The sequence below is a fragment of the Bradysia coprophila genome, unplaced genomic scaffold (assembly GCF_014529535.1).
Source record: "Bradysia coprophila strain Holo2 unplaced genomic scaffold, BU_Bcop_v1 contig_297, whole genome shotgun sequence".
In the NCBI taxonomy this organism is placed as follows: domain Eukaryota; kingdom Metazoa; phylum Arthropoda; class Insecta; order Diptera; family Sciaridae; genus Bradysia; species Bradysia coprophila.
In genome coordinates, this window is record NW_023503555.1 from 8,545,563 (window position 1) to 8,613,934 (window position 68,372).

General features: G+C 38.1%; 10 protein-coding genes and 2 non-coding genes across 14 annotated transcripts; 6 read left to right on the forward strand and 6 right to left on the reverse strand.

Moving 5' to 3' along the window:
- Positions 1-4,066: 4,066 nt before the first annotated feature.
- On the reverse strand, positions 4,067-8,266 carry LOC119079032 (nucleolar and coiled-body phosphoprotein 1). Its single transcript, XM_037186816.1, has 9 exons — positions 8,042-8,266; positions 7,232-7,313; positions 7,046-7,164; positions 6,025-6,672; positions 5,763-5,965; positions 5,299-5,701; positions 5,113-5,229; positions 4,717-5,044; positions 4,067-4,642 (listed from the first exon to the last, which is right to left on the reverse strand). Exons 1-9 carry the CDS (start codon positions 8,120-8,122, stop codon positions 4,449-4,451), a joined length of 2,175 nt encoding a protein of 724 aa, XP_037042711.1. The 5' UTR covers positions 8,123-8,266; the 3' UTR covers positions 4,067-4,448.
- Positions 8,267-11,320: 3,054 nt separating this feature from the next.
- On the forward strand, positions 11,321-30,749 carry LOC119079017. Of its 2 annotated transcripts, none has more exons than XM_037186789.1 (7): positions 11,321-11,563; positions 21,889-22,389; positions 22,459-23,071; positions 23,135-23,308; positions 23,367-23,533; positions 23,597-25,598; positions 30,553-30,749. In XM_037186789.1, the coding sequence occupies exons 2-7, from the start codon at positions 21,903-21,905 to the stop codon at positions 30,647-30,649; spliced, it is 3,540 nt and encodes a 1,179-aa protein (XP_037042684.1). In that variant the 5' UTR covers positions 11,321-11,563; positions 21,889-21,902; the 3' UTR covers positions 30,650-30,749. The 2 variants fall into 2 exon arrangements, with proteins under 2 accessions (XP_037042684.1, XP_037042683.1); XM_037186788.1 differs by lacking the exon at positions 11,321-11,563 and adding an exon at positions 11,674-11,716.
- On the reverse strand, positions 26,507-26,578 carry Trnap-agg. The gene has a single exon. It is a non-coding gene; the product is annotated as a tRNA-Pro (tRNA).
- On the forward strand, positions 26,834-26,905 carry Trnap-cgg. The gene has a single exon. It is a non-coding gene; the product is annotated as a tRNA-Pro (tRNA).
- Positions 30,750-36,453: 5,704 nt separating the features above from the next.
- LOC119079112 lies at positions 36,454-49,006 on the forward strand. The gene is made up of 4 exons (XM_037186934.1): positions 36,454-36,697; positions 44,070-44,336; positions 44,398-44,600; positions 48,514-49,006. The coding sequence occupies exons 2-4, from the start codon at positions 44,158-44,160 to the stop codon at positions 48,879-48,881; spliced, it is 750 nt and encodes a 249-aa protein (XP_037042829.1). The 5' UTR covers positions 36,454-36,697; positions 44,070-44,157; the 3' UTR covers positions 48,882-49,006.
- On the reverse strand, positions 38,448-40,092 carry LOC119079107 (blastula protease 10-like). Of its 2 annotated transcripts, XM_037186928.1 has the most exons (5): positions 39,931-40,092; positions 39,571-39,863; positions 39,171-39,512; positions 39,005-39,109; positions 38,448-38,889 (listed from the first exon to the last, which is right to left on the reverse strand). In XM_037186928.1, exons 1-4 carry the CDS (start codon positions 40,022-40,024, stop codon positions 39,020-39,022), a joined length of 819 nt encoding a protein of 272 aa, XP_037042823.1. In that variant the 5' UTR covers positions 40,025-40,092; the 3' UTR covers positions 38,448-38,889; positions 39,005-39,019. The 2 variants fall into 2 exon arrangements, with proteins under 2 accessions (XP_037042823.1, XP_037042821.1); XM_037186926.1 differs by lacking the exon at positions 38,448-38,889 and having other exon boundaries at positions 38,948-39,109.
- Positions 49,007-49,079: 73 nt separating the features above from the next.
- LOC119079066 (U4/U6 small nuclear ribonucleoprotein Prp31) lies at positions 49,080-51,687 on the reverse strand. The gene is made up of 9 exons (XM_037186874.1): positions 51,438-51,687; positions 50,743-50,932; positions 50,475-50,679; positions 50,255-50,397; positions 50,079-50,190; positions 49,944-50,016; positions 49,590-49,880; positions 49,285-49,509; positions 49,080-49,218 (listed from the first exon to the last, which is right to left on the reverse strand). The coding sequence occupies exons 1-9, from the start codon at positions 51,576-51,578 to the stop codon at positions 49,117-49,119; spliced, it is 1,482 nt and encodes a 493-aa protein (XP_037042769.1). The 5' UTR covers positions 51,579-51,687; the 3' UTR covers positions 49,080-49,116.
- A 121-nt stretch (positions 51,688-51,808) lies between these two features.
- Positions 51,809-54,956, forward strand: LOC119079088 (endoplasmic reticulum-Golgi intermediate compartment protein 3). Its single transcript, XM_037186904.1, has 9 exons — positions 51,809-52,041; positions 52,116-52,274; positions 52,334-52,384; positions 53,140-53,240; positions 53,313-53,399; positions 53,459-53,608; positions 53,679-53,868; positions 54,385-54,586; positions 54,644-54,956. The coding sequence occupies exons 1-9, from the start codon at positions 51,954-51,956 to the stop codon at positions 54,777-54,779; spliced, it is 1,164 nt and encodes a 387-aa protein (XP_037042799.1). The 5' UTR covers positions 51,809-51,953; the 3' UTR covers positions 54,780-54,956.
- LOC119079132 (reactive oxygen species modulator 1) lies at positions 53,883-55,890 on the reverse strand. Its single transcript, XM_037186960.1, has 2 exons — positions 55,622-55,890; positions 53,883-54,073 (listed from the first exon to the last, which is right to left on the reverse strand). Exons 1-2 carry the CDS (start codon positions 55,756-55,758, stop codon positions 53,965-53,967), a joined length of 246 nt encoding a protein of 81 aa, XP_037042855.1. The 5' UTR covers positions 55,759-55,890; the 3' UTR covers positions 53,883-53,964.
- Positions 55,891-57,370: 1,480 nt separating this feature from the next.
- On the forward strand, positions 57,371-58,412 carry LOC119079117. Its single transcript, XM_037186941.1, has 3 exons — positions 57,371-57,551; positions 57,623-57,854; positions 57,911-58,412. The coding sequence occupies exons 2-3, from the start codon at positions 57,641-57,643 to the stop codon at positions 58,369-58,371; spliced, it is 675 nt and encodes a 224-aa protein (XP_037042836.1). The 5' UTR covers positions 57,371-57,551; positions 57,623-57,640; the 3' UTR covers positions 58,372-58,412.
- A 3,257-nt stretch (positions 58,413-61,669) lies between these two features.
- LOC119079089 (transcription termination factor 3, mitochondrial) lies at positions 61,670-63,021 on the forward strand. The gene is made up of 3 exons (XM_037186905.1): positions 61,670-62,345; positions 62,409-62,629; positions 62,690-63,021. The coding sequence occupies exons 1-3, from the start codon at positions 61,780-61,782 to the stop codon at positions 62,965-62,967; spliced, it is 1,065 nt and encodes a 354-aa protein (XP_037042800.1). The 5' UTR covers positions 61,670-61,779; the 3' UTR covers positions 62,968-63,021.
- Positions 63,022-65,336: 2,315 nt separating this feature from the next.
- On the reverse strand, positions 65,337-66,330 carry LOC119078644. Its single transcript, XM_037186238.1, has 3 exons — positions 66,025-66,330; positions 65,731-65,846; positions 65,337-65,668 (listed from the first exon to the last, which is right to left on the reverse strand). Exons 1-3 carry the CDS (start codon positions 66,312-66,314, stop codon positions 65,337-65,339), a joined length of 738 nt encoding a protein of 245 aa, XP_037042133.1. The 5' UTR covers positions 66,315-66,330.
- Between the last annotated feature and the right edge of the window lie 2,042 nt (positions 66,331-68,372).

Genomic DNA, 68,372 nt, shown 5'->3' on the forward strand with positions numbered 1-68,372 from the left:
TTAAGGCCAGTTCATACTCGCATACATTTTTGCGATATATGCGACCATGAACTGGCCTTAAGGCCAGTTCATACTCGCATACATTTTTGCGATATATGCGACCATGAACTGGCCTTAAGGCCAGTTCATACTCGCATACATTTTTGCGATATATGCGACCATGAACTGGCCTTAAGGCCAGTTCATACTCGCATACATTTTTGCGATATATGCGACCATGAACTGGCCTTAAGGCCAGTTCATACTCGCATACATTTTTGCGATATATGCGACCATGAACTGGCCTTAAGGCCAGTTCATACTCGCATACATTTTTGCGATATATGCGACCATGAACTGGCCTTAAGGCCAGTTCATACTCGCATACATTTTTGCGATATATGCGACCATGAACTGGCCTTAAGGCCAGTTCATACTCGCATACATTTTTGCGATATATGCGACCATGAACTGGCCTTAAGGCCAGTTCATACTCGCATACATTTTTGCGATATATGCGACCATGAACTGGCCTTAAGGCCAGTTCATACTCGCATACATTTTTGCGATATATGCGACCATGAACTGGCCTTAAGGCCAGTTCATACTCGCATACATTTTTGCGATATATGCGACCATGAACTGGCCTTAAGGCCAGTTCATACTCGCATACATTTTTGCGATATATGCGACCATGAACTGGCCTTAAGGCCAGTTCATACTCGCATACATTTTTGCGATATATGCGACCATGAACTGGCCTTAAGGCCAGTTCATACTCGCATACATTTTTGCGATATATGCGACCATGAACTGGCCTTAAGGCCAGTTCATACTCGCATACATTTTTGCGATATATGCGACCATGAACTGGCCTTAAGGCCAGTTCATACTCGCATACATTTTTGCGATATATGCGACCATGAACTGGCCTTAAGGCCAGTTCATACTCGCATACATTTTTGCGATATATGCGACCATGAACTGGCCTTAAGGCCAGTTCATACTCGCATACATTTTTGCGATATATGCGACCATGAACTGGCCTTAAGGCCAGTTCATACTCGCATACATTTTTGCGATATATGCGACCATGAACTGGCCTTAAGGCCAGTTCATACTCGCATACATTTTTGCGATATATGCGACCATGAACTGGCCTTAAGGCCAGTTCATACTCGCATACATTTTTGCGATATATGCGACCATGAACTGGCCTTAAGGCCAGTTCATACTCGCATACATTTTTGCGATATATGCGACCATGAACTGGCCTTAAGGCATGGTCGCATATATCGCAAAAATGTATGCGAGTATGAACTGGCCTTAAGGCCAGTTCATGGTCGCATATATCGCAAAAATGTATGCGAGTATGAACTGGCCTTAAGGCCAGTTCATGGTCGCATATATCGCAAAAATGTATGCGAGTATGAACTGGCCTTAAGGCCAGTTCATGGTCGCATATATCGCAAAAATGTATGCGAGTATGAACTGGCCTTAAGGCCAGTTCATGGTCGCATATATCGCAAAAATGTATGCGAGTATGAACTGGCCTTAAGGCCAGTTCATGGTCGCATATATCGCAAAAATGTATGCGAGTATGAACTGGCCTTAAGGCCAGTTCATGGTCGCATATATCGCAAAAATGTATGCGAGTATGAACTGGCCTTAAGGCCAGTTCATGGTCGCATATATCGCAAAAATGTATGCGAGTATGAACTGGCCTTAAGGCCAGTTCATGGTCGCATATATCGCAAAAATGTATGCGAGTATGAACTGGCCTTAAGGCCAGTTCATGGTCGCATATATCGCAAAAATGTATGCGAGTATGAACTGGCCTTAAGGCCAGTTCATGGTCGCATATATCGCAAAAATGTATGCGAGTATGAACTGGCCTTAAGGCCAGTTCATGGTCGCATATATCGCAAAAATGTATGCGAGTATGAACTGGCCTTAAGGCCAGTTCATGGTCGCATATATCGCAAAAATGTATGCGAGTATGAACTGGCCTTAAGGGATTCTTTGGAAAAACAGTCCACCGAAATCGGACTCATTTTCCAGCGGACTTTTTATTTGTGCCCTGAAATGTATTTGGTCACTAGAGGCCAAACTATCGTGAAAAAAAAATTCCTCGATACTTGTGTGGCTAGCAGGTGATGATCAAAAACCGAAAATATGGAATTTTCCAATTTAGTACTTTTCACATACATGAAAGCAAAGGCTCTCTAGAGTCTAGAAGGTAGAGAGCCTTTGATGAAAGCTATGTAATGAAGTCGTACGAGGTATCTATGGAAAGATTATTACGAATACTTTCGGTTTTAAAATTCACCTTTGTGAGCTGTTGAAAATTGGAGAAAAGTGTGGCTACTCCGGCGAACTTGTAACGGATCCTCTATAACCGAAAAGCAGAGGGTACGTTTCTGGAAAGAACTCCAAAAGGAAAGTGCATGTTTTCGGTTTTTGAGCACCTCCTTCTAGTTACACAACTCGAGAATTTCCTTTGACTGTATTTTGGGCTTCTAGGGACCAATACCTTTCAGGGTTCAGTGTCAGATTTTAAAAAAATCAGCGAGAAAATTAGTCCTATTTCGGGAGGTATGTTTTCAAAAGAAAAGATCTGATCAAGAGAAAATATTATTTGGAAAACCGATAAATGAACCGCTTGCTTGTTCATATCAAAAAAACAAAAAATACGGCGAGAAAAATCGCCAAGAAAAGTCGACAGGGTGTGAAGAGACGTAACTTATAGATACAAAAAATATGAAAAATTTTTCTTTGTTGAGTTTCTTCTATTTGGCGATTTTTCTTGGCGTTTCTTCACATTCTGTCGATTTTTCTTGGTGATTTACCAATTCAACCAAAAACTTTGATGATTTTTTTGTTCGATACTAGGGAATCTATTCTTTTACAAAAGGTGACGGAAGGCGGTAAACACACGAGCAATTTTGCGTTGATGGGATCGACAATTATGCTGCGTTTTCCATTGAAACTCGATATTCACCACAGGGTAAACAATGGAAAACGCAGCATAATTGTCGATCCCATCAACTCAAAATTTCTCGAGTGCTTTCGGCCTTAATCAGCAAGAAAGATCGCCAGAGTGTGAGGAAACGTCAAAATGTGATGAATTGCAAAGAAATTCTTGGTGATTTGCCTTTGGTGATACTTCTGCATGTTTTACATTCACAACCGGCTGAATCTCATATTTTCTTGAGTTTTCCCACATTTTCCGAAAAAGAAGTAGGTAGTCGGATTCGTATTGTTCTTTCATTCATAGAGAGGGATTCTTTTGAAAAACAGCCTACCGAAATCGGGCGTGTTTTCTAGTGGAACTTTTTATAGGTACCTAGAAAGGACTTTGACCCTAGAATCCAAAACCACTCTCTCTTACGGCTGGTGAAAGGTGATCGAAAGCCGAAAATTTGCAGGTAATTTTATGTGCTTTTGGGCCAAATAGGGTCTTATGGGGTTTGGATGCATATGCGATGAAATATGGGCACTTGAACATTTAAATTTCTCATATTTCATCGCATATGCATCCAAACCCCATAAGACCCTATATGGCCCAAAAGCACATAAAGTTACCTTTCAAATGATACCCCACACCACCATGTACGGCTCGTGTAACTGGAGAAATATTGGTAAGAAAAGTGCAAGTTTTCTGTTGAAAACTTCAACTGCACACATTTCAGTGCGGATTAATTTTAAAACCAATGAGTCTCTCTTCGGCTCAATAGTACATGTGAATACTTTTCTAATGACACTCCACACGACCCTGTACGGCTCGTGTACTCGGAGAAATTTTGGTAAGACAAGTGCAAGTTTTCGGTTTTTGATCACCTTTCACCAGTCACAAAAGCTTCGAAGAATTTTTTTGAATGTGGTTTTGGGTTCTAGGGTCGAAGTCCTTTCTAGGCACATATAAAAAAGTCCACTGGAAAATGCGTCCGATTTCGGTAGGCTGTTTTTCAAAAGATTCCCTCAGAAGAGTTTATCGATGAAAGAACAATAGCTTTACTGATACATGTACGGAGACTGGCACGTCCATCCTATAAATAAATGACGAAATAAAACGAATTGTTGACACATTTTGGAGCTCAAGTAGAAACAAATTTAATTTGCACTTGGAATTTCATTGAGTCACACTGATGGTAAAAATAATAAGTTTTGGACACAACTAACTCGATTTGGCTAACATCAATCATCGTAAAAAAAATTAAAATTAAAATTGTTATCAAATTATACAATGCAGAGAGAGACAGACACGCCCACAAACAACAGCAACAGTTTTTTTTTCATCAATAAAAACTAACCAGAGCAACATATCGAACATTGAAACTAATTTAACGAAAAAACAAGGAAGAAAACATTAACGCATGCGGTTGCGGACGCGAAATGAAATTATTTTCGCTTTTCCTCTCCTTTCCCATCGACTTAGCTAAAAATTAAAAATTCCGAAGCCAATGGTTCTAATACTTCGGCAACTCGGAATATCTTGGCGGTGTGTTCCAGAAGGCACTTGAATTCCGTTGCAAATGTTTCTCCTCGATTTGTGGAAATATTGCAGCCAGATCCGGTGTGGTCGGTTTGCATGAGAACAGTTTATCGATTGTGTTCACACTCACTCCGGCTTGTAGAATTATTTCACGCTTGGAGTTGGCGCCTGAAATGAACAAAAAAGAAAAATTCGTCTTCGTCTGCCATTCGATATGGAGCCACAGCTAAATCAAAACTTACGTAAACTCCAGGCTGGTGGCGGTGGACGATTAGGACGATTTTTGCTGACTGTATCCTCGTCATCCGTTGAATCATCCGTTTCCAGCATGTCGAATGTGAGCGTCGGTTTCGTTTCCTCTTTTCGGTTCTGTTTCATTTGGTCGAGATACGCTTTTTCGTCGGCAATTTTCTTGCTTAACATTTGATCACGTTCCAGTTTGGCAGCCTCGGCCAGTTCAGCCTTTAGTTTACGTTCTCGCTCGCGTTTCTGTTCTAAAGCCTTGAGTTGCTTTTGTATTTCTTGTTGTTGTTTCAGTTGCTTTGCAGCTTCTCTTGCCGCTTCTTTTTCCTGTAATGTCGTGAATCACACAGTATGTTACAAACTGTGACGAGTTAACCAACCCAAGAGTCATTTACCTGCTTGGCTTTCATCAACTTCTCCATCTTATCCAATTTCTCCTTTTCCTGAGCCTCTCGTTGCATCTGCGCACGTTTGACACGATCATCAGCTTTACGTTTCTTCTCCAGCAATGCCTGTAATAATCGGTTAGACATCAACGTTCATCTCACTCCCGAGCAACAACGTCCTCCACTTTAACATACCTCTCTCGCTCGCGCCTGATCCTCAACACTATTGTCCCTAGATCGGATTTTTAATGGTTGTGCAGACGCTGGTCTGCTCAGACTTCCGACTTTCGTAGACGACGATGACATTTGGGTGCGTATAGCATTCTGTGCCGAGTAAGTTCTCACTGACCCAACCGTTTTTCCGAGTGGAGTGCTATCTTTGATCGGATATCGCAGTTCGACCGACGGTGTAGTTGGTTTCGGTAGTTTGGACGTACTGTTTGTACTGCTTGCACTGCATGTGCTGCTTTCGGAATTTTGTTTGGCTAGTTGTCGGGTCTTGGTGCGAGTTTGACGAATTGGCGGAGCTGGACTGCCGAATTCTTGTAGTTTCTCAAAGGCAGCCACTTTTGCTTTCATTGGGCTCTGCACCAACGGACTAGAACGGAAGAAAATTTTGAATGCCACGAAGTGAATCGCGACTGGTCAGTGCTACTTACTTGAACAGTTCTTTTTGTTTGTTGGCATTCTTAGGCAGTTGTATTATCGGTTCCTCTTCGTCAGAATTGTCTTCGGTTAAAATGCTGCTTAAGGAAGTCTTTGATTTCCCAACATTTTCGACTTTGAGTGCTTCACCTTTTTCTTTAGCCGAATTTTTTGGTAGAACATAAGTAGCAGATGGTGCAAGGCCATTTGAAGGTTGCTGTATGGATAGAAAATGAGTGGAAATTCATGGACAGTTTCTCGATTGCAATGACTAACCGATGGGATCTTATCCGACGCATCTTCATAGACCGATTCCATTGTTGCATTCTTTGAACCAGCTTCCAGGTCAGTTTTCTCAGAGCTCTTCTTCCCTTTGGTTTTCTTACTTCCGACAACTTCGGCATTTTCTTCGACGTCATCCACAGCATCTTTTTCTTGCTTGATTTCAACCATCGGTAGGACGGGTTTCTTCGTCTTCTTGCCTTTTCTCGTCTTTTTCGGCTCTAAAGGTTCATTGTTTTGCGACGAGTTCGTCTCCGATGCACTCGACTCGGCCGAAGCGGAATTTTTGTGAGTGTTACGAGTCTTCTTGGCCGGTAGTTTCTTTGGAGCGGGCACCATTGGTGGCGGCATTTTGTCCACATCACTGTGTCCGTTATTATCGTCAGCATTATCATCATCGTCATCGGATAATGTAATGATGTTCACTTCGTTCGGTATCACCAATATGGACGAGTCTTTGTCATCGTTGCTGCTCGCCATTGATCGTACGCCAAGTGATATTTTCTCGCGCTTTATGTTCAGTGAATTGAAATCGTTTTCTTTTGCATCGGACTGTTTCGAATGGGTTGATGTCGTACTCGATTCGGTGATTCGTTCCAGTTTGATTTCTTGTCGAAGTTTCGTTCCCAGTTTCGGTAATTTCTGTTGAAAAAGAAAATGAAAATCGACGACAGCTTGAAAGAGGATCTAGTTTGGTGATCTCGGTACAACAGTCCATTTGGGGAGAGCAATGGTGTGGCTTTAGATTTCAGTTCATAGGAAGGGAGAGATTGAACAGACCTTGAGATAAAGGACAGGTCCACCAGTCGTTAAGTCCTTTTCTGAGTCTTGTCAACTTGCAGAATGCACTAGCCTTGGAGGGTTTGTAACAGGAGGCTCTGAGGATTTGTACTAGGCTAGAGACTAGGCAGGAACTAGTCAAACATCCCGCCCACACTAACTTGTGCTCCCAACTATTCATTGATTTGGATGAACTGAGTCACTGAGTCACTGACGGTTTTAAATAAAATCTTACCAAATTTCCACTTGCAGCCGTCTTTGCCGATCGAGATGGCCGAGTATTGCCAGCAGTGGACGATGATGTTGCGGTCGACGCTTGCGTAATAGTTGTTGCATCTACACCCGAATCTTGATCTGTTCAATTAATAGAAAGGAAATTCGAATGTTTGATGGAACACAACCAATAGCAAATCGAAATTACCTTCCTCCAGACTAGTCCGTTGTTTTTTCATGCCGGGCGCGATTTGACATTCAATAGCAGCCCTCATCTTGGCCTCGTACTCCTGAAAATGTGAAAATTGTCGTTGATTCAGATGGATAAAAAGTCAAATGAAATTCAATTTGGAGGGAACGGTTTACTGGTGGAACTATCATGATGAATCTCACATATTGGTTGTATTTTCCAATTGTCTAGAGTATCGCAACAAAATCAGTAAATCTGCTACTTCAATTGTGTCATCATTTGATACAAAATCTATTACTTCAATATTTTTAACATACATTCCGTTATGATAGGATTACACTAGCCATCAGAGTTTATTTTGCCTTCACCGTCGATAGCGGAAAATTTCATTTTTAATCATCTTAAAAGAAGTTGCACTTCGCAATCAATGACAAATTAGTTTAATAAACTATAATGTCATCGTGCGCAATGCAGTGCACATCGTACAGTGGTTGGCGGCATCAGCATCGCTATTTTGCCTTTGCTGTTCGAATCTATTAAATTATGGACTACAAACACAACATCTAACAAATTCTTGGTGCGGTACCAGTCGAACGAAAATACTAAATCGAGAATTAGATTGTCGCTCAGTTCAACCGAAAATGAAAAATCTGATGCCGGGCGACTTGAACATTCATAATTGAAGCAAAAACTTGCATCAAACAATTCCAGTTCCATTGTGCACAAACAGTAAATTAACTGAACCCATATCCACACATTCTAATTATTTGCAACATTACGAAAACAACAAAGAAGCGCCATTGAGCTGATCACAGGCAAATTTATTACCTCAAAACTTTTGACATCTTCCTTCCGAAAATCATCAAATGTTTTCTGCAGTTCTTTCAAATAGCCATCTAGCACTTCCATTGTATTTGAGCAAAATTTTATTAAAAATGAAAACTTTGATTCCGTTCGATTGTGAAAATTTCACCTCCAATCCAAACACAAAATTCAAAATTTTACAGACACAACTCGACGGTTGGAAATGACTTTCGTGATTGTGCAGGAGAATGTGTATGGCGCTACGGCCGCGAGTATAATAGAGCGATAAACTGAGCGCAAAAAACAAAATGGAGCTGTGAGCAGAATGCATTTTACAGAGAAATGAAATGAAAGGAAATTGATTCCGAATCGGGTTTGAGTGATTTATTCTCGATGTATTGAAAAGGGAATGGAAATATTGTGCATTAAGGAAAAAATTATCGGAATTTAAATAATTAATGTGAAACAATGATCAGCAGTGTAAAATACCGGTGTTTCTTAATTAAACATACGTTGAAAATAGAGTTATACTCGAGAGTTGGCAAGATGGCGCTTTTATTTGGAAATGCTAAAATCACATCAAAACAAAATATTTCACATCATACGTTTCAGCAATAACAGTTTGACATACGAGTCAGGGTTACTAAATATTGCAAGAATAGGGTTGTCCATTTGGAGGCCACAAGGGTAGAAGGGTACAAGGGTTATTCAATTCAAGGTTCTAGTTTCCGCTAAAGCGTTTCCGCTAAAACGTAATTTTTAAGCTTACCGCTGACATTTTATTCCTACTGGGTCATCTCTTTTGAACCTCACATCACACCAAAAGACAATAGTGTTGTTTGTTCACATGATTGGTCATCATAAATTTTTCATAATTTCGTTGGCTTTGACGAATATTTTAAGTTAACCGTTGATTGTAATGTTAAAAAAACACAAGAAAAACACGCATTTGACCTGTATTATTATTGGGTTATTACTTCCATCGATGAAAGTATTTTGAATCTGTTGATTTAAACTCTTGTACTTCATTTTTTTAATGCATTTTACCGCAGCTCTGCTACTATAGCATGAACATAAGAAATATTTGGAGGCTAATGCCACGTATCTAATAAAATGGCGGTCTGCGTGACCTTTCCAAAGTTTACAGCCTTGATCTCAATAGGGCTGCTAGGAATTTCGCTTTGACAACACGAACATAAACTACGCAATTTTACATTGCATTCGACATCAAAAAACATGATGCAGTACGGTGGATCGATTTAAAAATTTTGAGTTTTATCAAAAAATCACATGGTGCCCCATGACCGTCTGAGCCCCCTGATCATTTTCTGGAAGAACTTTTTTTTTAATTTTATGTTTACCACCGCCCGAGCAATTTTTGAGTAGAGCATTATTTAATTGTAAGGGATTTTTCATACATTTATAGTGTGGAAACATTTTCCAATGGGTTCAATGAAATCAGTCTCAAATTGTCGGGAAGGGACTCAGATGGTGCAAATTAGGCAAATGAAGCGTTATTTAAGCTGATTTCAACCTTTTTCAGGACAATCTATTTCAGAAACAAAACAGTCACTTTGAGCACTATGCGATTTTTGATGAAAAATCGAAATTTTTAAATAGATCCAGCCGATCCAGGCCGCATAAAAACGATAAAAACCATCAAATCCAGAAGATCTCTTTGCAATCGAAATATTTCCGTTGCAACCGCTCACATCTCATTTGATGAAACATTTTCATATCAGTGTACAGTTTGACATATTCATAGATTTTTTTTTTCATTTTTCATTGTAATTCGTGTAATTCATAGTTTTAGTTGGATGGGTGAGTTTTCTATTCCCTGAATTGTGGTATGTGAGCAATTATTTATTCGTGAAAAGATAAGTGGCTTATACCCGGTTGATAAGCGTTAGCGATCTTTTAACGTGTGTTTACATCTCTTTCTAGTGAACTAACTAACATCTTGATAGTTGACTAACAAATTTGATAGTTGACTAACAACTTGATGTCATTTATCAAGTAAGTAGTTTTTTGCAACCACATCTTACGCCAGCGAAATGCCTGTTTCAAATTAGCACACTGATTAAAAAGTGTAAGAAATTTTAATAAAAAAGTTAAATTTTTGCAGGCAAAATAAGATGTATTATCTCAATTAATTTCTGAAGATATTTTTTTAAATTCATGGAATTAAATGAATCAAAGAGAATATTATAAAAATTTTACGAGTGTGAAGTAATTCACACGAATCGTGACATTTTATTCACGATTGAAGGTTTTGTGAATGGGAAATCGAGGGATTATTTTTTCTGTCTACCAATAAATTTCTCCTTTTACAAATATTTTAAATCCCTTTATCATTATAGCGTCGAAATTGGTACCAATTTACCGAAAATATTGGTACACTGAGTTATGTTTAACGATGAACCAAAAACTAATAAATTTCATTTATTACCATGTCACTATGTGAAGGTATATTAAGTACCGGGAGACTTCCTTTTTTACGCAAAAGTGTAAGAGAAGAACATCTATCGCACTTTTTATTTTGTGAAAAAGTCCTCGTTCCACATTCACAAAACAAACTTCGCATCTACACTGATGTAACAAAAAGGCAATAAAACAGAATAATAGACAGATCATACGAGTGGGAAGTTTACGGCCAGAGCGAAGCGAGAACCGTAATTTACACGAGTCATATTTTATTTATGATTGAAAATCTTAAAAAATTGAAAATTTGTAAGAAAATTGAGAGCTCAAAAAGTGGACAAAAATTATTCCACCTTACGCTCGATGGTTTCGAAGATTTTTTTTTGTCATATTTGTCAAGAAAAGTGTCAGTCAAGGGACCTGACCCGCCCAGAAGGTTGGACCTAGTTTTGAGAAAATTGAAAAAAATTGAGAAAATTTGGGAAAATTGAAAAAAATTGAAAAAATTGAGAAAATTTGAAAAAATTGAAAAAATTAGGAAAACATTTTCTCAAAATTAGTGCCTGGTCGTAAGTGTTTGTTTGGCCTAGAATTGGGGAAGATTGCCTCAACTGAGAAAATCGAATTTATAAACTACAAGATATGGTTCAATGTCACCGCGGAGGACATTACGATTTTAAAGACGGATTCTAACGCACTCATTTGTCATATTTTCCCAGCCGTCATATTTGCATCTCTCTGTCATCTCTAGAAGATCTGTTTGATATCGAAATATTTCCGTTGCAACCGCTCACATCCCATTTGATGCAACATTTTCGTATCAGTGATCAGTTTGACATATCCACAGATTTTTTTTTCTTCATTTTGCAGTGTAATTCATTCTCTGAAACTTCACTCATCAGTCTAAAAATTTTGTGCGTTGTTCGGGAAGTTGAGTTTATGCTGTGGTGCTGCAATTTTTCTTTTAATTTATTTTTTGCATAAAATTTATAATTTTTACGTTAAAATTCGTTCCGTAACGAGATGTGCATAAAATGTGGTGAATATTGTATTGACAATTATTGACAAATTTGGTGTGTATAGCAAAGTCGAACGGTGAAATCCATCAAAATATTCGTTTTCTTGGTGAGTGTGATTAAAAACAGGAATTTTGACAAACTGAAACATTTGATATTATCATCATATACAGTTTAAGTGACTGAATTATAAATTGCGAGTGGTTTATAGTGGCTGGAGAAGATACATTTTTTATGCTGCAAAAACAACCGAAAATCTTCGGTGCGATTTAAGACGAGATGTTGAATATATTATGCATATTTGCACCTGTCGTAACATATGCAACATAAAATTGAACTGTGGAGTTGAATTTTTCTTTCGTAAAATTTATTGCGGGACCGAAGACCAACTTTATTTATCTCGAGTTGATCTGAATTCATTAAGGTTCTGTGAGAAATATAATAAAAAGAGAAAGTGAACTCATTGAAATTGTGTGTAATGTTTCGTCAAAAGGTCCATGACACCTAGTCGTGTTCCAATGGTTTTTCTATAATTTGTGTTCAGATTTATTAGCAAAATTTATTAGTTTTCGTGTGGTGAGACGTCTCCACCAAATGGCCAATTTCGTTAATTCGCTATTCGCATCAAACTCGTTCAGTTACTGAACTTATAACGGAGAAGATCAGCGAAATTTTCCCATCATTGTTCCAACAAATTCATTTGGCTTTTGTTACAATTTTCAATTTGACTCGGGTTCCAGTCTTATAATGATTCAACGGTCACACACAATAATATTAAATTCCAACGATCTATACACCCGTATTACATTCAGACAGACGACATAATGTACACTTGTTCTTGAGTTTAAATGAATTATTAATTGAACAAATAGGAATAACCTCAACGAATTCTTTTCGAAAATGACTCAAATTGCTACATTTTTACGAGGTATGAGGCTGTGACGCGAATTTTTAATTTATTTCTTGTTCGGTGAACTGTTTGTTTTGATGTTGTTGGTGTGTTCGATTTGTCGTTTGATGCTACATTGATAAACATTGATGCATCATTTATGGCAATCAATGGACATTGTAATCGGTTCGTAGACTGGCATACATAATATTCGGGACAGACGTTCCACCGACGTGAAAACAACTCAGTACCTTCCACAATATCCATCCAAACGTAAGCCAGAAGTGGCTTTGAATTATAAAATATCCTCTTGGCGCCAGTGCAGACAGTCGATTTATTTCTAGTCGACGTTATACAACCAAATTTACCGGAAAATTTCAGAAAATTTTCCAATGAAACACTAAAATCGATTTTACGTTTTTTTGTGTAATTTTTCGGCTTTCAGTTGGGTGGAGCTTTTTTCGATGAATTGCGGAATGTGACAACAGTCAAATTTTACGGTTATCCAATATTGACTTGGCCACAATCTACTCCTTGTCCCAACAGATAGGGTTCACTTGACTAATTATTTATTCCAAAAGAGATAAGCGGGCTATACCCGGTTAATAAGCACTTGCAACATCAGTTCTTCACACTCAACGCACTCAAATTAATCCCATGTATCTAGACTTAGGAATAGAAATGATAGATAAGTGACACGCAGTACGTTAGTTTTTGGCTGGATTGGCTCAATCCGTCTTTTTTTTGTAATTCTACTTGTACCGAGCAACCATTAGATCAATGACGTAGTTCTGATTGAATTAGATGAGTGTGACACAATATACTATTTTAGGGGATAAGAAGGAGATGAGCCATAGCCAACCGTATTTAGGAAAAAATATATGTTGCAGGAGAGGGAGTCAAAAGATTAGAGAAGCTTTCGATGGCTGACTTTTTGAATTATTTTCGGTTCCGGTTGCAGCTTGTTGTCCAGAAACGTTGGTAATTTTCGACTGTGTTTTTTTACGGGTTACTGACGGCTATGATCTGTTATCGATTATAGGAACAAATGACAAGCTCTGACTAATGAGGTCTTAGGTATAGAAGTACACATGTTCAAAAAATGAAGTAAAAGATTTGATGTTAAGCTCTTGAAAATACTTAGACCAAATGAAGTAATAGATCCGATAGTAAAACTGCTGGTTGGCTTGCCGTCTGTGAAAGGTTGATGTCTTACTTACTTACTTTACCGGCACCACAGCCCATTAAGGGTCTTGGCCTTCTCCAACATGCTTCTCCAACCGGACCTATCCGCGGCTAACGATTCCCAACGTGTGATACCGATTGTTTGAAGATTTGATAGGACTGCATCGCACCATCTGGCCTTTGGTCGACCTGCACTCCTCTTTCATTCAGGTTTGGTTTTCAATATTTTCTCCATCCGTTCCACATGACCGAGCCACCGAAGTCTATTCAGTTTGATGATCCTGACTATGTCTGGCTCTCCATAAAGCTTTAGCTCAAAGGTCTACACAGTCTTAAATGCTTTAAATTTATTTAATTTGATCCATAGCTCATAACCCAAAATTCATGTTACTGTTTGTTGGTTAATGTTCATTTGTTATCGACAACTACGACAAGAATAACTAACGTCATGTCAAATTCACTCTTACGTAAGCGATTTTCATCGAAATAGTTCTGGTTTTAATAGAACCATCATTTGTGTTACCATACATCCTGTATGTATACCCACTGGCAATAAAATGTTCAATGAAAATTTAAACAAAAAAATCCATTGCATGCGTGCGTTACCGAGAGCATATAATTCTGATCAACATGAAAACTATCATAAATTTTGTTGTGTTATGATACTGATCAAAACGAACGTGTAATAATATGCATAGAAGAGAGACCATGCATTTTTTGTTCGTCGGAATTGAGTTACATTCCTTTCCTGTACGTGCGACTAGACCTCCGAACTCTTTCATTCGATTTATATTTTGGAATATTTTGAAGTCACTCGAATAGATAAAAAATGTTTTTTTTTTGTTTATATCAAGCGCACATATGAGCACAATATGTAAAATCCAATGATTTTATGATGATACAAATAAACGAGAAAAAAAATCCAACCAGCGAGCAGATGTATTTCGCGTTAAATTTGTTGATTGTAGATACTCTGTAAATAAAAATGTAGTACAGGGAGGTGCTGGAAAACAGGAAGACGATGTGATTTTAAGACGTTGAAACATCCAATTGTTGTCATCAACAACTTTTTGTCATTTGATGGTTAAGATATTAGTGAGAAACTCTACAAAAAATACTGTCTTGCTGACTCGAGGCTACTGATTCACTCACATGTCTTTCAAAAACTTAAGATTTTCTGATTAGTCGCGTCAGTACCTTTCGCATCGAAAATTCATTTTGAGCACATACTTCTCAAGAAGAGCATGAAAGATGTACGGAAAAGACCCAAAAGAACGCCATGTTTTGCTCTCTGAGATACTGAATTATGAAAGTGATTTTCTTAAAATTTAGATAGTTTGATATGTTCCGTCAATACCTTTCATTTGACGTATCGTACCAGCTAACTTCCGAATATGTACGCGAGAAACACCAAGAAACAAGCAAAACACGCTTTTTTGCTTGCCTTCTTGCCATTCAAACTCAATCCACAAACTCGATTTTCTTCAATTTTTGATTTTATGCTTCGTCTCGTCGATACCTTTCATTTACCTCATCAAACGATATTTTTCAGCGAATACTTCCAGATGAACACCGTTCGTGGTACATACTTGACTCCAAACTTCTGGAGCGCATCTCGTTGAGTTTAGACAATTAATTTAGTATTAATGGGTCTGAAAAGAAACTCTGTCTCTGTTTTCCGTAAAAAAAAACAGTGGGAGTAAACAGTGGTAGACCTAGACTGTTTTGAAAAGTATGTCCTCAAAATTCATTTGCGTTTTATGTCAAACGAAACGAGACCAATTAGACAATCTAAAGCCCGGATGCAGCAAGACTATTATCTTCAGATGTAACAACTGTTGTAAATAGTAAAAGTTACAAAGAATCGTTTTCCCGCATCTCCCTCAGAAAAATCACGCATTATATCGTTGCGGTTTAGTTGCTATCTATGTGTTGAGGTTGTAAATTATGTGCAAATGTTTCATTTAGGAGAAGAAGAAAAAAAACTCAATTTCCATGAAATCATTCAATGTAAATGGTTGGAGCTTTAGCACCAAACATATTTTCTCGTTAAATAATACATAGATACGTGCCTCGTACCTGTTCGCGTTCCACGCAAAATTAAATCGCAAATGATTGTTATGGATTTGTTTAATCAACCGAAATGAAATTTAATTTTTTTCTAAACGAAAAGTTATTGTGAGTACAGTCTGTTGTGGTGTATTTCAATGGGAAACAGATAAACGCTAATTGGGTGTGAATTTGTGAATATAACATAATAATTGTCTTACAGTTGCGCGATATGCTTCTCGCTGTGTAAAGGTTGAGAAAATGAGTCACCCGTTTTAATGATGGACAGATTTAACACTTGTCAGCGTTACTACGCTTTACGAATTTTAAGTTTTGTTGTCATTTTTCTGGACTAAAGTATTTTAATGAATGAATGGAATTCGTCACATACACATAACGAACACTCCGACACAGCTTCTTCATCGTTTTAGTTTTCTACGTCATAAATGTATTCCGGTTTGTTTTTTGTTATTTCATTACGAGGCGTCACTGGCAGAAGACCGTCACATTCACAGAATTTCGCTGTCAGTGATTAGTAACCTTGCCATGATAGACCCGAAAACTAAGTTCAACATTTAATCTGCTTTGACCTTCAATGGATGAATTTAGCTCCGAGATAATTTTTTTCAGTTATTGATTCAAAGCTTTCTGTGATTCGCAAACATGTTGGGTTTTTTCGTGACGATTATTTGTACTTTAAACCTCGGAAATAGTTATTTGTTTACCGAGGAACGAAAATAGGAAATTCCTACGGGAAGCGAAATTTTGTGGCTATAGAAGAGCGACGGCTGAAGTTGAAATTCACACTTTTTCTCCGAGGTGAACACATCGTTTTTCATATGTGGAAGGTATGATTAGGGGCCGTCCATAAAGGACGTCCGCACTATAGGGGTGAGGGGGGGTTCGTCAAAGTGTGACCGCCATACATTTGTATAGTGTAAAAGTGCGGACAAGGGGGAGGGGGGGGGTCTAAAATTCCAGAAAAATCGCGGACGTCCTTTATGGACGGCCCCTTAACAGTTTTTCTCCGCGAATCAAAAACATCAATTTTTCAAAACAATAACAAAGTTGACAGTGGGGGGGAGAATATTAACGTATGTGTCTTAAACTATTGATTTTAGGCAATTTGAGCTCGAAGTGGTTACAATCGAAAATTCATCTTCGTCCCCGAAGCATGAAAGTGTACATTTTCTCTCCTTCAAACAAGATGCGAGAAAACCGATATTTTCTTTCCCGAACTGTCATCAGACTCATTGACTTTTGAGTGAAGAAAGAAATGTTAATCACAGAGCACATATGAGATAGTTATTTGTTCAACGAGTCAAGAAAAGTTGGAAAACCACAGAAAATTCAATTTCCAGGTTTTTTCAAGAGATAAACTTCCAAAGGCTTCCCAAGTTTCAGCTGAGGGGATAAAATGACTATTTTCTCGCCTGCGTTGTGAAAAATACTTTTCGTTGTTTCCCAAGATTGCAAGTATACCTTCTTATTTCGACCTGTCCTGTGCTTCTGTAGTCAAAAATGCTCTGGTCTAAGGCAAGATATCGCTCAATTTTGTGGTTGCTGTCGATAACAGGTGAATAGTCAGGCAGCTTGTCGAAACATTTTCTGAGTAACTTGACTGGAAGCCTTAGGGCCATAAATGGAACTATTCGTAAATTTTGGATCTGTTTTTGAATGTTTGCTGATGCATTTAGTGGTACTCCAACAGGATATCGATATTCAACAAAAACGCCGCATATGGCGCCCAAAAGCTAAAGGCGGCTCTGACAAACAATGAACAACTCGAATCGTGTTCGAAGAATTCATACGTGGTCAGACTTTCCAACGTTTTTGCACACCTCTTGCGTTAAATTAGTCTGAAAAGTTATGGAGTTGCTACGTATTGCAAGAATTAAAAAATCAGAGATGTGGAAAACCGGGTACTCAGATCACTTACTCTACTTTGATCCTGAATGTTATAGTTCTCGTGGCTCATAAAGATTCCATTTTAGTTGTCCTTCTTTATAGACAGTTAACGCCAACCGAATGGACCACTCATACAATCACACGTTTTAAAACGCGCATGCAGTGGTAGAACCGTATCAGCATATATAAGAAGTTTCTTTCTCTGGGGGAACCAGCTGATAAAACAGCTGAGGCAAACTTAAATACAATTTTGGTTGACTGTAGTTTGATTCCATTCCGGCAAAATGTGACCTATGTAGTCACTGTAGAGTAAAAAACACCAGTATCCGGCCAGACATCTAAATCTGTCCATTCTTTTGTGTTCTATGGTTTAAACAATGGATGGCCGAATTCTCGTGCTTTTGCCCAATCGCAAGCATTTTCTGACTCTGTTCTTAGTTTACAAAATTTGATTTTTCATTCACAAATGAATTCCACCGAAACATCTATTTCTCCAACAATTCAGAATGCCTCACAACACTAATCCATCATAAAATCACTGACATCCACATTATTGTTGGTGATAAAAATAATTTTGTTTAATAACCGGAAGCCAAGCCAAGAACGAGAATTTAGTCTTACTTTCCTGCGATATGTACGATTTTACACACATGACGAGTGTAAAATTACGCTTACAATAACGCAAGCTTTGTTAGACATGTCGTGCGTACATATTCGGTCGACTATTAGCTCTACAATAATTATCTGTTGTTTCTCTTCTTTTTCCGTTGTGTGTAAGGTAATTGTTATGGAAAATCATCAGCGTCCATACCTAATCCCCTGGTTCGTATGTACGATCAAATTTCGTAATTTGATACTCGCGTTTTATTTTTAGAAATATTTACACACTCAGATGCTGTATATGCACGTGATATTTTCATCGAATATGATTTGATTTTACACTCGTATCACGCAATCGGATCATGTGTAAAGGGTTTGTAGCATGCAAGACTGCAGTTAACATCAATATGCTGGAGAATACAGTCGATTGTTAGTTATACCTATCACAAGAAGTGCTAGCGATGCAAATAAAGAAAATGTGATCTTGGTTTCTTTTAATTGAGGTCCTGTTTATTATCGGCTTTAAAGGTCTGGGTGTCGTGACATCAACCTTTTCGAAAGAAACTCCATTAATACTGTTTTTTGCAGAAAATACCGCGATGAAGGAATTCACCAGACTTATCGCCGAAAATATTAATTTTTTTGTTCTGTTCACCATTCTACTTCCTATACCTAGCATATCTCGATGTATTTTGCATAAAAATTAGCTCGAGGGGAAGACTACTTCGGAACACTGTGTACGTGACTATCACTGATATATCTTCGGTTTTGTGACTTTCAATGACTTTCATAATTTTGAAGCAATTCTGCATTTAAGAATAGCTAATTGATCGAAAGAGTCTGAGAAGTTTAGATGAAGCACGAATTCATAATAAAATCACGAACTTATCACTATGACTTTCCGGCAGGGCCTATTTTCTTGAAATTGATTCGTGAAAATTTTTTAAATTCATGTAAAGTCCTCAAATTCTTAAAATTGTCGAAATTCATGTAAATTCTTGAAATTCTTAAAATTCCTGGAAGTTCTAAAAATTGAAGACATTCTTGAAAATAGGCTCTGCTGTCCAGAGCAGGTTTCCCCTCGCCTGCACACACACTCATTATGAGTGATAAATTACACATTTTTTTCTGAACTTTTATCTTGTTACTAGACCACTAAACACCGGAAACAAATAATTGTTCTTACATTTATGACGTGACCTGTTATTCAAATCTCACATAAAGTAGATATTTCCGAACATTTTTACAGTTGCTTTTCATACGACATTGGATTTATTGGAATTTGGAATGATTATATTGTCTGTTTGACATTATCATTGCTGAAATCTTGACAGTTGTCATAACTTTAAATATTAATTTCCGCGACTATGATGAGGTAATCAATTCGGTGTGTGTGCAATTTTGCACGCAAGTTAGTGGTCCTTTAAAAATAGTGGGCGTTTGATCGATGGAAGTGGATGAGATAAATGTATCAATTGTTGAAGGCATATCGAAGAATAATAGGTAAAGATGGAAAAGGCAATTCGTAAATTCCGTCAGAGGCGGTGAAATTTCAGCGTGAATCAGCTTTTTTCCAGGTGATCCACACATACTTTCGTGTTCTTATTCGTCACAACTAATACATCTTCTGGAGTAAGAAGAGAATATTGTGGTATACGATCTCGGTTTAGTCCCAAACTCACCGAAACTCTTCAATTAGTATATAGAAGAGAAACGGACGAGGTAGGTTTAGTCCCACATATACGGAGTCCACTCTGACCTGTGACCGCCGCGCTTCTGATTCTACCATTATATGTAGAGGTGTTAAATCAAGGAGTGCTTCTAAAGCTACTGTAGGCGTCGAGTGCCATGCTCCAGTAATTGCTTTACAGGCCAAGCGTTGAAATTTATTGAGTTTGTCAATGACCGATTTTTGGCCACATTTATGGTTCCAAAGAAAAGATCCGTACAGTAGTATCGGTCTTATTACCGATGTAAAGATCCAGTATAGGACTTTCGGAGAGAGGCCCCACGAGTTACTATATGCTTTCCTACATTGCCAAAGTGCTATTGTAGCTTTGTGTATGCGGTTGTCAATGTTCGGTATCCAACTTAGTAGGTAATCTAGTATAACACCTAGGTATTTTACTTCATTAACGAATGAGATAGGAATTCCATTTACAGTTGGAATGATTATTCCATCGACTTTTCTTCTATTGTTCCTGAAGAGTATCATTTCAGTCTTCGCAGGGTTTATTTCTAGTTCATTTCTGGTACACCAGTTTGTAACTCTATTCAACACATCCTGTAAAAGCTCGCAAAGAGTTGGAATAAATTTACCTCTCAAGATCGTTGCTAGATCATCCGAGAAGCCTTCCGTCTGATATCCTAAATTGTTGAGCGATTCTATTAGTTCGTCTATGACTAGCCACCATAGGAGAGGTGGAAGTACACCGCCTTGTGGGCTTCCTTTAGTAGTTGTGATTGTTAGTTTAGAATCTCCATATTGAACATATACAATTCTGCATTTCAGCATATAATAGATCCAATCCGTAACACCTGGATCAATTCCGAACCTGTGACAGGCATTTATTATGGCTATATACGTAATGTAGTTAAAAGCGCCAGCGATGTCGATGAAACAGCCAAGAGCATATTCATCCGAGAGGAACGCTGATTCACTACATGTAAGGACATTGTGTAAGGCGTTCTCACATGACTTCCCTACTTGATAGGCGTGCTGTTTCTCATGCAAGTTTTTTGAGCGGAGTGGCTCAAGTTGTTAGCTTTTGAGTAATCATTATTACCTGGCTTAGGAGTGAAGGCTACTCTGGTTCCTCTCCATCTTTTGGGTACATATTTGAGAGTTAATGACGCCCTGAAGATATGACGAATTCTATCAGTAATCAGGTCAAGCGATTTTTGAATAAGAGCGGGAAATATACCGTCTTCACCTGGTGACTTGTACGGAGCGAATGATTTAGCTGCCCATATTATTCTTTGGTTGGTAGTTATCTTGTCGATTAATTCACTGTTTATTCCAGCTGTTCCGGTGGGAATATCTGGTGTGGGTTCATCAGAAGAGTGCACTTTACTACCAGGAAAATGCGTAGCTACAAGATGCTTGTACGTTTCATCTAAATTATTAGTATAACTGCCCGATGCTAGCTGTAGAGAGTCTACTAACTGAATCGGATCCTTCGACAGAATTTTGAACATTTTAGCAGAGTCTCTTAATTTATCTATAGCTGTGCATTGCTCTTTCCAGCGTACTCTTTCCTTCTTTTTTAACACCTTTTTGTACTCTCTTTGGAGACTAAAAAATTGGTCCCATGTACCAGTACTTCTTGGTGATTTAGCCCTGTTGAGGGCTTCTCCATAACATAACCTGAAGCGTCTAAGTTTGACTGAAAAACCAAATCTGATTCCGAGCCTTGTTTGAGATTGGTTTGCTACTTCTGATTTTGAAAGTTGCAATGAAAAAGATGCTGGGGTCGATCTGTAACTCAAATGATGTTTTATAGTGATGGTGTCATGTCATCGACTATTAATTTTCGAATATAATTCTTACTTATTCATTCATTACATGTCACTCGATAATGTATAGAAGTTAATGACACTGAACCGAACATCTGTAGGTGCTTAATTCTAATCGAGAACGAAGATGTATAAAATCGTCGGCTACATTGCAAATGCGACATTTCCGGCTACATAAACATCACTCGCATGATTTAATTATTTCCATTTCATTTTCTTCCATATGCCCAGAAGGGTTTTCTGGTTAACATTGCATTGACATATTCTGTTTGCTTTATTTAATACAGACAACTCGGTTGCAATGGATGTGGACACAGAATGGTTGGAAGAACTGTTGGCTGATGTACAATTAGAGCAATTTTTGCACAAAATCAAAGAGGATTTACAAGTGACCCGGCTGGCTCATTTCGATTATGTGCATGCCGATGATTTGGAGAAAATCGGTCTTGGTAAACCGGCCATTCGCCGGTTGATGGATGCGGTGAAAAAGCGTAAAACACAACAATGGCGACGAAACATTTTATCGAAACTGATCGGTGGCGGGAAGCAACAGCCACACAAGAAAAATCAAAATGCAGCCACTGAAAATCCGTCCGTTCTGTCGTTGACATGTTTGATACACGAGAAGGACATTACATTGGGCCTGAAGTTGGGAGACGGTTCGTTTGGTGTTGTACGACGTGGGGAATGGTCTGCACCTGGTAATCGACTGATTCAAGTTGCCGTTAAGGTACTGAAAGCAGACAATTTGTCACAGCCAGGGATAATGGAAGACTTTTTCAAAGAAGGTTTGGCTCATCCTCCATTGACTTTTCTCTCAATGTCGTCCAAATAATTTCAAAACTTTTCTTTTAAAGTTCAAGCGATGCATGCACTGGACCACCCAAACTTAGTGAGACTGTACGGAGTTGTACTGACACAACCAATGATGATGATCACCGAATTGGCAGAACGAGGATCCCTGCTGGACACGCTTCGTAAACAGTGTAAACATACTCCGCTGCCGTTGGTCTGGAATTGGGCCGTTCAAGTAGCAACTGGCATGGCATACCTAGAGAGCAAACGGTTCTTGCACCGTGATTTAGCTTGTCGAAATGTCTTGTTGGCAAGCGGCAATAAGATCAAAATCGGTGATTTCGGATTGATGCGAGCTCTGCCGCAACAGGAGGATTGCTATGTAATGACCGAGCACAAAAAGGTTCCATTCCCATGGTGTGCACCCGAATCGCTGCGGTATCGTCAATTTAGTCATGCATCGGATTCGTGGATGTTTGCCGTGACACTATGGGAAATGTTTACGTTCGGTGAGGATCCGTGGATCGGTTTGAATGGATCACAAATTCTTCGAAAAATCGATCGCGAGGGTGAACGATTACATCATCCCGATGCGTGTCCGCCAGATATGTATCAACTGATGTTACAGTGCTGGGACAAGACACCGACGGAACGGCCGACCTTTGCTGCAATTAAGTACGAATGGTGTGGCATCATTTCTGCCTTCTGTTTCTAAATTTCGTTCGCTTTTGTTTCCAGAGAATTTTTGTCAATTTCCCCACCACCAATGTCGAAGGCCATTGGTTACTACAACGAAGAGAATCGACTGAAAATTGAACAGGGTGATCTGATTGCATTGATTGACGAACGGGCTGATCTGAAGTTTATAAAAGGACAAAATCAAAGAAGTTTCGACATTGGAACGTTTCCCAGGTAAGAATTGCGACCAATTCTCCGTGCATTGCATGACTAATCATGTCGAATTTTCTAGAAATGTTATCGAATCTCCGAAAGCCTCCAAAATACTGACTGACCATGGTCGACCGATCCATGACCCTCATCGACAAAGTGGATTCGGTTCATCTTGGGGTGGTAGTCCACCGGTAACGAGTTCAATGTCACGTGCAGATAGACCTGCCGAGGATGTGTTGTTACGCAGTAAGTGTTTCAAATTGCCCGCACAATTGGAATCATTCGACTAACCAGTTTTGCATTCGCCAGGTCGTACTTTGGACTTGGCATCATGCTCAGCCATGCGTAAAAAGAAGACCACCACAGAGCATCACGTTCGCGAGCGGAAAAGCAATGCAACCAAACAGTTTGCGTACAACAAATTGAAAACGGAACGAGAGCAATCGTTGAAAATAAAGCCGTCACGACCACCGCAGCCGAAAGTGACGAATGCGGAGAAAGAGGGAATGTTAATTGATTTGTCGCCCAATGACAACACCCTAAACTCCAGCGGTCAATTGGCTATGTCACAAACGCCAAACAATGTCAGTCTTCTGGATGCACCAATCGAAATTCCGACCGACAATTCGGGATTCGATCTGTCTGAATTACGGATAGAGACCCGATTGGAACCGCCACCGTACCACTATCCACCAACATACATGAATACTCTCGGCCTCAACCAGCCCGACAGCAATGCAACCAACTCGTTTACTTCTTTTCCTCAAAGCCATCATTCCGATCCATTCGACACGTCGTACATTGCTGAAAATCCAAATGTGACCGCTAATTCCAGTGCATCACTGAATGCCGTCTACAACAACATTCAAACGACCAATGCCTACCGGTACAGTTCCGGCATTGAAAAGAACGTACAAACGCACAGAAATGCCGTGGCGGACGGCAAACAGAACAACTCGAATGGAGCGATTGCCAAACAGAAACCAATGACGTTGAGCAGTGACCTGGACAATCTTGTCATGAACACAATGGCATCGTTGAGTCCGCGGAATAGTGTGAGAAGTCTGAGCTTTGCCACCTGCACAGACAACAAATACTCAAACAATTTACAGTGGAATCCGTCCACACAACATGACATTGACGCCGGTAATAGTGAATCTTTCAGTGACTCGTTACGTGTGAATCTCAGTGCACTGTCGCTAGATGATAGCATCAACAACAGTGCAGCTACGCCAAAAAAATTAGACAAATCTCTGTACTCCGATCTGGAGAAAGAAATGTACAAAAGTGAATCGACGTCGTCCAGTGTCAATGTGAACACATCACAAAACTACGATCGCATCAGCCTAGGCAAAGAGAATTCGGTGAGTGCAATACCAAGCGAGATATACGAACGCCGTTCGGAGGCGACCTCGTCGGCATTAAGTCTGAATAAAGTGCAAAATGCCTCACCGAAACCAGTCAAACAAACGAACGCAATGACCAAATCGACGAACCAAGAAGTGGCACAGGTCCATCGCAGTCTCTACGAGATTCCATTGAATTTCACGCAAAATGCGATCACCCCCACAAAGAATTACTCAGCATCCGTGCACCCGTATGCCAAGCAGAACAATACCGAAACCAACGCCACAGCGTCTTCCGTGAACGACACAGCAGCGGTAATCAATCCGATTTGGTTCGAACAACAAACAACCAAAGATGTAAATGTGCACAGTCCGCGGAAATCATTCTACAGTAATGTAGCACAGCCACCAGTCGGTTCGGAGAAAAATCACAATTTTGTCGCCATTTCGAACCGACCACCGTCGATGATACAGAACGACACGAAACCATTGAACACAAGTCTGTACGGCAGTGATTTTTACAGCAGTGTGGCTGGCGACTTCTACGATACCGTACCGTCAAATAACGCCGCATCAGCTCTTTACGTATCGATGCCGCGGAATCATGTCAATTCCATTTACGCAAACGAATCTCAAAAAGTACCTGTGATATACGACGAAGTCAGCAACGATGAATTGTTGCGACCGCATCGTCCGGCACCATTGGCACCGCCACCGCTATCCGCCCAACAGATCCAACGGCGAATGGAAAAGGAGCGACAAAATCAATTGCAACAACAGCAACAGATTTACGGCAATTTGGCTGCTGGCACTGCTAGTGGAATGATTGAATCGCAAAAGGTGTTGGAATTGATGCAAGAAGTTGGAGACGATGCAACACAGATTGAAGCCACTCAGGCTTTGCAGGCTGTCGGTTGGGATCATTCGTTGGCGGTTCGACATTTCAAAATTGAACGACTTGTGAGGTAAGAATAGTTTTTGTGACGTTGATTGGTAGCAGTGTCCTTCGTTGTCAGACTGATAGAGTGACAAACTTTTCCATTAATTTAACGGTTGCACAAAATTTTGTTGCAGTAAAACCCTGGCTTTCAGTGAATTAGACCGAAACAAAATTTCATAAATCGGTTCAGAATCACCTAAGTTATCATCCTATCAAAACACCAGAAAGAAAATCTTCTGGGAAAAACTCTGAGATAATTAGGCCGACATCGTCAATTCAGTAACTAGACCTTAAGAGTTTTACCCGAAAATGGAAATAAAAATTTCGAAAATCGGTTCAGAACCAATCGAGTTATCGTCTCATCAAAAATCAGACAAAAATTCTTTTAGGAATAACTTCCAGATCACTAAGCCCATATTGTACATCTATCAACCTGACCTCATGGATTATATTCCTCTTCGATTGGAACTAATTTCAGCAAAATCGGTCCAGAATTACTCAAGCTATCGTACTTTCAAGCGTTACAGACATTCTGTATTTTCTGTTTTTTGTCAACATTTCATGAAACAGATCATGGTGAACTTCTCTAGGAGTATTTCTGACGTAAGACCCTGATTTTGAGCGAAGGAAATATTTTCTGATGTAAGACCCTGACTTTCAGTCAAGGGAACAAACCGATGTCACACTTTAAAAACAACCAAATTGTCTAGCAACATAACATTTTTCACCAACAAATTATCTGCTGATGAACGCAAGATAACTGAACGAATTTGTATCGATACCGTCAAACGATAAAGATATACGAAATTGTGCCTGCAACTGAATATGAGTAATACTCATTGAGTATCCGATTTTATCAGTGCTCTAAGTGTTCAGCAAATAACTGAAATAAAAAAAAAAAATCGAAAAAGAAAAGAATAAAAAAAAACACGCGGGCTCAACCGGGATTTGAACCCGGGACCTCTCGCACCCTAAGCGAAAATCATACCCCTAGACCATTGAGCCGCTTGCAATTTAGACGTTGTATCACAAACATATTTCATTCAATCTCGCATCTAATGGTCAACAAAAAAAAAGTTAATTTAAATTTTGAAGATGTTGTCAATGCCGCACAATATGTTGCGTAAAGTACCTACAACATCTCATAGATCACACGCCTTTCACTCTATGTTTTGTGAGTTTTTTCGGTGTTGATAAAACTGAATGACTAAACATTTGACTTCTCATAATAACATCGAAAACAAATGACGACATGTCGATGGCTCAATGGTCTAGGGGTATGATTTTCGCTTCGGGTGCGAGAGGTCCCGGGTTCAAATCCCGGTTGAGCCCAAGTGACTTTTTTTTATTTTTTTTTGTTTTTCGATTTTCTGTCGGTGAACTGAAGTTGGAAACAGTAGAAAATGATATTGTGATTGCCGCAGATAGGTTAGCAGTGCTAACTTAGCACCGTCTTCTATTATGAACAAAGTTTTACCAGAGACGTCATCAATGTTGTGTGTTCATTGTTAGACCTTGATGAACCATTTTTTTGTAGGTACAATCCCAGTAAAGAGTTTGAATGGTAAAGTCAGAACGAAGGTCACTAAAATCCAATTTCTTGCATCTATCGATTATCTATATGTTTGTCATCGGTTGGTATCATTTCTGTTCTGTTTAAAATACAAGAAACGATTAGGGTCGGTCTTTGGGCTCACCGAATCACTGGAACTGGCTTTCATGAAAACTAATTTTCCTCTGTTAACATTGTCGATGTTTTCCATTTCCTGTACAAAATCTGTAGAGTGCTTCCCTTGACCTTCAAAATAAATTTTTTAGTCTGAGGTCTGACCCAGAATACTACCTACTGTCCTTTAGCTTTTTTATGATCTGAAGGGTATGTGCTCCTCTGCCATTTTAATCGAGTAATCCTTTAGTGTCCTTTTCGTTCCACAATGAAGTTTGTGCCATTTGTACGCCATATTCTTATACTAAAATTACAAACCTAGAGGATGCAAGACAATTGGTGATGATCCAATCGTAACATTTGAAGGACTATTTTTGGTGACACATTTTTGAATGTTCCCACATTTTCCTAGATTTCTTAGATAAATGCTTTTGGGAAAAAATAGGAAAACGCAGGAAAATATGAGAAAATGTTTTCCCAAAAATATTCAGTCGCTTTTACTGTCAACCGTGAATATTTTCACCTTAAGCTGGACCTTACATTTTCACTAATAATTCCTAAACGCTCGCATAAGGCCACTTGTGACTTCAATTAGTTTAACATCAGATTCATTCCAACGTCCCACAGAATTACTCTTTCCAAACATCCATCACACCGACTTACACAATTTCATTATTTTCCTTTTGCAATTGTCAGAAGTGGTTTGGTTTCAACGAAATGAAGAAGAAAAAAAAACATTCAAGCGCATGCACAGTTTTCAGTGAATACTCAAGATCTGTGCACCGATTGAGCAGATCTTCAATTTCATTTTTTGAAAGTCTGCCATCGTCGTTCATATTCACTCATATGTGTTATGCCACTGACTGATAGAAATGTAATTGATATCCCATTGCGGGATACCGAAACGAATTGAATAACTTTACGCAGCAATTAGATATGCTTGAGTATGATTTCAGTTCGATCGATAATCTGTATACTGATTTCTCCAACTAAAATATGATCAAGAAATCGAAACCGATTTTTTTCGTCTCACCCACCTGTTTCCACTAGTGGAAAAATTATTATTTTTTACAGTTAACGGTGGGAGCTCTAATGTACAATTGAGTCAGAATGTTGCCCCAACCACCAGTGAACCATTCACTGAATGGAAAGTTTTGATGCGTTTGAACTTTGTGTGTAAATGTTCAGAGGTCTCACATATACATGTCGTAACCAACGTAGTACACAAACCGTAAATTTCCAGTAATTCACAATTTTGCTCTTTATAATTGAACGGTGTGCGCTATGTGCTTCTGTGAGTACAATTAACGTTTTGTATATCGCATTCTATAACGAAACCCCATCATTGCACCAATTTTCAACTGGTCGGTGCGTTAATAACAACTCTCTTATTGAATTTCATATGAAAGCGAAATCATTGCAGCGATAAAATTATTATGTACGCAATGGCTCAAGTTCATTAACATTGACGATGGTCTAGCACTCCGTTGATGTGTATACTCGTACAGTTTGTTTTACGTTACAAATACAATTGTTAACAACAACCGCTCGTTACGAGCATTTCTATTTGTAAGGTAAACATCTTGTGAAAGTGAAAACATTGTTTTGTATTTAATGCATGTGTGCTATACTCTACATCAACACATTGGCTCGGTCTTGCAATTTCTTTTCCTGAATCTTTGATCAGAACCTGTATTTCTGAGAACTTTCTAATGGAATTTTGCAACGGTATTTCCATGAAATAGTCGCCTTCGGTACATAAATTCCGATATTTTGGTTGGCCGTAAGGCGGACCACTATTTTTTTTTACCAACAAGAATTTTAGCTATCCGGAGCAAAACATAAATTCATACAAGGGAATACTTTGGTTACAGCGAGACAGAGTAATGTAGTTGTCTATCTAGATGTATATGCGCATAAGAACAAACTTTCGAACCTGAAGAACGGAAAATAAATCAATTTTTCGACCTTATTTCCAACAAATTCATTTTTCACAAAGCAGGCTAGAAAACATTCATTTTCGCCCCTCCGTTGAAACTTCGGCAGCCTTTGTTGTGAAAAATGTTGTGTTTAACTCTGGAAAATAGTTGGAAATTGTATTTTCTCTGACCAGAGCGTAGCTACCATCGAAATGTAATTTCCAACTTTTCTGCACTCGTTGAACAAATAACTATTTCATCGTATTTCATATTTCTGATTTACCTTATTTTCTCCCCTCAATAAACCATGAGAAAATTGAGTTTTGTTGACGATTGATCGAATTCTGCACTTTCTCTTCAGTGACAAGAAAATAGAACTTTTCTCACTTGAACTGTCACATTGTTCATGTTTTCGTAAATGGTATGGCGAATTGATGTGTTTTCGTTTCGTGGAGAAAACTGGAAAAGCACAAATGCGAGGTGTACGTATGAAAAACGTTGTGTTCACCTCTGGAAACCGTTCTTGCTGGAATTTACAATTTTCTTCCCTCTGTAAACAAATAATTATTTCTCAAGCCTTGTCCATTTTCTAATTTGTCCATTTTGGTGCAGTGAAATACCGGGGGAAAATTTCACACTTTTTCAGATAGGGACTGTCAATTCTAGCATGCCATTAGGGTTCAAGAAAACATGACGCATTTAACAAATTGGGTTCAATTTTGACCCTTTTTGTATGAGGGGATGTAAAAAACCACATAAATTGGTTTTCGTCATTTACGAACTCCTTTGTGGGAAAATTGTATTATTTTTTGGTGAGCCTGTTATTTCAAACCATTTTTAGCTAGTTAGGAAACTTGATCTTCTGATGACCTTCTGGGTACTTGAATCGAATTTCATCAATTTTATTGAGTGAAAAACTGTTTTTCCTTCGTACAAGTCGTATTATCCTTCGAAATATCTATGGTCCTTTTTAGAGTCACGTGCACACGGTGTTTGGCCTCAACCAAATTTAATCAAAAAAATTTCTGATTTCTCTTACATTATTTAGAAATGCGCGCGCTGCGCCACTCTACCTCAATGAACGTCAACACAAGGTATGGTCGAATGTCAAACTTTGTATGGAGCGGAGGACATAGCGATTTCATATATTTTCTCATGAGAGGTGAGTTTGTTTATATGAAATCGCCATGTCCTCCGGTTTGTATGAACAGACCATACCTGGTTTACACTTTCATTGCTCTACCCTTCGAACAAAAGTTCGAAGTGAAATCAGAGGATTAAATTTGGTTCAGACACACCGTGTGCAACGTTTCGTATGTAGTCACTGCCGGTCTACCACACTTTTTTAAAGTTTTAATCCGCTTACAGCTGAAATTTCTGTTTCATTATTTCAGGCTCGGATTAGCGCCCCGTCAAAAATGCGAAGAAGCTCTCTCGAAAACCGGATGGAGTATACAGTTGGCAGCTTCCATACTTTTAGAAGCTTCATAGTTGTAAGTTTTTTTAAAAAAGAGATCTGCACACAGGTTTTTAAAGTAGGACAGCTATAAAAATGATCTATGTTACGTTGACAATTATGAAGAAAAAAATATTAAAAAAATTCTCACAAAAAAATTGCGATTTTATTTTCCGAAAGTCCGAAGTTAACCTTTCAGAAACGGCCGTAATCATATGTTATACGAATATGCTATTGGCACCGGGTGATTATACTGTGGCTGATGGCACCAGGTGACAATAGTCTCTTTATTATACTAATGCTAATCGCACCCGGTGCCATTAGCCACATTATTATAAAGAGACTATTGGCACCCGGAAAAAATAAAATTTGAATAAAAGATCTGGATATTTTGAAAATAAAACTTGTTTTGTACACAATACTAGGGAATCCATCTTTTTACGAAATGTAACGTCAAGGTAGTTTGTTCGATCTTAGGGAATTCGTCCTTTTACGAAATGTAACGTAAAGACGGGTTGTTCGACACTAGTGAATTATTCCTTTTACGAAATAGAATACTAGGGAATTCATCTTTCTACGAAATTTAACGTTAAGGCAGATTGCTCGATCTCAGAGAATTAATCCTTTTACAAAATGTAACGTTAAGGTAGTTTGTTCGATCTTAGGGAATTCATCCTATCGAGAAATGTAACGTAAAGGTGGATTGTTCGATACCTTTACGTTACATTTCGTAAAACGATGAATTTCTCAGGATCGAACAAAACGCCATTACAGTGCATTTCGTGATTGAATTCCCTAGGATTGTTTACACAACAAGTTTAATTTTATAGTCAATAGTCTCTTTATAATACTGTGGCTAATGGCACCAAAAATTTTTCAACAGATTCATAGTAGAAGTTTCTCCTTAGACAAGAAGACTATAAGAATATATATTATAATGTCAGAAAATGTTAACTATTTTATTAGTGAAGGGAAGAACCTAGTCAGAATAGAAAAAGGAAATCAAATTTATAAGAAGCTGTACTATCACATCAGGATTAGGAAATATAGTTGGTCGTAAATGTAAGAAGCAAATGCATTCGATAGAAGTAGACCCATTTCCTGCTATATTGAACCAGATAACGCGCTGGTGGATCGCAAACTTGCCTGAAGTCGTTGCAAAAATAGTTGCAAAATTGACAGAAGGAAAATTCTTTCTAGAATTTTTTGCAGCAAATTTTGCATTTACTTCGAATGAACTTTTTGGAGAATTACCAGTTTAATCAAAATCTTGTACTTCATCAGTTTTAACATACATAATTGCTATATAGAACCACGTTAGCCAGAGCTCATTGCGCATTTTTATTTTCGTCGTCGATAACAGATGATATGACCGTGTACAATAAATGGGTGAGGCTTGAAATTGACGATGCAGTGAATAAATTAAAACAACTTCACCATATCTGGTGTGGTGCAGGTCGCAAGAGAGTTTGAAGCAACATAATAAAAACGTATGCGCGTTGTCGTATTATTGGTTTGATCTATCGTTCTTCGATGCTTGGCACAAACAATTTTCCCAATAGCACATCGGAATTATTATGATTACGGTAATCGGTAAGTATATAAAACGAAAGAAGAAAAAAAACGTTTTGTTGATATATAGTAATTCTGTACCTCATTCCACCGATCCACCATCCACATAGCCATAATCAATTTTATATTAAATAAATTACAAAATCGCCTTTTAACATCCATGAATGGATTCGCACAATTTCTGGTTATATAAAACTGAAATTCTTTCTTAAGCGAAAAATATTTACATTCGATGCCGGGACGGTTTACATTTTATAAAATGAAAAGACAGAGAAAAAAATCCACAGCTTGCACATTGAATAAATAAAATTTTAAACGCAAAACGATTTATTGTCAATAGTTAACTGGGTCATTATTGCGAGATATGAGTGGATATAATTTACGGAGAAATAATTTTTGGTTTTTTGTTTTTCTCTGCATTTTTTTTCTGTCGGATGAATTTGTGTGGTTTAAGGTTTATTATAAGTGTAAAATGAGAATTTTGCGGTGTAAACAGTCACGAAATTATGATTATGAATGGAATACCAGCTCGTAAGGTTGGTTAAACTTTTTGAGTAATTTTGTTTGTTTGTAATTCTTAAGAGTCTCTTTAAGTAGTTCATACCATAACCATATATATTACGTGTACATTAAAGTCGTTTATGGTCGCTTAATAAGAGGTCGGTTAATTGCACATTTAACTCATTTCAGCAATGCCGGAAGGTTCCTATGATTTTTTTTAATTAACCACACCGAGACTATAATCATATTATTAGTAGCCAACGAATGTAATCCTTCTTCTGTCCCAAGTCTCACACTAAATTCATGTAAAATCTTTTACTTCACTAAATTTAACATTGCTTTAACTATGACACACCACATTAGATACAACTCATAACTAGGGATCAAAAGATAGAAAGTCGAATTTTTGGTGTGAATTTTGTTGATTCGAGATGAAGCCGAGGTCAATAAGTACACGAAAACGAAATTTTTCATGTTTATCCTAAGTTTATAATGCATTTTCCAGAGGTCATCGAAAGTAGTGTGCTATGAAAAGTACGGTTTTCGACGCATGTAGCATGTAAACGTTTAAACGTTTACGGGTAGAAAGTCGCTCTTTTAATGTAAAATTCATTGCTAAGCTCGGCCTCGCTTTGGATCAACAAAATTCACACGAAAACTGTACTTTTAAACTTTATATCACTTGTTACAAGCGAGAGCAATAAATCGGTCTGGTCCTATCTGTTCTTGTGGTTTAGAAACTGAAACCGGTGTACATATCTTTAGGAATTGTTCTCTTTACACCTTCTGTACCTTCAGGTATTATGAGCGTCTTAATGGTAATTTCCATCCCGGAAAGACGTCCTAACGATTTCTTTCTGAAAACTGGAACATTACAGTGACTGAAGAAGGACTAAGGATTGGGGATGGGAAACGAAGGATCTTTTATCTGGGTTTCTGCTGTTCCATATTGGAAAACCTTCCTAAATTCAATTCCAATCAAATCCAACGTCTTAGCGAAGACTGATAACAACAAAATTGATTCGAATTTTGGTGTGACTGAAATGTATAGTCTTGCAAATAATCGTCATCGACGAAACAACGAATGTTTTACTTCTGTTCCGCATGATGCTGGCCTAATCAATCTAAATAAACAAGTGATTTTTTTTTCGTCGGAATCAACGATGTGAGAACAGAGTCGCTAAAAATGTTTGTTATTTGATGATGAAATAGGTTCTGTTGAAGAGTTCAATTAATTCCGCCAAAAACGTACATTTCATTCAGAAAAAAAATAAATATTTCAGCAGCTCAAGGTTAAGCAAAAATCTCTATTTGAATTGAACATACATGAGTGAGGTGACTTCTAGGCGAGATTATCAGTTTCGCATCAACGCAGCTCAATTAAATAACAATTTTTTTCGTAAGCGAATTATGAAAAAAATAAAATATTTTGGATAATAACACCAACGACCCGACGGTTACCTCCAGTTTGTTGCTTTGTACACGTACAACTGTTGAATTAACAAGTTAATTGTACAATGATGTACGTGCTATTTGATTTGTCAGTTTTTAACTATTTGTATGTTGAAAAAATACGCAGCGAAAAAAATATTAATTTTGTTTCAATATCTCTTGATGGTGCCGTCGTGTATTGAATTGAAACAAAGACCAAATATTTATTATACTTAACCCAAATCCAACCACTAATCTCCTCACTTGTCTTTATGCGTTCTTTTATATTCTATTCTGTTCCCATTTCTCTATTCAAATAAAGACGGGGTCACCCAACAGCTTCTTAACAGCGCCAGTATAATTAAGTAAAACAACATGAGCATCAAAAAATGATGATTGAAAAAGATTAAAATGGAAAATTTCTCCAATAAATTCGCTTTGCCTTTAACAACAGACCATTCACACACACATGCTATGAATATATAGACTCGTCTCGATATAGAAATGTAACGGAAACTTAATACACAAGACAGGTTATCGTATAACCAGCCAAGATTCAATAAACAGAATTTTGCTTTAGAATTTATTGCTTCCGTTTTATCAGACTTATCGCCATGATTACGATTTAGAAGTGGTCGTTGCGTTGTATAATCCAATTATGGAAAAGATAACTACACGCAATCAGAATCAGCCATTAAGAATTGTCTACACTTACACAGCGATCAAATGAAACGTAAATGTGAGGTAGTCGCTGTTACATCGTATGAGAAATCGTTTTGGTTGCAGGCATCGTCACAGTCATGGAAAATCTCCCCAGATTAGAATCTTCCCAGATTAAAATCTCTACAGATTAGAATCCCTTCACATTAGAATCTCCTCATATTGTAATCTCTCCAGATTATAATCTCTTCAAATTGGAATCTCTCCAGATTGGAATCTCTACAGATTGGAATCTCTACAGATTGGAATCCCTCCAGATTGGAATCTCTACAGATTGGAATCTCTCTAGATTGGAATCTCTCCAGATTGGAATCCCTCCACATTGTAATCTCTACAAATTGGAATCTCTCCAAATTGGAATCTCTCCAAATTGGAATCTCTCCAAATTAGAATCTCTCCAAATTAGAATCTCTACACATAATAATCTCTCCAGACTTAGGTGATCAGCGGTACGAAACGACGGTACTCTAGAGAAGACATTACTTGGACAAGTTATTTGTCTCTCCAGATCAGAATCTCTCGACATAAGGACCTTCAAGAATCTCTCCAGATTACAATCTCCTCAGATTAAAATCTCTCCAGATTAGAATCTTTCCAAACTTATGTGACCAACGGGACGAGACGGCGGTACTCTAGGTAAGACATGACTTGGACAAGTTTTCGGTTTCTTTGAGATTTTAATCTTTACTTGTTAGTTTTTCCGTGATAAAACGAATCGTATATAATTCTCTTCGTTTAATAAAGCGCATTGTATTGACCAAATACAAAAAATTCTGAACGAAACCACTTCAAATTAACGTGTTACAGACGGCAAGCCAGTATGACCAGCATTATTATCGGATCTATTACTTCCATCTATCAAAGTATTCTTAGTTGGTTGATTTCAAATCTTGTACTTCTATTTTTTAACATTCATTTTACTATGTAAAGGGCCATATTGCCCAGAGTTTTTCATTATTTTTTTCATCGTTATCGATAACAGATGAATAGCCACATGTTACAAGTTGAATCGTCACAAAATATTACCTACCGAATTCATGGAAAATTTTATCTCCTACTACCACTAAGATCAACGGATTTTTCCTTTAGATGATTGATCTTAATCCAGTCATATTTCACTTTGATACGAGTTGCAAGAGTTATACAACATTTCTATGCAAATAAAGAGTGCTCAATTTTCCATCCAGTTGAGAATCAAAACCCGTTTCTAATTCATTTATTAGGACAGATGGTGTGGTGAGCAAGTCTGCATTATGATGTGTTATGAGATCTGTTACGTCTTTCGTTCTGAATATTTTCTGCAGGTTAATCGAAAAATCTCTTACTTCATTAGTTTAACGAAATTTTTGCTATAAAACATTGAACCGCAGCTCATCGCTTATTTGTGCCGTCGCTGCCAGTAACAAATGACATTAGACAAAAGACATTATTTATGGGAAATGTAGATGTTTTTATTATGCATCAATATAAAATGCGACTCCGATATGAATTGCAAGCACTCGACGCGATTCCAAACACCAAACCCAAACAACGTTTATCCAAATTCAAAAAATTGTGTGCATTCAGTCAAGTTAGCATATTATATCTGCGTTGTTATGTGTGGTAAAAACAGTTGTTGTATGTATGTTAACTCATTGCTATTACTCAGGTTAGTTTGTTTTGAACTCTCGACTGGTCGTGACGTGATTTTTTGTACGTACCGTGGTGGTATATATTTGAGCACAATTTATACTCGTTTCAAGTGCAACTGTTTCGGAATTGCTCTTAGCAAGGATTCAAAAGGATTATTTCTTTAAGGATTCGGGTCTCAAGAGTTTTTTTTTGCGATCGCTGTAGCCGATTCGTTTTTGTGAGAAACGGTAAATTTTACGTATGAAATCAATATTGAGTGGAAATAGTTGAACTCAGTAAATGAAGTTTTAAGATAAGAATATTGTTTGCGAGAAGAAAATGCAACAGATGCAAGACAGTTAAGGAGACAGCAGGTTTATTTTTGAGAAAACATTTTCTTATGTTCTCTTGAAATTTCCCACATTTCGAAAATTTTCCCTAATTTTGCAAAAAAAGAAAATTTCGAGGAAATTCTGGAAAATGTAGGAAAATTCTTGAAAATTTAGGAAAATTCTGGAAAACTAAAAAAAGGAAAAAAGTTTTCCCAAAAGTGGTCTGATGAACTGATAAATTTTCCATTAAATAAGTTTTAAATTGTAACTAAGTGTGGTGTCACTGTGATATGTATTTTGTTGACACTGTAGGGGGTTGTTCTCTCTTGAATTTAAGTATTTTTGAGGTGTTTTGTTGCGGAGAAATTTCCCGATAAAATCAGTTACTTCCTTTGTTTAATACCTTATGTTCGATAGAAAATCTACTATTTCAATTGTTTCAACAAATATTTTGCTATAAAAAATCTACTCTTGTCGCTGTCGTTGATTAACAAATAACTATCCGTCGAAATAGCAGTTTCCGTTTTCACCACTAAATACTGCTCCATCCTCGGACGTCTCCACCACCTGGTGCAAGTGCATCGAATATAGTACGTTCCTGTTGTTTTATGTATTTTAGATTGTCAGTAAGCAATTCTGGTAACACATTGTGTGTGAAAGAAAAGCATTCTCCTCAAGCCAACTCGATGTGATTTTGCCCCTTCTAATAGAGTGATGTCAAAGTAAGCTTCGGTACGGCTTGCTTGACAGTGCTATGGTGTAAGTCAAAAACCATTTCGAAATAGTACCAAATCAGCGTTTGTATGTTTACTTTGATCATCTCCTCGGAATAGATCGATCCTATCTGTTCTTGTTGTTTTTCACCTGTGACAGGTTACACCTTCGTGTAATATACGAACTCCACGATGAGGATCTGCCATCTTCAGATCGAAAGTGCCTTAAAAAGTCAAAATCCATCCGAATTTCCATGGGACCATTCCGAGCCTGGGCGTCTTGCTTATAACTAGGACGTTCCAGTGATCTATCAACGCTTCGAATCGAATAGAAGTTAAAACCCAAACTTTTGAGGCATGAGATAGTAACAGTGTCGTGTGTACTGAAGTCATAGTGATACTGAAGTCATACTCAATTGTTGTATAGAAGACGAGTTAAGCCACGCCAAGAATTTTGTAATATTTAGTGAGGATGTGTTGTTACGGTCCATTTCTAAACTTTTGCATGTTTTTCCAATTTTGGTAAATATATAGCCCGCAATAACCGAACGATCAAACGATAAGAATGTTTTTCATTCCCATTACACAGACCCAATTTACGACTCTCATTATCGCTCTTTCAAATGACCCACTAGTATAATCTTAGCTACGCCCTTCGTTACCAAAAATATACCTTGACTTACAAAAAAACCAACAACAACCCGAAAATGTCTGACTCGATGCTGAGATAACACGAAATTAGACAAGTCAATCAATCAGCTTAAACAAATAAATAATCGTATTCGGTGTATTACACAATGAATCCGTCCATTCAAATGATATAATTGTCGTTCATATTAGGCAGATAAAGCATCAGCAGGTAAAAAAAGAGTATTTCGTTTTTGGTATGATATTTCGATGATAGAGTCACATGGGAAAGATTGGATTCGGACAAAACAATGGAAATATAGCGCTTTGTACAGGCGAAGCATATTATTTATGATAACTTTCACTAATAACTTAATTACGTCGATTAATGTGTATCAAAACGTAATAGCCATACGGTATGATTTTTGCAGTTCAATAAAATCGTTGGCTCTCTTCTATACAACACCCATCATGCCCATCATGTAATTTTCTAATCATTTTCTTCGTCTTCGTCTTTCTCGTTTGAATTAACACATCGATCTTTCTATCCAGTCGTTCATTTCTGTTCGTTTGTAATGCTTACTTATGGTAATGATGATATGGGTAAAGTTTCTTATTAATTTTGTTGGAGCTAAACCAACCGGAAAATTTGTATACGTAAAAAGTGCATGCAGCTCCGATTTGTATGAAATGTGTACGGATGAACAGCATAATTATTTCGTTTGCTATTTTAAAGATCCCATTGTGATGTGAAAGTTGAATGATTCTCTGAGAAATTTTCATTCAAATTTAATAATTGTTCGCATCCAGCAAGATTACAAGACGATTAGTCTCACAAAAAACCATTGAACCATTCAATCATTTCCCATAGTCGCAGAGTTACCTTTATTTCCCCGACTTAATTACATTGATACATTGAATTCAATCTGCTAACATCTTTGTCACTCATTCCCGTACGTTGTCCCATCGTTCGAATCAACGTGATATCCTGGAAAATTCAGAGGAAATTACACAATTGTTTCGTCACCCGAAATACTATTTTATCTCACATGTGGTATGATTGTAGCGTAACCGTTTCTCGTGAACCCATAAGCTGGATAGTGCATTACGCTCAACACATCATAGTCCACACCGAAGTTACTGATCATATCCGCTGGATATGAATCGAAATTGTGTTCCAGACCGGGTAAAATGTTTTCCCAAGCAATTTTAACGTAGTCGTCTCTCTCGGTCGCAGATTGCATGTGATAGAAGCCCAGAGTATGCAAAAATTCGTGAATGATCGTACCGATTCTGAAGCATCCGACGCCTGGTTCGGCTAAAGCCAAATTCACTTCTTGTTCGCCGGAGTTTAAAAATCCAACTTCCGACCAACAGCCACCATCTTGTCCCTGATGGTATGTCCAGATTATTATCCGACTACATTTTGATCGAAAACAATTTTCTTACATTGACTCGAACGTAGTTCTCTTCATCGGTGCGTGGCGTGAATGTTAGACAACTAACTCTGGCTAGTTCTGCCAATCCAGCTTCGATGTAACTTTTTTGTTCATCGCTGAACACATCACTCAATACGTACGGGACAACGTTATTCGGCCATCTCATGTTCACATCGATTAGACCAGTACGTTCCATACTTTTCAGTACACGTTGCTGCTGCTCCGATAGCACCATATCGCCTTGATATTGACCACTTAACAGTTCAATATTTTCATTGTAATTTCCGCTGTTGATGAGGGCAACTGCACGATTTTGTTCAAGTCAGGAAAGTAAAATTCTGAATTCATTCTCATAAATTTCAATATTTACGGTTCTCCGGTGTATTTTCCACATGTTTACTCTTGCTAATTGGACTGCCCAAGGCTAGACCAATTATGGCTAAAAGAATTACGAGCTTACTCATGTTCGAACGGTGTAATTACAATATTGTAAACTGTCTCTGATCACAAACGAGCTATTACTAAAATCGGTTCGATTTCTTCAATTATAAATCAGACGTTTTAGTGCTTCAGATTAGTTTTATCAATCTCGAAATTTGAAGGTTTATCGCTCTCATTGGTACTGAATTTCTGATGTAGCAATTTTTTGTAATTCATTGATTTGAACTTTATGGTTCAGTAAAGGCACGCCGGTTGTGTGGTTCTTAAATGATCGATTTATGCTTTAATTAACGGCAATCATTATGAGAACAGAATCATTATAATCTATAGATTGTGGAAAAATCAGCGATGACACTGCCTCCGAGTCGGTCTTTTGAGATACGAAATTTAAAAATCAAAATCGTTTGTTAAGAAATTAAATTTTCGATCTCATTGTCCATGAAAATATTGTTCGACGAAGTGACATAAGTGACTGACTTGCCGACAGCGTCAATCATTGAGAGTCCAGTGAAATAGTGATCAAATCCACAATCTATTACTTTAGTTGTCTAATTACTCACAGAGTTTGATGCAAAATCTATTACTTCAATATTTTTATCATACATTTTCTATATAATAGAAACAGCCAGAGCACATTGCGCTTATTCTTGTCAACGTTGTCGATAGCAGATAGCAGTCTTGTCGCTATTATAGCATTTTTCGGTGTGTGTAGTTGTCTTTGTATGGTTTTGGTGGAAGAAAGATTAACAAAATCTACTGTTTCAGACAGTAATATTAAAATTGTCTTCTAATTTGAACCTATTCGTTCAGGCTACAACTTTCTTTGGAGTTTCCGAGTCTATAACTTGATTTGATGTAATTATTTTCAAATGAACTGAAATAAAATCTTTTACTTTACTAGTGAGGTACTGTGGCCTTTCCCTCACTAGTGAAGACCCTTTCCCTCGCTCCCCACAAATTACTTCACTTGTATAGTAATGTACTATTACTTCATTTGCTTTAACATGGATTTTGCTGCATGTAAGAAGATGTTGGCTAGATCTAGTCAACGGCTATATTTGAAGGCACATCGTTAAAGTGTGACCTTGTGGACGTATGAATTTTTATTCACGATGATGAAAACTGCTATCTTCTTTTCGTTATGGCTGACGGCTGTAATACTGTTATCGACGAAAACAATTACGTAGCTTCAGCCAACGTCTTCTTATACGTAGCAAAATCCATGTTTAAAGTAAATGAAGTAAAAGATTTTACGTGTTACGGCATGTTTCATTTTCATTTACATTGCCTAATCACGTAAAGCATTGTACTTACGAGGTTCCAAGTTGTTATTTGACAAGTGGGGAATACAGCCCTCCCCTTCGGGTCGGGCTGTAACACCCCACTTATCAAATACACAACTTGGAACCTCGGAAGTAATATACTATTATTTCAGTCCGTTGAACATACTAACGTCAGATCAAGTAATCGACTCGGAAACTATATCCCAATCAGTGAAAGGTTCATTATTACAGTCTTTACAGTAATAAATTAAAAATTCAACTACATTTCACCTATTTGAAGAAAGACGAACCGAATATGCTGCTATTATTTAAGTTGTTTACATATATTTAATCTAACTTTTACCGACGTTTTTCTCTACATATATGAAGGCATTGTTTCACTTATATGCATAATTTTGGTGTAATTGGTTAGCTCTCAAACTAACACTACAATTAAATTTCGCTTCTTGGTTAATAAATAAATTAATTAAATAAAATGAGACGTTAGAGTGATACGGATTTTAAAGTGCGTTCGAAGATAAATCTTATTAGATAATAATTCCTGTGTGCCATGCATGACTTTCATCTAAATTTTTTTAAACACAAAGATTACAAACCGAAAAAACAAAATATTTTAATTTTCGTACAATGGATAGTCATCAGTTAGCGACGAAAAAAGATGTGTTGAGGTCATCCATAAGTCTGGGAATTTGTTTTCAAGGTTTAATCTTTGTTTACTGGTTTGTTTGTCTATAGGACGTTTTCATGCGTTATTTGATTAATGATAGTATCCCAAGCCCGAGCGAAGCCGGGAGTACTCCACTAGTGCATTATCACAGCTCTGCTACTAGCATGAGCATGAGAAATCACTGATTTCAAATCAGACAACACATGCATACATGCTTGCAATTTGGGAGGTTTTTTGATGTTGAACAATTACGTGTTCGTGCTAGAAGCTATGGCTATGTGTAACAATAGTATATTACATATTTGTGCGAAAAATCATTATTTTGAAGAGTGTGGAGTTTGTATGCTGAGCCGAAGGCGAAGTGTGCAACCACACGAGTAAAAAAAAACGATTTCCGCACAATTATGTAAGTTTATTTACCTCTTAAGTGCGGCGAAAGTGAATTTTTCTTTTGCGGGCAAAAATCTAAGAATTTTGGCTCGCTTTGTCAATCTGTTTCCAGAATTTGATGGGTGTGAAAAATCAACTCCATTGCTATCTGTGACAGTGGGTATGGTCGTGTGGGGTGTCAATGGATAGGACGTGAATTAAGCTACAAAACTCCAGGTTGGAGCTTCTTGCTACGTGCTTCCTCAGCAGCCCAGAGCACTTCAACAGTTTCTGTTTTTTCGAGGTTTTTTACTTGTTGCAGCAGCTGGGTGGGCCGGCAGGGCCTATTTTACGGAAACATGTTTCTCAAGTTTTTGAAAGTTTCCAAAATGTTTCTTAAAGTTTCTTAAAGTTTCTTAAGGAAACTTTTCTAGAAACTTTAAGAAACTTTGAGAAACTTTTCAGAAACATTTTGGAAACTTTCAAAAACTTGAGAAACATGTTTCCGTAAAATAGGCCCTGTGGGCCGGACTCGGCGTTTGTTGGTCAATAATATGCTCCTCATCGACCTTCATAAACGTACAAAGTTTGAGCTATTCTGCCCTACTTTGCAAGAAAAACTTCTTAGCCTATTTTCAATTTTTTTTTTATAAAAAAAAATCGCATAAAAAACATTTTGGCGAAAAATGGCAACAAATAAATTGCAATAAAAACTTTTCTTACAAATAAATTCTATAAAAAACTTCTTGTCAAATTTCAATACAAAATCAGTCAAAATATGTTTTTTATGCGATTTATTTGTTGTCATTTTTCGCCAAGAAGTTTTTTATGCGATTTTAATTAGAACAAAATAGTAAGAAGTTTTTTATGCGATTTTAATTAGAACAAAATACTAAGAAGTTTTTTATGCAGTTTCCTTGACGAAATTTTGAGAATCGCATAAAAAACTTTTTCTCGAAAAATGGCATAAAATGCATAAAAGACATGTGTTTTTCTTGCAAAGTAGGGCAGTATTGATAAAAAACGATTTTCGCGACAGCTCTGGTAAATTTTTTTTGAGGACATGTCAGCCCAACAAAAATTTTTCGAGAGAAAAGTTGTTCCACGAAATTCTCAGAATGGAACGACGATTCGTTTGAGCTACAGCTCGTTGGGATCGCCGTCGGCTTGAATCCCGAATCGATATAAGCTGTTCGAAGTTTTAACTCTTAGAGAATTATCCAAATTTAGAGAAATATTTGCTTCAAGGATCCTAAAATAAGTTTTTTCGTTTGGTGTTGCTTGCTTCATTCGCTCTTTATGAAAATGCTGTTTAGAGCCTAAAGCTTAGGTGTAATAGATTTTCACATTTCATAGGTATTTAGTTCAGCAAAAAATAGAGCGCATGAAGTATTGAAAAAATGGTGGCGCCTCTACGTAGGTTCCCTATTCGTTCGATAACATTGTCTAAACAGCTATCTCATCTGTTATCGACAATTGTGATATATAAACGATGTCACGTTGGAAAGTTTGTCTTTTATAAGGCAAAATGAACGTTAAAACAAATGAAGTAAAAGATTTCGTTCGAATATGTCGATAGTACTTCGATTAAAAGCAGTAGTAGACTCAATGATTTTTTCTGTTAGACTTCCATGATTGAAATAAAAAGAATGAAGAGGCTCTATATAACTATGAATGAACCAACTGCAATACCATATTAGGAACCTTTGCCATATCTGTAATCCATGACTCTCCTTTAACCAATTTCAGATTCAAAACATCCACTGATTTCCCGGCCTCGCTTTTACCATGATTAAACACCACAGCTAATCTTCAAAACTACAATATCGAACAAAAGATGATCGAGAAAAAGCAAAGGTCGAGTATAACATCGTCATTACCATCGTCATCAAACAAATCGTCGCTGTACTGGTCAGCAAGAGGTTCAGAAATTGCAACATCAACACGCCGTCCATCGACTGTCCGACATGAATACATTGATCCGTGGGATCTGGAGAACTACGTGTACATCCATCGGTATGTCTAGTAGACCAATGTCTACCTAATGCCAGTTTGTATGAATTAAATTATTTTCAAGACATGCCGAGGTCTCGCCAAGACCGAGTGCATCGCCCAGTCTAGCTGAGGAGCCGATGTCATCAATGTTGTATTATCAATCAGGAAGCAGTGACGAGAATTGTTTTAGTTGCTATGCTGGACTGGACGAAGAATTGTTTTACAATGCCAAATACGAATCGATACATGACGAACCGCCATATACCAGCAGCATCTACTATACAGGTGTGGTAAAAGCAACATTTTTTTTATTTGTTTTTTAAACAGATGAGATGAGTTCATGTGAAGAGTTTCAAGTGCTCTACAAAGCATCGTTTGAATGAATGGCGAATCGTAAACGTAGAGCGTATGAACAACAGATGAATGTAGCGAATTAACGGGTTTGATTCTTCACCGTTTCATTCATACCAAACAATAAACGCAACATAATATCCGAGTGAAAGTATAACTCAATTGTGATACGAGCGATGTGCCTTTGAATGACTAGAATTTAACTGGTCAAATTCAAATAATTTTCAATTGAATTTGGTTATTTTAAATATTGGATCATAAACAAATTCAAATCGCTCGTGTTACTATAGACAGGCGCTGCGACGCATATCTACAGGTATTTTTAATCGAGTATAAAGTTTGAGTGAATTTCGAATGATAAATTTTGCTTTTGTTCTTTTCGCTTTGTATTTTTACACCTGGGCGTAGCAACAATAGCACATCCGTTGTTGTGCACATTTATATCCGCTGGCTGATTGATGATATAGATTGGACACATGAAAAAATCGTTTGTAGTTTTAACGTGATTTTATCTTTCGGAAATGATCACATCAATCCAGTAACACACACGAGACTCTCAATTTCTTTTTTTCCTCGGAAATTCATCTCGATTGTACCTCCGAGTAAAGTGTCGACGTAAATTAGTAATCAAAAATTGTGTATGTGCCCATAACCTGTTGGAAGTTTTCAATTTGTCGGAATCGGGTTGGATTTCAGAAAAGTTCGACCCGCTCATCTATATCATATGGCAATCGTTCGCATGATAAAAATTCTCCAGAGGCTCTGTGGGCTCTGTGTTAGATGAGGTCAACAACAGACAACAATAATGAAATAGTGAATAGATGGGTGGTTGTTGGAGTAATATAAGACGGTTGGGTAATGTGTTACTTCTCTATTGGTTTTCATCATCTAACGTTAGATCAATACCAAAAAGAGAGAGAAAATTCATTCACGAATCTTTGGATATTGCACTTCAAGCATGAGTGGTACTCCAGATACTTAGTCTGAGCCTCGACAGTGTGTCACACAACTGTAAAAAACCATTTCATACAAAAAAGTACTCTATTTCGTAGCTGCAGACTATGATCACTATTGATTCGAGATTCGTTCGAGATTTTGAATCATGAAGATTTTAGGGACAAACTATGGTGGCTCGGTGAAGAATGTGTTTTAGGGCATCCTATCAAATACGCATTTTTTTGCTGCCTAGAGTGTAACGTTTTTGCAATACCACCCACAACACCCATGTAGAATGGTTTATGAACATTTCTCTTTGCTTTGTAATACATTTTTGAACGTTAGACACAAAAAACCTGAAATGAAATCGTTTTTTGGGTATTTTGTGTTACGGTTGGGTTTGAACTTGCAACCTCTTGTTTATGAATCCAGCGTCTGTCCAACTCTGTCACCGAGATGACATGCATGACTTTGCAGCTAATTGTAACAGGCACACATGAATAGTTGCTACAATCCATTCATCGTCTTGGTGGTACAGGCTGGAATTGTTATAAACCTGAGATCGCTAGTTCAATCCCAACCGTAAACAAAAACATAGCTAACGCCGACCCGTACGAAACACCTATTCGTATCAAAAGCCTTTAATGTGAAACTCTTCATTTCTCTTACTTCATTTTCTTCTCTGCTGAAAAACTATTCTTCCTTTTAAATCACTTACATTATCCACTCTTTGCCTTGTTATGATATACAATTAAATTGCCGGAGGCAATATAGACAGCCCCGTACGAAGTCAAATTTCATAAATTCCTATTTAAACAGCTATATACCGCTATATTTACCTATATTTCACTGTAAATAAACATTTCACAGAGGAATATGCTATTATATAGCTCTATATGCCTGTATATAGCTCAATATAGCTGTATATAGGTATATATATATGTCCATATATGGAATCCCTGAAACCCCTCACACTTGACACATTGTTTCCATGTTAACAGAAACTCTCTAAGCATCATTTTTCCCACTTTATATCACTTTTAATAAAATCCAATATGGCCGCCGGCAGCCATTTTGTTAGGAAACCGAAAATAGTACCGACGCTTTACATTCGTTAATACCTTTCAAACAAAAAAAAAATCATGAAATTCGGTCAAAATTTACTCGAGATATTGAGAAAATACTCCACGTTCACTGTACGGCCGAGTAGCCAGATAAGAGCTCACTCCAAGAGACCTAGCTCACGCTCCGGAGAACATAATTTCATAAACTTTTTTTTCCCTGATTCATACGGTCAATACCTATCTAATAAAGCTAAAACTAACGAAATATGTTCAAATTTGGCCGACCTACAAGCAAAAACTGCTTGCCGCCCTGTGCCTGTTTCACACCAAGGGGTCTAACTCACAAGTCGGTCATCCGATTTCCATAAACTTTTTTTTATGTCGATCGGTATTGTAAATATCTTTCATTCGATGTATCATTTACGAGTATAGCGTTTAAATGTCCGGAGATATCTTCGAAAAACCGTAAAGCACTTATTGGGCCCCAGCTCAGGAGGGGTTAATCCAAAATCACTCATCTTCGAACTTAGCCTGTCTTTTGACCTTACCAAACGGGGAAAAAAAGAATTTTCAAAATCGGATGCGTTTTACTCAAGTTATCGTGCAGACAGACAGACGGACGGACGGACGGACGGACGGACGGACGGACGGACGGACAGACGCACATTTTTTTTCTTGCTGATTTGGCATCTCTGGACAACCACAATAGGTTTCCCCTTACTCAGGGAGTCCAATTCGACGTGTTACAAACGTATGCGTAAACCTATAAGACCCTAGTACTTCGTACGGGTCTAATGAGCAGCAAAAATGGTTTCAGTTCAGTTTTTAATGTCGAGTAGGTGTCTGGCTCGCATTAATATATTGACCAGTGAATACTTAAAGTTGTTGTCTTGAGATAGAGTGATTATTGACGAAGCTTAGAAGCTGAATGTGATTTATGTATTTTAAATGCTTTGAATTGAGCTGAATATTGTTTGTAATGAAATGGTTGAATTAATTAGAGGAATGATTGTATATTGAGATGAGTTGAGTCGGCTAACTTAAGTAGACTTTAAAACCAAGAAATAAATAAATAAATAATAAATAAATATTGTCGGAGATAGGTTCGGCTATGCCAGGAGCTTATAATGTTAAATTTGTTCGGATGATTTTTTTCCTTTCTACAACGTAGTCAATGCTTTCATTGATTACGTCGTGTTAATTGTGCATACCATTAGATGGTATTGAATGAATGTCGACTATGCACATACTAATACGAAACAGAGAACGAAGTGGATTTTAGACGGACGATGATTCATGAGTGCCTGTTACAATGTAATGTAATGAACTGTTGTGTATCATTGGTTAACGTTTAAAAATGAAACACGAATATATCTGAAATGATTTCATTTTTGTTCGGCCCGATGGCAGAGTTGGATAGATGCTGGATACATAAATCTGAGGTCAAACCTAAAACCTAACCTAGGCAAAATGAGCAAAAATGCTTCCACTTCAGGTATTACTGTCTCGCTTTAAAATTTGTAATTTTGTCGGTATGGCTATGCCAGGAGTTCATAATGGTAAATCTGTGCGTGCAGTCTAGTTGCAACTTAAGGGCTACACTTCGTGGAAGAATTGCCATTTGTGGGAAAAGTCATAGAAGGAGCATTGTCTGTTGTATGGATTGTAAAAGTGTTTTGTTGCGACAATTCAATGACTTCGTATAATCACACGAAAAATTGAACAGGGCGAAGATCTTAATGATTTTCACAATTCGGAGAAAAATTATTAACAAGTTAATTAGGCCGACCCTTAAATTTATCTAAATTCCTGTCCGAAAAATAAATAAATCTTCCAATCCCTTCCAGACCTAGAATCTCAATCAACCGAACCGAACAGCGCCAGTACCGTATCAACACTCCAACTACACACGCCCGGTTTCGGTGCCCGTGCGTCCGGTGGTATTGTGTTACCGAAACCCGTTCCACAAATTCAATTTCCAGCTCCACCGCCCGTCCACGACATTTACTATCCGAATTCGATTCTGCAGGACGACGACACATACTGCACATTCGACGATTGTTATGAGTGCAGTAACGTTCCCGTTGGAGCGCTGAATCCCTACACAAATCACTATGCAACGCATCGGTTCGGATTGAGTAAAAAAGGTCTGCTGCAAATCGATCATTTGTATTCGCTGAATTGGAACAATTTGGATCGATTTATCGGGAAGTGAGGAGTGTATGCACCAGAGGGGATTTTTACGGTTAGGTCGTCACGGATATCGGGGAAATATTTTTTATTTTGTAAATTTGTTTGTTTTTTTGCGTTTTAAAGATGGCTAATAAAATGATGTAGCGTAGCGTTCACCTTACCTTTTTCTACCTCTTCTTCATCTACGAACAGATCGGCGATTGAGAACTCAATAATTTCGTTTTCTTAGACTCACGCCCTTTATTCCATCAATAAAATTACTTTCGACCAACCGACAAAAATCCTGAAGTATTGGAGAAATATTTGGCGTTTGTGTCGGTGGACCGTTCTGCCGCTTGAGGATTGACGATTTCCAAGCCCTTGGGAAGTAAAAAAAAATGATTTTCCCATCTCCAGAAGTCGATTTCAGTACAAGCAAGACTTACCTGTAATGGGGTGAATGCCACACTGGAAGCGGTACCGGAAATTTGTTTGCGAACGGTCGTACTGCCACCATAAACTTGCTGTTTCTGCATGTTCTTATGCAACGTTTTGCTGATACGAACTTTCGTCTTCTCATCGACTTGCGGCAAACGGATGCGACCAGTGCCAGCTTTTCCGATTGTACCTCTCGAGTAACCCAGATCCTCCTGGTAAGCGTCTTCGTCGATCTTTATCGAGAAAAACAATTGTTAGTCTAGTCAGTTAGTCTACTTGGACGGAAAGCGCAAACACCAAACACCGAACTTACATCACCAAAATTGAGCCGATTCGCCTGCTTACGGAACTCTGTCAACGCATACCGTTCCTTCATTTTGCGAACCCGTTTGCCGCCACGTTTTTTCTTACTGCCTTCAATGGGTTTGGGTAATGGTTTGGCGAATTTGACTGGAGGCGGTTCCTGTAGTTTGTCCAACTTTTTCTCGATGTCTTCTTTGAATCGAAGCCCGATTTCGCCGTGAACGCTCTCATGACAGGCGTCGACACGAGCGGCCAATGTACATTTGTTTGCCACTAAACGAGCCGCTTTGCGACGTAGATCCTGACCGAACGGGAAAAAAAATTATTTCGTTTCCCGGTTCCGAAGTTGTTTCCTTTCACTTACTGGATTTGTGTCCTGGACGATTTGGGAGTAGAAAATGAAACCAGTGTGCGGCAGCATTTGTACTTTGGAGAAGCTGGAGGAATAAACACAAATATTGACTTCGATGTTGAGTGTGGACATTCACGATTAGCTTACCCTGACAGAGTCTTCTTTTGCGAGCCGAGTACGAGAAGATTACAGGCGGGCATTTTAGATAGTTTGGTCAGTCCGCCAGCAATACCCAATATTTTTGCTGCTGTTGATGCGCCTGGAATGCCATTTTTTTGGATCAGAAAATCTTTCCCAAATTTAACGCGTTCTGAACCACTCACCAATAATCATCGATAGATTGGGAGCGATGAATGTCATTCGACTTTCCACGTACTCGTAAATTTTCAGTTTGAAATTATTCAAATCGATGGCCATGTCGCAGGCCTCGTTAATCTGTGCCTTTTCGGTGTCGGTGAGTAGAGTCCTACATCATAAAAGAAGAGAAAGTTTTTCGATTGAAATGTCTGACTACCCGATCGATGGATTTCAATTCAATCATACCCTTGAGTCGTCGATGCCGTCACCGAAACAATCATAATCGTGGCCTGCGTCAAAATCTGTTGCAATTTCTCATTGTTTTTCGCTTCATCCAAATCATTTCCCAGCTCCTTCACCGCATTCAAATACTCCATTTCACCCACGATCAACGAATCCAGCTCGGGAAACCGTTTCTGGTAATGACTTTTCGTGAATTTGTGAATCACCGCTGGATGGTTGAAACAGTTGGATTAGACATCGATACAGAATCGAACGATCGACGGACACTTACATATCTCGTTGTCAATTTCCACGGCTGTGCTGTTCGCTTCGACGATCAGTTGATACTCGGGATCTGATTCAACATTTCCAACCATTTCGCTGGGCTTTCTGGGATGCTCCATGTAGTGATCGATTTGTTTCAGAATGTTCGCGAATTCTTTCGAGTCGTGTAGCTTACACAGTTCACGAATGGATGACACCTGCGAAGATGTTGGTCGTTAGCAAACACAACAATAAAATTTTGTGTGTTGGAAGTTTGTCCTCCAACGGAGCAGTTGTCTGCTTGCTTAAAAGACCTTAGCCTAAATTGGGTCATTCCAAAGGGGAAACTACTCAAGCGGGGACAGGTGCTATTCGCTATTGGTGACCAATAGAAGGAAATAGTACGCCCATAGATGCGCCAATAAACACCAATAGTTGCGTCAATAAACACCAATGGAGGTAGGTGGGACAGAGTTTGCTCGCGTATTTTCATCCTTAAAGGACGCCCACTCGAGATTTGATTTCGTCGTCCGTACTTTATCAATATATGGAAAATGGTATGTCACACCGGGCCTGACATGCCCTGCCCAACTTGTGTGGACGTGTTGACATTTTTCATTCAGAGGCTCGACTTATATGTCTGCTGATGTTACTCTCAGTAAATGCACACTGTCCATTACAAGGACTCGAACATCATCAAACTGCAATTTCTTCGGCACTTACTTTGACATCAATATCCACGGCATGACTTTCTTCCGTTTCCATGAATTCTTCATCGGGAATCGCTTCCTCGTCAACTTCATTTTGAATATCCTCAGTATCTCCATCTTCCAAGTCAGCCAAGAGTTCGTCTGCCAACGACATTACGGTAGTTTGGAGTGAATTTTTAGATTTATTTCAAGACGTAAACGTTTGTCCCCGGTCCCGATCAAAACAATAACAGAAGGTTATGTTGTCACAACACTTTTCAAAATCCAATGAAAATGTCAAAATATGATTAGAATCCATCTCCGGGCTGCCGTTGCATTTTACACTCCAGATGGCAGCAGTTTGTTAAGATGTCAAAAGTTTGTTTATAAATTTTGCCCAGCCCTAATAACAATAATAAAATTGACGTGTCCGTGTTTCGTGTCCTCTCTCCGGTAAAATGGAAAATTGAATGCTTCCAAAACCGCATCGATCGTCCAAATTATAGTTTGAATTTGCAGAAATTGGAATCTAATTTTAAGCTCCGACAAAATGACGATATTCGACAGACTTCGAAAATTTGATGCATACCCGAAAACGTTGGAGGAATACAGAGACAAGACAATCGGTGGAGCCGCAGGTAGCTAATTAAATTTTTCGCTGTTTGTTGGAACAACGTCACGTTTACCATACCATTCACGTTCCACATTGTAGTGACTGTAACAAGTGCTGTATTGATGGTCCTTTTGCTGTTGACGGAATTGAACAATTATCTGCAACCCACCATATCGGAGGATCTGTTCGTCGACACGACAAGGAGTCATAAATTAAATATTAATTTGGATCTGACGATACCAAGGATATCGTGTAACTGTAAGGGAAATATTCGATTGACACGGGAGAGTGGGATTAATTCGTCGATTCATTCACAGATTTAAGTTTAGACGCAATGGATTCAGCGGGCGATCAGCATTTACATATAGGTGAGTCAACTTCTATAGTTCGTCGAATGAAAAGGGGTCGTCAGATTTAGTAGTCGTAAATTGTCGTCGTCGCTAGATCAAAGATTTCACTGACGTTAACCGAACTAACGAAGCTGGAAAGAACTTAACGCGCACAGATCCGACAAAGCAACAATTTGAAACTTTTGAAATGTTCAAAAATAGTGGCATAGTGTGTTGGATAGGTCTTGATGCCCTGAGTACGAAGCACGCATTTGTTGGTCCCAATGACGTCTGTGGTTTCACCGTAGCCGCTTCACAAATACACAAATAAAAGTTAATCGGAACAGGACAGTTCTTGGTGCATCAGGTGTGTAGGCTGCCGTGAGTTTCAATAAGAACTCCAGAAGTCTCCGCTATCTATTGTTATCGTTAAAATGAAGGTAGACATGGAGGATGAGTGATGTCTTCCATCGATATTGTATAAGCGATAGATAGTGAAGCCCTTTTTGAGTGGTTATTTGAACTCACGGCACCCTTAATACCTCAAGAAATAGCTGCTCTACCGTTCCGTATATTTGATTTTTTTTTTGTGAAGCGGCTGCAGCGGAACCAAATACGGCATTGGTGCCAACAGATGTTCGTACTATGTCACCATTTCTGTACAAACCATATGTTGCCTCGTGTATCTTTTCCACACCTGATTTTTTGCTATTACAAGTTAGCCGGTAGTGATCTATAGACCCGCGGACTAACAGTCAGCGATTGTATAACTTGCCACTTTTCCCCTTTTACAGACCACAACATTTACAAACGACGACTAGATCTCGAAGGCAATCAAATAGAAGAGGCCAAAAAGGAGGAGATTTTAACTTCATCAACAACCAAAGAGAATGTCGTTAGTATCTAAGCACTTTTGAACTTGCACAATGCGAAAGACGAGCCGAAATTTTGACATTTTCTTTTCCAGACTGAGAGTACGTCTGTAGGCGTGGTAAAGTGTGGAAGTTGTTACGGTGCACAAGTGAACGACACACACTGTTGTAACACGTGTCAGGTAAATTTTGTTCGGTCAATGAAGTGCATAGCGACACTAAAATTCGGTTTGTTCAACAGGATGTCATCGACGCATACAGAGAAAAGAAATGGAATCCGAACACTGACGACTTTGAGCAGTGCAAAAATGAGCGATTCTCCGACAAAAGTTCGGAAAAACTGGCTCTGAAAGAAGGATGTCAGATCTACGGACACTTGGAAGTGAATCGGGTACGTTAGCACTCCGGCAATGTAATTGTATTGTTGACCGCGATTACTTACACTAAATGCGTCTCTTTAGATGGGCGGATCGTTTCACATAGCTCCTGGCAAGAGTTTCTCCCTGAATCACATTCACATCCATGACGTTCATCCGTACTCGTCGACAACGTTCAACACATCACACACCATAACACATTTATCGTTCGGTGAACGGATACACTTTGCCAACACACATCCACTGGACAACACGCCGGTGTATGCTAAAGAAGGTAAGATGGTCGGGTTGCGTTTGATTTGACGCGATTTTTATTTTCCATTTTTTACAAAACCTAAAATTTATGAAACTCGATTAATGCGGGCAACCGTTAACATCGAATGCCCGTTCCGATTGCCATGAATGTTCCGAATGTACCGCCGCCTTGAAGCATTACTTTGCCAACGTTGTTTATCAATTCACGTCCGCGAAGGCCGTATCTGAAATGGAAGGAGATTTTCGGAGATTGAAATAACAGTGTGAAAAACTGCGTTGGGTGTGAGGGACATTTTAAGAGAAGAGAAAGTCAAGACGAGTTTCTCTATTGTCTTGCTCAGTACTTCTATCGAGAGAAACTTGAACAGAACTTTCGTGTCAACGGAGTTGATCCATCTTCCTCACTTAAATTTCCGTTCATCAAGTTTCAGTTACTCCTTCGACTGCAGAAATTTCAGTCATTGTCACTGGGAGTTCCAACGATTCCTACCAAGTTCTACCAATCTAAAATCATTTTCCTTTATCACATTTTCAGGCGCAATGATGTTCCAGTATTACATCAAAATCGTACCGACCGTGTACGAGAAACTGAACGGCGAATTGACCTACACAAATCAGTTTTCCGTGACGCGACACTCGAAATCGGTATCGGTGATATCCGGTGAATCGGGAATGCCGGGCATATTTTTCAGCTACGAATTGTCACCGCTGATGGTGAAATATACCGAGAAACAGAAGTGAGTATACCGGTCGCTGTGTTCGAAATTTCCCACTTTTTACCGATTCATTTCCAGCTCATTCGGACATTTTGCGACGAATGTGTGCGCTATTGTTGGTGGAATATTTACGGTGGCTGGCATCATTGACTCGATTTTCCATCATTCCATTTATTTGATTAAGAAGAAGATTGAGCTGGGAAAGCTGAGCTAAGCTGTGTGGGCTTTCCGACAACATTTTTTTCTTACGCTCTTTGAGTTCTTGACAAAAGTTTTTTTTTGTTTTGTTTTGCAATGAAATGTTTTTGGTTCTTTTCTTGTCTGTCCCGATTTTGTCAAGGGAACTTCGAATGTAAACCACCTCGTATTTGATAAACTGCTAGTCGGTAAATGAACGGAGTTTATATTGTACGACCAGAAATGATCTCAAAGAAGCTAAAAAAAAATGAAAGAACGGCTTATTGAACTACTAAGAATGTACAAAAACGACAAACGAAGTTGGCACATAATCTCGAGAAGACTACCATCCCAATAAAAACGCATAGGCAAGGAACCTCTTCTATCAGGGCCTAGATATCCCTTCCAGTTCGAAAGAGAAACAAAATGCAAGTTTCAGGCGGTACTGGTCATTATATAACAGAAATTAACCTCGCAAGAGTTACATCAATGCACCGTTAATTTTTGATAGTGACTTGGCGGGAGTCGAAACATTACAAGGACACGAATTTACATAGTGAAAACTCGGCAAAATATACTGAAAGCTCCCGGCAAAATTACCGAACAACCTTTAAAATGACTGCCAACCGTGTTTCGACGTCTTCTCATGAATGACTTATGTTATGAAGGGATAGCAACATGAACAGCACATCAAAAATGATACCGGTCAACGTAAGAATGAAAGGAATAGTTCCGATTCATTCTGATAACTGGATGATCCAATGAAGCTACTCAACGAATCATCTTGCACGTTAGTATTAAGTAATTGCAGTTTGCAGTCACTCATCGCTGTGGGCGTTGTTGGTGAACTGAGTAAACATTTTGTTACTAAACTTTTACCTTAATGCCGAGAATCCACCAAACAGGGCACCGCTAGCCATCCCAACGCAAAAACCGATTCCAAAGCCCATTTTCATTCGATCGAAGCAGCTCGGTCCTTGACCGTGGGAGTACACACTGCCTGGTACAGCTGGCATATTGATGAACGATTGGTGCACGTAATTTAAGCGACTTTGTTAAAGTTTTAAACGATTTTCGATTACCACCTGGATACCAGAAAATATGGATGTTGCGACTTCTCTCTGATGTTTTACGTCATTGACAGTGACATTTATTATGCGGAAGTTTGAGTGCTCATAGATGGCTCTGCATCATATTAAAATGATTGCACAATATGCGGGCACTGATTGCGTCAATTTGAATATGTTTTTGGAATCCGCAGTTTCATTTAGTTTCTGAAAGAACCGGTTAACTCGCCCACGAAAGCAGCTCGGGCACCAAATGTTTAGTATCAAGAGATTCTCTTCTCAGTTCTAAGTTTGGAGGTGCCAGCACAAAAGCTGGGGTGACATTGCATTCGTGATCAACTCAGTGAAATTTAGAGACGAATGTACTGTTCTACTCATACAAACAAAACTTATTGGTAATTCCCCTGTAAAAGATCCTTCTATCTGCTACTATCGTTTCTAAGTCTTGATTTCCACTGACGAAAAAAGCAATCTATTTTCTCTCCGTTTACACTTTAAACAATAGAAAAGAGGCGTGGCATAGCAAAACGGAGGCAAAAAGGAGTGGTTTTTCTGTAAGTGGAAATCAAGCCTAATAATGTTGCTGTTGGTTTCTCTCATTTGCCGTTTAAAATAGCATTCGAAATTAGAGAAATCAGAGAACGCCGGAGATGAGCATCAGTGAATAGCTTCGATAGGTTTGTTCCAAGTAACTGTAAACACGAATTTTCACTGGCCGAACGAACACGATTTCTTCCATAGAGATCGGATTTCATACAAATATTGATGAGGTTCCGTCTCTATGGATGAAATTTGACAATTTGTATGGCCTTGGAACAAACCTATACTAAAGTTGGATTCACAGTCGTCCGTTTTCCAGCTGTTTTACCTCCGTTTACGTTGCTTTTACATGACAATAATTGACGTTTTAAAACGGAGAGCCAAAAGGAATTAAAACGGAGAATTGTGAGGCCTCCTTAAGGCTTGATTTCCACTTACTAAAAAAGTACTCCGTGTGAGAGACAAGATTGAATTTTTCCAATTTTTGCTTTGTTTACTTGACAGCTGGCTCTCTCACGGAGTACTTTTTGTTGAGTGGCAACTATACTTAAAGTGGGATTCTTTACGTAAACAAAACCATAGAACCCGGAATTCTATTGCCATAAGTGCAAATATGTTTTTTTGAACATAATATAGTGGTATTTCCTAGCTACAGGATTTTTTACGTTACGCTTTAGCAACAAACTACAGATGCACTTAAGGACTACCACCAAACTCATTCTAAAAACCCAAAAATTCAGAAGCAAGAAGAAAAAGAAACACGCTAACAGAGGTTTAGTTCCGCTTATCTTACCCATTCGAAGTGACATTGCCAGGCAACAGTAGAACTCACCAACAGTGCAAGACTATTAGACTAAGCACCATTTCAAAATAAATATTTAATGAACTAACACAGCTTAAAGCTTTCATAGTAGCTCCTGTCTTGAGACGAATTTTTTGAATCGTTTCAATTAGTTTCTTATCGTTAGTTTTTGCTGCGGGGACAAAATGTCAAATGTCACCACAGACAGCGTATTTTCATTGATGTTTGTTTTGTTTTGTCATATCGACTCGCAGGAGAGAAAATTTTAAAGGTTAATTGACGGGGGGACAACTGCAGTGTCAATTTAGGGGGTTTTAATATAAGTGGGGAAGACATGTAAACTGAAATCTAAAGGTTCCATCACAAACCGAGCGAGCTAACAAATTCAGTGGTCTGACGGGTAAGTGATGAAGAGGGGAGAAACGAAATGCGAGTCTCAAGAGTTGTTATCCCAAGAGTTGTTACCTTTAGACACCTTAGACAACAATCATGCCGAAAAACTGTGCCGTAGTCCAATGCAATTCTAGTGCCCGGATGCGTGAACGGAAATTCTATCGATTTCCGATGCTCAAACACTCAAGTACCAAAACCTTAGCCATAACACAGATTCGACAAGAATTGTGGGTCAGAGCACTGAATCGAATCGATTTTCCGCCGAGTCGATACAAACATGCAACGGTCTGCGATCGTCATTTCGTATCAGGTCTGTGACTGCATTGAGCAATCTAAAAGTGAAATTATTTCAATGTTACCCCTTAGGTAGATCAGCGCATTATACTGACGTTGATCATGTGGATTGGGTACCGTCATTGCACTTAGGATATGAAACACTTGAAAAAGAGACCGAATCGACTGAATCAGATCGACCGTCATTATACGAAATATTCGAAATAAAAGCTGAGCCAAATGAATTGGATGGAGATTCCAACGATGAGCGGCCTGATTACCTGGACGAAGTTACACCGGACATGGATCCAGATGACATAAAAGATGTGCTACGAGACGTTACCACAGAGGGATTATGTTCAGATTACACAGACTTACCAACGGATAGACAAACGATAATGAATTTTGAGTACGTTTCCAGTGATACGGTTAGCACACAAACGGATGGTGCAATAACTGGTATGTCCTCTGACATACTACGGACATATGAGGCAAAAATTGCTGATTTAGAGGCAATGTTAAGTGGTGAAAGAATTAAAGTTGAACAATACTGATGATGGAGACAATAGTCAGAAATAAAATCGAGTCTTTTGAGAGAAAACATCATCTTTTGCACTAATTCGTAGCAGCAGACTATCACTTCTGACCTTGCTTCTGTCTGAATTATATAGATGATCTGAAAACTGACCCTCAGCAATCGATAAAAAGAGAGGATTCGCTCAGTTTCACTCCATGTTTTATGTTAGTCGCTATACGCCATTGTATGGCTTTTAACACAAAAAGGCAAGGAGACACCCACATTTGTTAACCGTATATCATCAGCAGACATTTAGTTTCTATCTGTTATCTGCCCAGAGTGATAATCTCGAATTTATCTCTCTTCGACAAATCTGTTTATCGCGATATATCTGTTCTCGGCAGATAAGGGAGCGTATGCTCCACTGTCCAAAATGTTTATTTTGTCGTTCAAATTTTGTACCTCGTATTCTACAACTCTGCACTTGTCGGGAAGACATGTACCGAAGCTTGTTGCTCAAAGAACCCACTTGTGAGAACACACTTTGTTTTTATCGCAAAATTATTAACCGATGTAATGAATCACTTTCGCAGCACCCAATGTAATTTGTGTTACTACCTGCCCCATCCATTTCCACATAGGAAAATAAAAAAAAAAAACACTGAAAAACCACATGTAATAGATAGCTTTCGTAGGGGGCAAAATTCAATGGTCAACTTTTGGGGCAGTTGGTGAAGGTTGATCAGAGACGCAGCCACAAAGGAATTTCAGGGCGGACTTAGTGCCCAGAAATTTTGAATGGAAAAATTGAAGAAGAGCGCAAGTGTCTTTTACTTCTATTGTTTCTACAATGCATTTGGCTACATTAGCCGCTTCTGTAGACAAGAAAGAACAAGTAAAATAGCTAAGCAAGTAAGTATATACTAGTATTAGACTGTAATAACTAGGTCCCACCTTTTGGGCGGGTCAGGTCACTTGACTGACACTTTCCTAAATGTATTTTTGACGTATTCATGAAAACTTGTCACATTTAATACATAATATATTTACTATATTAATGACTCCACGCAAATGACAGTAAAATTTGACAAGTTTTTTTTCTGGGAAACCATCGAGGGTAAGTTGGAATTATTTTTGAGCTCTCAATTTTCTTAAAAATTTTCAATTTTCAAGATTTTCAATCAACCTCAAATCATAAATAAAATATGACTCGTATGATTCCCACTCGTATGAGCTGTCTATTATTCTGTTTGATTGCCTTTTTGTTACATCAGAGCAGATGCGAAGCTTGTTTTGTGAATGTGGAACGAGGACTTTTTCACAAAATAAAAAAGTGCGATAGAAGTTCTTCTCTTACACTTTTTCGTAAAAAAAGGAAGTTCCCCGGTACTTAATATACCTTCACATGGTGACATGGTAATAAATGAACTTAATTAGTTTTTGATTCATCGTTAAAAATAACTCAGTTTACCAATATTTTCGGTAAATTGGTACCACTCTATAATGGTAAAGGGATTAAAAATATTTGTAAAAGGAGAAATTTATTGGTAGACCGAGAAAAAATAATCCCTCGATTTCCCATTCACAAAACCTTCAATCGTGAATAAAATGTCACGACTCGTGTGAATTACGGCCCTCGCTTCGCTCTGGCCGCAAACTTCACACTCGTAAAATTTTTACAATATTCTCTTTGATTCATTTAATTCCATGTATTTAAAAAAAATCTTCAGAAATTAATTGAGATAGTTCATCTTATTTGCCTGCAAAATTTTTTAATCACAGTGTGCTAATTTGATAACAGGCATTTCGCTGGCGTAAGATCCGGAACATGTAGTTGTAAAGGGAGTAAAATACTACTTACTTGATAAATGACAAACAATTTGATAGTCAACTATCAAATTTGATAGTCAACTATCAAATTTGATAGTTGACTATCAAATTTGATAGTTGACTATCAAATTTGATAGTTGACTAACAACTTGATAGTTGACTATCAAATTTGATAGTTGACTATCAAATTTGATAGTTGACTATCAAATTTGATAGTTGATTTGATAGTCAACTATCAAGTTGTTAGTCGACTATCAAATTTGATAGTCAACTATCAAGTTGTTAGTCAACTATCAAGTTGTTAGTCAACTATCAAATTTGATAGTCAACTATCAAGTTGTTAGTCGACTATCAAAGTCAACTATTAAATTTGATACTCAACTATCAAGTTGTTAGTCAACTATCAAATTTGATAGTCAACTATCAAGTTGTTAGTCAACTATCAAATTTGATAGTCAACTACCAAATTTGATAGTCAACTATCAAATTTACGATTTACACACACTACGCAACAAAATCAAATTTCATCAAAGCAATCTTTTGCGATTGAGGCTATTATCAACAGTGTAAAATCCTGTTTTTCTGGGATAGCTTCCAGATCCTTCGTCCCACATAGCCCATCTTCGAACTTAGCCTCGGTATTTTACTTCCACAAATTTAAAAAAAAGAATCATCCAAATTGGTTAAAAATTACTCAACGATTTTTTGTTACCCACATTTAACGTTTTTCATACCATTTCATACATTTCAATCACAGTGAATTTTTTGTTACCCACATATTTCGGTATTTTCTGGTGTAAGACCCTGACTTTCAGTAAAGGGAATAATAGAGAGAGAAATGTGTATTTCGGACCAGTTGATTTAACTTGCCTGGAGGGATGTGTTAAAATTTATTTGAACATATTCCATGATAGAATAGAGTGTTCACGAAGGGCGATTTTTGACCAAGTAAATATAACTTATCTGTTGGTCACACGTCAAAATGAGGGAATTCACATTCAACTTTAAACTGGTCTTACTATCAACGTTTATTCATTCGTGACAGCTGACCCACACATCAGTTAGATTTTACCGGTTTTCACTCCACTGTGTTGACGGAGAGTGAAAACCAGTTCAATTTATCTGATCTGTGGGTCAACTGTATAGTGTTTATGATAAGAGCGAAAATTCCGATGACCAGTTAACTTTAACTTGCCTTGAGGTACTAATATTGAATATTTTCATATAAATTTTAGTAATAAATTCCTAATAAAAAGGAATAACTGATAAGAATAATATTTCATTCTCTTTCAACATAACAGTATACAGACGGTTCTGATTAGACTGAGCGCCTCGAAGATCAGTTATTTATAACTTGTCTTGCAGGGCTTGCCATTGCATTTTGCCACGTCTTGGAAGGCAAGGTTAAATAAGGGGTCTGAATTATATTTCATTCTCTCTCGACGCAACATTTTTAGAGAATTGCACCATTAGCTGTATGGACAGAATTTTTCGGTTCCATAAAAAAGACTCGCTTCGACAAACGACAGAACAGTCAGAATCCAAAATCAAAATAATCGTCGGTGAAGTCCATGTGTTATTATTTACCTAAAAATTGTCAATAAATTCCGACAGAATGAGGAATTTACTTCAGACAAAGTTTATCAACCAATTTCAAACTGTGATAAAACATGGCATGTGTTCCAAGGCTCTAACGGCTGTCGCTGACAAAACAGTAGCGAACGACAAAGTCGATTCCAAAGACAAAATTGATTGGATGGAAGAATTAAGAGAACTGGACAACAGATCCGTGCTAGATGCACCGGTTTCAAAGGATCTTTATAAATCATCTACGCCAGCATTGTCACCAACATTCAACCTAGCTGCGTATGTAAACGAGTCGGAAACACTTCAGCAACTCATCAAACTTGGTGTGGATTTGAGTAAAATAGAACGTCGCAAAGGTCTATCCCAGTTTGTACTGAAATTGGACTTTGAGAAGGACGTGAAAAATCACATCACATTTTTGCATCAAGAGTGTGGCCTACCGATGGAAGCATTTGGATCCGTCCTGACGAAGAATCCGCTAATTTTTAAAGAGAGTTTACTGGATCTGGAAACGAGAGTGACCTATCTGAAATCCAAATTGTTCAAACCAGTCGATATCGCTCGCATTGCCGAAAAGAATCCGTTTTGGTTGATGTGCGTGCATTGCTATGGGTTAAATTGATTCATTTTACTTAAAACAATCCTCTCAATCCTCAGGTTCCGGACGCAGCGTATTGACAGGCGCTTGGGCTTCTTCCAGAAAAAATTTGACTTACTTGGATCGCAGGTACGCGCGTTAACAGTCAAACAGCCACGGCTCATAACGTACCATCTGCAATCAGTTGAACGGAACGCATTCAGTATACGAGAAGAGTTTGGGTTTTCGTCGGATGAGACAAGGATGTTAGTCCTACAAACACCCAGGATCCTAATGATGAGTGAGATATTGGATTCGGTTGCTTTAAGGGCTTCAAAATAAAATCTGTTTCGTTTCTCAGACCAGCACAACCTCCTCGGTCGTCTAGATTACATCCACAACACAATGGGAATATCGCACGAACAAATTGTAAAATCGTCGGGTGTACTGCAGAGTCGCGAACATATAATCAGGCAGAGGCATGAATTTTTGAAATTAATTGGTAGAGCGCAGTACGATCCGACGAAGGACCTGTATGTGTCACTGATCGAATTAGTTGTTGGAACCGATCAAGAATTTGCTCTGAATGTGGCGGGAACGTCGTATATAAAGTTTGAAACATTTTTGCGACAATTGTAGAAACGAAATGGAAATGGAATAAAAGATCGAGACGAAGGTTTTAGAGATCAAGCTGTGGATTATTCGGTAATTCGACTTTCTTTCACTAACATTTCAAATTCACATTTTTCAATGTGTTCTTGTGTTCGCACTCTAATGACTATTTAGCCACCGATTCACTTTCTGAAATAAACAGTCAAATTTTTAGGAATTACTTCAAACAATGTACAGTTAATCCCGACCAAATTTGCTGTTTTTCAGGTTGTCCACTCAACTTCGCTGTCTTTTTCGTGTTTTAAGGAGTTCAATAGTAGTACGCGCGCTCATTACTGGTAAAACCATATAAGACAGTTATGTTGTGTGACGTGTGCAAAATTTGTGAAACGAATTTGGTTGGGGTTAAGTGTAATACATCTCTAGTATGATGTCATAGTTCTATAGGACCTCTGGATGTTCTATAATCGATTTTAACCTGTCGTATCGCTATCGCTATATAATCATTAAATCTGCTACTTCTCCTGTTTACAGTATCGCCTTATGCTTAATACAAAATATTTTACCTAGTGCTACCTCGGGAAAATGAGGAGTTACTTCATTGGCATGACCGTCAGAACTCTTTTCCCGAGAGTTTAGTGATTAAAATAACTTTGTTAAAGGCAAAAATTGGGCTGCAACCCTCACAATCACACTCAAAAGAGGTTCAAACTGGGTCTTCTATACTTCTTTAGTCGAAACGAACGTTTTCTGTAAGAAAAGATCTATGGAATTCCAACTCGACCGAATTATTTTCCTCACTTCGCTCTTTTGTTTCACTTATTTCAACTAAATGAATTAATGTTTATACACCTGGAAACTCGTTTTGCCTCTATCACAGTAGCGTTAAGACACGTTTCTGGGACGTGCGTAGTAGTAGGTTACGCAAGGGTTTAAGAGATTATTATTTGGACATAATTGGTTGTATCCCTCGAATCCGCCTCGAGTTACGAACGCAACCTCAAACCAGTACTACTAGCAAAACCTACTGTTGTTATCCAATGAACTTGCTTCGGAAATTGTTTTTCGACTGGTCTCCGCTCAGATATGCCCTAAACGCTCAGATATGCCCCAAACTTGTCGACAGTTAACGGAGCTTGTTGTTCAAAAAACACACTTGCAATGCAAATTTATGTGATATTAGTTAAGTCATCACCCACAAGCTAATTTTTCCTTGAAAAGTAACACATTTTTGAGTGCTTTACTGGTTCTGCGTCTTAAAAAAAGAAGATTTTGGTTTATAGAAATCATCAAAAAACGAATATTTTCCCGCCTAAATGTAGGTTACAAATTTGCAAAGTGTCCATTGCTCTTAATAAATACCCCGAGAAAGTGGATTATCAATATATGTTTATAAGGTGCGTAAACTGCATTGCGAACGTGCTTGAAAATTTTTGACTTATTAAGTGGATCATGAAAGGTGAGTTCGTTTAAATGAAATCGTCATGTCCTCTGGTTTGTATGAACAGACCACACCTGGTTAACCTGGTTTATACTTTCATTTCTACAAACCTCTCACTAATCAAAACAACAAATTTACATGCAAGTGTGTTATTAACAAAGACTAGGCACGTTAACCTGTCACAAAAATAATGACAAGCTCTTGGTTGTATAGTCCGTTATATAGTAAAAAAATGAAGTACAAGATTTGAAATCAACCATAGCACTCCAATAACAGGCACAAGAACACATTTTTTTAACGGTCATTTGGCCTCTTATTTTGTATGGAACGTACGTAACGCAGTGATCTATACCAACATAAACACACTGAATTTATATGAGAATTTTAGACCATTGCGTCGTGTAGGCCTCTTATTTAATTCTGTTCTCGTGTCTGTTCTTGGAGTGCGTTGAATCAACCAATAAAAAATACTTTGATCGATGGAAGTAATATACCAGATAATAATACTGGTCATATGCTTGCGAGAATGAATTCTGACACCATGGTAGACAAGTCCTTACCTCGATACCTGAATCAATTCTCAGGATTTAACAGGTTTATATTTTGAATATTTCTTTATTTCTGTGTAACATTGCACAACAAAAAACCTGCAAATGGTATTAGGGTGATGGCCTCTTACACTCTCTGTGAAGACTTAAAAAAATAATTCACAAACAAACACAACAGCAGACAGCCCAATACAGATTGCCAATATGAAAAGGGCACCCTGTATACTTTGAATAGTGAATTGTTTCGGTTCCTTGCTCTCTTTCGGATAGTCCTCGAAAAATGAATTGAATTGTCGCTTATCGAGATAGATATCGTTGTACCAATAATCAGAAAATCCGTACTCCTGAAATCTAGCGCATCGTTTGTTTTTGCTGAATTCGATACTCAAAATATCATTTGAAAGGAGTCACCTTAACGCATGATCGCTAAACAGTTCGGTGTACGCCGAGAATCTCTTGAATGCAAACACCGAGTAGTGATCGAAGATGCACGTCTTCTTCATGAAACGAAAATTTTGGAACAGTGTCGTCTCGTTCAGCCAATCAACGCTGGTGAAGTATTTGCCATTGGAAAAGGCGCCGAACACAGCATACCTGCCTGAATGGATCGATGTCTCAATGTCGTTTCTATCTTTGAACACTCTGCAACGTTTCTGCAATTGATGGTAGGCTGGATTTGACGATGAAGTCAATGATACTTCTGCAACTTTGTAGAGTCGACGTACCCCGTAAAGCATATCTTAGGGAAATAAGTTCGGTTCAACGATTGGAATTCAAATATTTTCGTCTTTGTATTATCACCAGCTTCAAGGAAGTCCTCTATCGAATCGATAATTTTGGTATAGCCAGGGCTTGTTAGAAGGGATGTGTAAATGGTTGTGTAGCAAATACCAATCAAAAGACAAAGCGAAATCCAGCTGTTACGATTATAAGATCAATCAAAGTCAACTCAGTTAAGGTAAAAGCACCAGTATTCGGCCATGCATCTAACCATCTATTTTTTAAACAAAAGAACACAAACGAATAACCGGATTTAGATGTATAGCCGAATACTGGTGTTACATACTATCCTTTCAAATGAGCCACGAAATTTACCTGATCAACAAAATATTAATCGAATGCTGTTTAGGAAAACTACCAACTCCATGTGCCGTGGCAATCTGAATCACCTCCAAGAAGGTTCGACTAAGGCTCCCATAAACCGTCGATTTTGTCGCGTCAACGCGAGCAATGCCCCATAATAGTAGACCGGTGGCCGCCAGACAAATTCCAAACGCAATCCAAATTTGAGCACTAAATGTTTTGTAGATGGCAGTGACTTCGCTCAGTTTTACCGGCTTTGGAGAGAGTAAAGTGTAACATTCATGATTGTGAAATGCAGACATATCGTATTGGTAGTAATCGAGCTCGGTTAGCCAGACCGAACACATTCGCATATCAATTAAGTTGTGAGCTAGTTCGTCAACTTTGGGACGACTGAAGTTGTTAAATGTCGGGTAGATGTAGGATACATTCCAATTCGACGTCACTTGACGCAATAAATGGTATTCAATGCCGGTAAACCTGTAAAAGGAAGTTATACGGTCACTGGCAATGGTTATGAAAACGCTAATGAATTGAGAATGTGGATGAATACACACAAAGACAGTAACACTCGCTTCGCTCGCAGTAATAGTTGACTGCTGTCTTGCTTGTATATTTGTTGCTTTGATGTGAAAGATTTTAGTTCACGGTGAACAGAACAGTGAACAGAATTACTGGACAAGACAGTAATGATGAAGTTTCTGACCGCTAATCATGTAATGGTCGGTTAACAAGGGTTAAAAAATTGAAAAGTCGAGTTGGAATGCGGTTGATCTGAGGCGAAGCCGAGGTCAATAAACACATAAAAACGTCCCTTTTTACTTTTATCCCGAGCTTCGTCGTTATGTGCTACTGCAAAGACTTAACTTTGTCATACGTACCTTTGTTCCGTCGCATTCAAGATGATAACATACGGATAACAATGATTGAAGCGAACCCGAAACTGTTTATTCCTGTTACGCCGATCGACAAATGGATGTACAACATTTTTTTGCCGTCGTGGCGCCGGTTCAGCTATGTACCGACCAGTTAACAGGTCCCGTAATCCCAACGTCCTTGTGACCGAATGAATTTCAAAGATATAGCCGAAAAGAGCTTTCTCGTAAAATAAACTTGACAGTTCGTCGATGTCAGACTGATTAAGCTTAAAGTTTCTGTCGTCAAACAGAAAGTACAATTTAGAGAACGGAAATAAAATTTTTGTGTCATTAGTATCAATTGCAACTGCTTCAACTAATGGCTTAACGGTCGTTGTGTTGTCTAAAAAAAATAGAAAATTTTCACAGCTTTTCGTCGAGTTTCTTTCATGTGCAATCGTTAACGATTCGTCAATCAAAATATTTCTATTCAATAGCCATGACATTGATCTCATATAGAATGAAATGTCCTCTGAATGTTCCATTATCGTCGCTGCACAATCAGTTGAATGGATCCCATTATCACCAACCAATTGTGCACATTTGTAATTGAAGCGAAAGCTCATGAATGGTAGTACATTCGAATCACAATGGAATTTTGAAATTGCAAATTGTTCCTGATCCGCCGGTGTAGCGATAGTAAATATATCTGATACCATCAATAGCGGCAAAATCAGTTTTTTCGTCATGTTCTTTGCGGAGAGTTTTTATTTATCAGAAGGCTAAGAGCGACTGAATTGTTGTCAAGAAAATAGCGACAACCACAAAATATCCAACCGAAGAAATATTAGAAGAAAACGAAACAACTGTCGTAGAATTATAACTTCCATCATTTCAATTTCAAACCATTCATTCCACACATTCCACCACATACATACACACACAACCGTATTTCTTCGAGTGCTGAATCAGCACAGCTGATACTTGTGGAATGAATCGTGTCACATTCAATGTTGGAATTTATAATTCTATCGCTATATGAAACTTTGTCCAAGCCGTTAGACGCTTGATACGATGTGGTGTGTTGAATACGTTATTCGTAAATTAACCATAAACACACACACCGTCAGTATACAGACTATACTCTCTGTTTCCATCTACGATCTATTTCTGATTCATGAAACAATCAAAAAGTGGAAAATGTCCGTTATTAAGTGGCTATCTGAACAATCGCCATATAATTCGTCAAAAAATTCGACAACACATTGTTTTGTGTACCTCATTTTGACTCTTTTTATAACTCTAAGCTTTCATTAGACAAAACATCCAATTTATACTAAGCTGGTATTTGAACATCAATTATATACTGTTGGTGGCCGGGGGCTGCAGAATAATTTATTGACAAATAAGGAAACTCAATATTATCTTGAAGCACAGCAGAATAAGCAATGCATTTTTACTGATTTTATTAATTTAATCTGCGTCGGTGTCGTGTCTGTACTG

Excerpts from the sequence above, each read along its gene's own strand:
- LOC119079032 (XM_037186816.1), bottom strand. The coding sequence starts at position 8,122 with ATGGAAGTGCTAGATGGCTATTTGAAAGAACTGCAGAAAACATTTGAT. Across the intron at positions 7,314-8,041 it reads AAGATGTCAAAAGTTTTGAG|GAGTACGAGGCCAAGATGAG; the intron begins GTAATAAATTTG and ends TCACATTTTCAG. Across the intron at positions 6,673-7,045 it reads CGGCTGCAAGTGGAAATTTG|AAATTACCGAAACTGGGAAC; the intron begins GTAAGATTTTAT and ends CTTTTTCAACAG.
- LOC119079017 (XM_037186788.1), top strand. The coding sequence starts at position 11,689 with ATGCTGCAAAAACAACCGAAAATCTTCG. Across the intron at positions 23,309-23,366 it reads GACATTGGAACGTTTCCCAG|AAATGTTATCGAATCTCCGA; the intron begins GTAAGAATTGCG and ends CGAATTTTCTAG. Across the intron at positions 23,534-23,596 it reads CGAGGATGTGTTGTTACGCA|GTCGTACTTTGGACTTGGCA; the intron begins GTAAGTGTTTCA and ends TGCATTCGCCAG.
- LOC119079107 (XM_037186928.1), bottom strand. The coding sequence starts at position 40,024 with ATGAGTAAGCTCGTAATTCTTTTAGCCATAATTGGTCTAGCCTTGGGC. Across the intron at positions 39,513-39,570 it reads AGAACTACGTTCGAGTCAAT|GGACAAGATGGTGGCTGTTG; the intron begins GTAAGAAAATTG and ends ACATACCATCAG. Across the intron at positions 39,110-39,170 it reads ACGCTACAATCATACCACAT|GATATCACGTTGATTCGAAC; the intron begins GTGAGATAAAAT and ends TGAATTTTCCAG.
- LOC119079112 (XM_037186934.1), top strand. The coding sequence starts at position 44,158 with ATGATCGAGAAAAAGCAAAGGTCGAGTATAACATCGTCATTACCATCG. Across the intron at positions 44,337-44,397 it reads AACTACGTGTACATCCATCG|ACATGCCGAGGTCTCGCCAA; the intron begins GTATGTCTAGTA and ends ATTATTTTCAAG. Across the intron at positions 44,601-48,513 it reads CAGCAGCATCTACTATACAG|ACCTAGAATCTCAATCAACC; the intron begins GTGTGGTAAAAG and ends AATCCCTTCCAG.
- LOC119079066 (XM_037186874.1), bottom strand. The coding sequence starts at position 51,578 with ATGTCGTTGGCAGACGAACTCTTGGCTGACTTGGAAGATGGAGATACT. Across the intron at positions 50,398-50,474 it reads ACGGCATCGACGACTCAAGG|GACTCTACTCACCGACACCG; the intron begins GTATGATTGAAT and ends TTTATGATGTAG. Across the intron at positions 49,219-49,284 it reads TGGCATTCACCCCATTACAG|GGCTTGGAAATCGTCAATCC; the intron begins GTAAGTCTTGCT and ends TTACTTCCCAAG.
- LOC119079088 (XM_037186904.1), top strand. The coding sequence starts at position 51,954 with ATGACGATATTCGACAGACTTCGAAAATTTGATGCATACCCGAAAACG. Across the intron at positions 53,400-53,458 it reads ACTGTTGTAACACGTGTCAG|GATGTCATCGACGCATACAG; the intron begins GTAAATTTTGTT and ends TTTGTTCAACAG. Across the intron at positions 53,869-54,384 it reads GCCGGTGTATGCTAAAGAAG|GCGCAATGATGTTCCAGTAT; the intron begins GTAAGATGGTCG and ends TCACATTTTCAG.
- LOC119079132 (XM_037186960.1), bottom strand. The coding sequence starts at position 55,758 with ATGCCAGCTGTACCAGGCAGTGTGTACTCCCACGGTCAAGGACCGAGC. Across the intron at positions 54,074-55,621 it reads GGTGGATTCTCGGCATTAAG|ATACGGCCTTCGCGGACGTG; the intron begins GTAAAAGTTTAG and ends CTTCCATTTCAG.
- LOC119079117 (XM_037186941.1), top strand. The coding sequence starts at position 57,641 with ATGCCGAAAAACTGTGCCGTAGTCCAATGCAATTCTAGTGCCCGGATG. Across the intron at positions 57,855-57,910 it reads CGATCGTCATTTCGTATCAG|GTAGATCAGCGCATTATACT; the intron begins GTCTGTGACTGC and ends GTTACCCCTTAG.
- LOC119079089 (XM_037186905.1), top strand. The coding sequence starts at position 61,780 with ATGAGGAATTTACTTCAGACAAAGTTTATCAACCAATTTCAAACTGTG. Across the intron at positions 62,346-62,408 it reads AAGAATCCGTTTTGGTTGAT|GTTCCGGACGCAGCGTATTG; the intron begins GTGCGTGCATTG and ends CTCAATCCTCAG. Across the intron at positions 62,630-62,689 it reads ACCCAGGATCCTAATGATGA|ACCAGCACAACCTCCTCGGT; the intron begins GTGAGATATTGG and ends TTCGTTTCTCAG.
- LOC119078644 (XM_037186238.1), bottom strand. The coding sequence starts at position 66,314 with ATGTCTGCATTTCACAATCATGAATGTTACACTTTACTCTCTCCAAAG. Across the intron at positions 65,847-66,024 it reads ATTAATATTTTGTTGATCAG|CTGGATTTCGCTTTGTCTTT; the intron begins GTAAATTTCGTG and ends TAATCGTAACAG. Across the intron at positions 65,669-65,730 it reads AGAGGACTTCCTTGAAGCTG|ATATGCTTTACGGGGTACGT; the intron begins GTGATAATACAA and ends TATTTCCCTAAG.